The sequence below is a fragment of the Siphateles boraxobius genome, unplaced genomic scaffold (assembly GCF_051911475.1).
Source record: "Siphateles boraxobius isolate OS27281-9 unplaced genomic scaffold, OSU_SipBor_1 140, whole genome shotgun sequence".
NCBI classification, from domain to species: domain Eukaryota; kingdom Metazoa; phylum Chordata; class Actinopteri; order Cypriniformes; family Leuciscidae; genus Siphateles; species Siphateles boraxobius.
Genome location: NW_027508745.1, coordinates 601,347 through 673,435, shown reverse-complemented (window position 1 = coordinate 673,435; position 72,089 = coordinate 601,347). Strand labels below are relative to the sequence as shown.

Below are 72,089 nucleotides of genomic sequence, written 5' to 3'. Positions count from 1 at the left end.
GACAGCAAGGAGAAGTGATTGGACGGAGAAGTACTGCGTGCGGTATTCGCGCTTCAGAAAAGGTGCCCATGTGGTGCGTCCCATCAAAGAGGCAGCCTCATACGGTAAGCAGTGTCATGCAGTTCTATCATATTTTGAGATGGCTCACGAGACATCTGTGATCACTGGCAATGATCTTTATTAAATATTATTATTATTATGTCTGCAGGTTATGCAACATCATTGATGAAGGCCCTTCAGGAAAGCTACACCCATTCACCTGCAGCTCTTCGAGAGGTTAGCGCTAATTTGTCCTCCGATGCACCCGCCCCCATCGCCAAATCCTTTGAACAGGTTCCTAAGGAGGAGGCCGTCAGCCTCTTCCTAGCCCGGCAGTCACGCTACAAGAGAACCTAAATGCACATTATTAAAAAAAAAATTTCCACAGACAATTCCAATGATTTAGTTGTAAGTATTTATTTTAATTTTAATTTATTTTAGTAAGGATTTTTTGGTTATCTTCTTTCCTTCTGTCCCTGTCATCTCATTTGGTGGTGGTTTCCTGTATTCTGCATGTTTTGTTTTTTCTTTGTGTGCTGTTGCTTTGGTTTTACTTTGCACTAAATCAGTAAATTTTTTCGTCTTTGTAAGTGGCAATAATTGTCGCTGTACCCCATTCACGGGGTCCTGCATGCTGCATGTCTGCTCCTCTGTCTGTTATTTGCATGAAATTTGTTGTAATTCAAAATAATTTACCAATCATTTTACCTGTGCCTTGTCTGTGTGCACCGTCTGTGTGCGGTGTTGTCTGGGCTCACTGTGTGTCAGCATGATGTGCTTTTGCATGTAACAATGCATATGCATTCATGAAAGAGTGTGTGTGTGTGTGACTGTGTGTGCGTGCGTGTGTGTAAGTGAGTGTGAGTGAGTACGAGAACCATCAGTTGACCCTCAGGTAAGACCACACTTTTGAAGGCATCTGAGAAATACTTTTTTATCCTTGGATGATGCTAAGCAACTCATACATATTTTTATTTTCTCCCATCTTGATTACTATAATGATATTTACACTGGCCTTTCGAAGAGTTCTTTAGCGGAGCTACAATTGATACATAATGCTTCTGCCAGAGTACTAATGAAATTAAAATGTTGCATTCCATGTATGAAAAGTGCTATACAAATAAATGTAGTAACCCTTACAAGCAATGCCAATAAACTGTTTTTACTTATTAAAATGCATGTGTTCTGTGTACTTTATAACATTTTAAGGGCAATTGGGCGATCACAACAGAATATTTATTTATTAATATTTATTTACAGAATTATTTTTATTCATTCTCATTCAAACGAGGCCATTGAAAGCCCTGATAGGTCTGGTCACCACTTTGGAAGTTTTGCCTTATGGTTGAAACCACACAAGAGGGTAGAGGCTTCCTTATACTCCTCCCTAAAACTCCATGAGCCCAGCGTATAGCCTGCCTGTACGCAGTGTGCCGGCATTGCCTAGGGATAAGTAGAAAGATTTGTAAGTTTTAAACTCTAAGTAGGTTGGAAACGTCATTTGAAGCCTGTCTCTTATGTATGTTTGTGCATGCAACACATCTCTTGTCACCTATAGCTGTTGTTCAAAGGACTCCCTGTAAAAAGATTAGTAAAGTAAACATAAATCATGAACATACTCGTGCGTGCTGGCTTGAAGGGGACCATGATCCTGCCTGAAGTGCGAGTATGCTATCTGTAGCACAAACAGATTCAGGCAGCATGCCTCAAATCCATGATGCTGCGTTAGGCACGTTACATCTACTGGCCGCGGGGTGAGATCCTCGACCAGCGACCAAAATGCGTTCACCTCCCTACAACACAAGCTCTCCACCACAGTTTCCATGGGACAACACCGCCCACACACACACCTGCCAAACACAGCGACACAGACGCTTACTACTCACTCCCTCTCCCGGTAAGCCTGACGGTGTCAATGACAATCAATCGCGAGGAAAACTAGTTGGCACTATCAACAATAATCACACTGAAGACATGACCAGCCTACTCGGCGTCGGCTAAGGTGAAACAACATTTTCACCGGAGAAAGAGGTAAAAGTTTAAAATTAAACACTCACAGGTGGGACTGTCAAGCTTGCATTATATTTATAGATCTTCTGACTAAGTTTAGGGTAACGTTACTTTTCTAAGCCAACGACATAATCACTGTGTGATGTTTTGTATCTTTTATCATGAAATAAAGAAGCAAGCACAGACACGAGTGTGTATCTTTTCTTCTCTTTACTACTCTTTTCTCTTCCTTGCCTCTCCTGCCATCTAGTGGCTACACAATAACTCAGCAGACACAACATTTCCCCTTTCTTTGAAGCGTTTTGGTTGGGGTTCTGTCTTAGAACATTACAACATAATAACATACTTTATTCCAACCACTAAGTAATACAGAATTAAAGAATTACTTAAAGAAACAACTTGTCTCTTTATATAAAACCAGTAGTGCTATAAAACGAATGATATATTAACTCCTGGTACTTTCTTTAAGGAGTGCCTAAATAACGTTTAACTAATTCTAGTAAACAACCAAAACAACAATTGACTGAATTTGAATCATGAACTATTTCAGCACCATTGCATCTATTTATTTCTCTAACACAAAGTCTTTCAACCAAGCTGGTTGTTTAAAAACTCTCACACTTCTTCTGGGAGTTGTTTGCTGTTCCTTTTCCTGAACATTAGGCTGTAAGCTCACTTTCCCAAAAGTCTTTCCCAAACTTATCGACACCTCATTTGGAACTCCCGTGAGACGAGACGCATTCCATTTCTTCCCATCTTCCAACAGGAAGGTATTTGGACCAACTCTCTTTCTCACCAAACATGGAGCAGTATACCTTGTAGAGCCTTTGTGAACATGCTCTGGTTTCTTAATACGCACCCAGTCCTTTTCCTTGAATTTGGGTACCTTTGCTCCTCTCTTTTTGTCAGTGTAGTCTTTGTATTTCTGCTGTTTACGTGTCACAGTGTTTTCAATCTCAGAATGTGTCTTCACTTCCCTGGTTCGAAAGGTGTAGCCCCTGTGGTAGCATGTGGCGTCGCCCGGAAATTATGCAAGAACTGTGTCACAGCTGCCTTCCAGGGCTTCTTTTCCTGAATTGCAGATTGGATGCATTGTTTCAACACTTTATTAAATCGTTCTACTGCCCCGTTGGCCTGAGGATAATATACGCTGGAGTACATATGCTGAATGTTGCGTTCCTTCAGAAAATCAGCAAAAGCAGTAGATGTTAGTTGTGGGCCATTATCAGACACTAAGCAATGTGGATTACCTTCTCTACTGAAGATGGTGTCCAGGAAAGTTGTTATGACATCCGTTGTCACTTGTGATGCAAAAGCTACTTCTGGCCACTTACTGTAGTAGTCTACCAGTGTTATGGCGTAGCGACAATCCCATGTAGCAGACTCAAATGGTCCCACAATATCGATGGCTACCTTTTCCCATGGACCGTTAGGTAGTTCCACAGGTATGAGTGGTGCAGGTGCCGGCTTGGCCGTTTTGTCGTTCAGCTGACATGTCAAACATGAGGCAATCAGAGTTTCTACACTTCTGCCCATTTTCGGCCACCAGTAGAGCTCGCGAAGTCTTTGTTTTGTCCGTACAATGCCTTGGTGTCCTTCGTGAGCTAAATTCACAAGTCTTGTACGCAGAGACAATGGGACTACTAAGCAATGGTCCCCCCACATAATGAGAGGACCCTCCACAGAAAGCTCATGTCTGATGTGAAAGTAAGGTTCTAGTTCTTGTTCCACTGACTTCTTGTTTTTAGGCCAGCCGTTCTTGATCTGTTCACGAAGTTGAGCTAACTGGAGGCAGCTCTCCGATGCAGACGAAAACTCAGAGACTGACAAAGCAAGTAAGTGAGAAACAGTGGCGATCATCTCTGGTTCATCTGTAGATTCACTCGTCTCCGGTAAGGGAAGTCGAGAGAGACAGTCTGCTGTTGTGTTGTATCTCCCAGGGCGGAATGCAACATCATAAGAATAGCATAACAGACGGGCTGACCACCTAGCAATTCGCATGCCAGCTCTACCTGTGCCTTTTGATGTAAGAAGCGTTGTAAGGGCTTGGTGGTCAGTGCGCAGAACGAAATGTCTACCCCAGAGATACGTCCTCCATTTTTCAACACTCCACACACAAGCCAGTGCTTCTCTCTCCACAGTCGAGTACTTCCTTTCTGCTGACGAAGGAGTTCGGGAGGCAAATGCCACTATGCGCTCCGTACCATCAGCATGTAGCTGAGAAAGGACTCCTCCCACACCGTAATTAGAAGCATCAGTACTCACGTAAGTGGGCAATCGGGGGTCAAATAGAGCTAGAATGGGGCTCTTTGATAGAAGCGTCTTCAGGGTGGCAAAACTTTGATCAGCCTTATCAGTCCAGAAGAAGTTCATGTCAGTGGAGGTTCTCAAAACTTCACGCAGGGGTTCAACCACTGTTGCGTAATCAGGTAGGAATTTACTATACCAAGACATTAGGCCCAGGAATGAGCGCAGTGAGGCTATGTCATGGGGAGCAGGTGCATGCATGACAGCAGCTACATTATCAGCGTCTGGATGTAATCCCTCTTTAGAAATCGTGTGCCCCAAAAATTTCAAGGTTTGCAGCTTAAATTTACATTTCTGCATATTTAGTTTCAGACCAGCCTTGTTCAGACAGTGGAGTACGGCTTTTAAACGAGTGTCATGGATTTCCTCTGTGTCGGCGTAAACAATTAGGTCATCCAAGTATGCTTGAAGACCTGGCAATCCATGTAGTATCACTGTCATCATCTTCTGGAAAGCAGGCGCGGCTGAAGCCAGTCCATACGGGATGCGTTTATAACGGAACAGTCCATCCTGGGTAATAAATGCTGTTAAATCCCGACTTTCAGGGTGCAATGGAACCTGGTGATATGCTGAGGCCAGATCTATGGTAGAGAACACTGTCGCCCCACGCAGTTCTGCTAACAGTTCCTCTATATGGGGCAAGGGGTGGCTATCAACAACTATAGCCTTATTAGGCTCCCTTAAATCAATGCACATGCGAATTCCACCTCCCTTTTTTTGTGTCACCACAATTGGGGAGACCCACGGAGATGCATCCACCCGTTCAATTATGTCATGCTCCAACAGGTGTTTCAGTTCATCAGACACTGCTTGCCTGACTGACAATGGCAGTCTTCTCAATTTTTGCTGAACAGGAATGAAACCTTCTTTCACTTTCACTTTGTGCATGAATCCGCTTGCGCATCCTACAGTATGCACTGGCAGTATTTCCAAATTCTCATGTTTAATCACAGCATCGCCTTCAATACGGCAGTGAAGTGCCTTTAGCAGATCCATTCCCAGCAAAGGTGAGCCTGACTTTACTATATAGAACGTGCCCGCTGCTGTACTACCATCATGGAAGACGTCTGTAGAGAAACAGCCCAGCACTGGAATAATCTCCTTGGAATAAGAAACTAATTTTACTGTAGCTGGATTGAGGGTGCATGAAGCAAAATGTTTACGGTAAATGCTCTTGGGCAGTATGGATACTGATGAGCCTGTGTCCACAATTAACTCCACTGGTTGACAATGTCCATCCTTTGTTTTAATTTGCACTGAACAGAGGATTTTGTCTGTCACCGTCTTAGGATCATTCATGTATAATACAGTGAGCTCTGGTATAACAATCTCACGCACCTGTTTCTGTGATGATCGGCAAACTTTGGCAAAGTGCCCAATTTTTCCACATGAATTGCAGACTGCTTTGATCGCTGGACATGAAGGTCTGTTAGCCATATGGTTGTTGGATCCGCAACGGTAACACGTACGCAGCTGTCTCGCGTTCACAGCTGACCGATCTGATGATGGGGAAGATATTGTCTTTCTGTCTCTTTGTTTTACATTCCGTTGGCTCTGTATGGCCCGTACTTGAGAAGTATCAGAAAGTATCTCGGAGTTCCTAAATGCGGTCTCCATTTGTACTGCTATTGAGACAGCCTTATTCAGCGTGAGGTCGGGTTCAAGCAAAAGTCTGTCCCTAACGCGTGAATTAGCTGCTCGCTCCACGAGCTGGTCGCGTAACATTTGTTCTTCCATTTCTCCGAAATCACATGCGACCGAAAGCTCCCGTAAAGCAGCCAGGAACTGATTCATAGATTCATCAGTCCGCTGTGTCCTTTGCCTAAATTTGTGTCTCTCTGCGACAACATTAACTGCAGGAATGAAATACCTTTTCAGTGCAGCGACAGCCGTCGTGTAAGTATTGCCCGTGTCTGGTAAGGTATAAAACAGTCTTTGTCCTTCTGTGCCCAAGGCATGTAGCAGAACAGCTCGCTTTCTTTCTTCCGGCCATGCGTCACCAGTAGCATCGATCACGAGTAGGTAGTTTTCAAACATTTTGAGCCATACGGTAAAAGTAAGTGAAGGCTCGCCAGGGCATGGCAGGAATGGAGCTGGTAAAGGAACTGTAATCGACATCCTCGTCGCCAATTGTGATGTTTTGTATCTTTTATCATGAAATAAAGAAGCAAGCACAGACACGAGTGTGTATCTTTTCTTCTCTTTACTACTCTTTTCTCTTCCTTGCCTCTCCTGCCATCTAGTAGCCACTAGCTATAACACAATAACTCAGCAGACACAACACACTGTCACTGGATAAAAAGAAAACGATGACTTTCACTCGATGCTATTCACTGACAGTAAAAAAAAATGTTATTGTATGCACTGCTGCACTGCTGTTCATTGACTACTAGCTCCAGCGGTCATTGCTGCGTTTCTAAATGGTAGCAACTCACCAGGACACTACACCAACTCTCCATTCATTCTCCTCTGACTATGCATTTATTTGTCTTTCACGGCCATCGGCTCTCGGTATTTCCTCATTCGCCCTCTCATGTCTAAACGGTTCGAAATTGTATGGCTGTGGGCCATCATAAATGTTAACTGTGGGTCTTGCCACCTCTTCCTCATCCCAGTTAGACGCCATAGTAGTCAGTGCCAGTCTGCTAGAATTAGTTCAAGTAAATTAGCTGAGAACGGCTGAGGCTACATTCCACCGCGTCTACCTCGTGTGACGTCATCGCCGAGTTGCGTAAAAAATAACCGTTACTAACCAAAAACTACAATAACTAGACTTTAACACCATTTTGGAGACATTTCTAACTTTATATACATATCTTGACTGATTTATCTACCCATTAATCGACAGTGGTGTTTAACCTGCACCATGGCCTTTAATGCAAAATAATATTGCTGATATCTACATTTAGATTCTGGTTAAATCCTATGGTACCAATCCCATGCATGACATATCTCAATTTTATTAAAGTAAAATAACAACTGGTAAATATAAGGTAGCATGCACAATAAATGACTAGAAGCTGGAAAACATTATTTATGCCATAAGGCTGGTTTATCATGAAAACAAATAGATTTTGTTTTACCATTAGCTGTTTATGTTAGCTGTGCTGTCAGACATACAGGCTATAGTTACATCTGCTGGGTGACATAGAAGCTGTAAGTAGGGGCACATCTCTCTCTCTCTTTAAAGATCTGTGCTATATATGTATGTGTTATATATATATATATATATATATATATATATATATATAAATAATTTTGGGGGCGCCAAAATTGTTGCTGCATACCCCTCTAACACTGGGTAGTTGCGCCCCTGGGGATATACCACACTTTCCCATTGTTCTGTGTCAGCTGGTCAAGAGGAACTGGCTCAGCATGTCGCTGTGTTATCATTTCATTTAGAAACGTGGTATATTCCTCCTTAAAAACACAGTTCCTGTCAAACTTTCTTTTCAGGCTACATAAACGCTGCTCTGCTATATAACGAGTATCTGGCAGGGTTACATTTTCCTTTCTGAATGGCAAATCAATGCAGTAATGACCTCCAATTAGTTTTGCTGTGCTACTGACAATTTCCATGAACTTAATATCTTCTCTGGACATTTCAATCTGATCTTGATGATTTCTCATTAAAGTCATGCTGATATTGTTTAACAAGCATTTCTTGCAGGTGTTCAACAGAGATGCGATTTGCTGTCACAGCAGAATAGCCACTCTTACCTCTATAGCATCCACCATGAAGAGGACCATTAATGACCCAGCCAACCCTGGTTCTGACAGCGTATGGACCCTCATCTAGGCTATTTATTACTTCCCACAGCTCCAAAACCTTAGGGGCGTTAGTTCCAATAAGCAGATCTACATTTGCATGAATGTCATAGAGTATTACATCCTTCAAATACGGCCATTGATCAATATCCGCTTGTCGTGGAATATTAAGTGTAGACACAGGTATAGTTCTTTGAGTCAAAACATCAGGAAGCTCTATGAAATCTTCAGGACCACAGTGCCAGACACTTCAAGACCTGACAAAACATGAGCATTCACAACCTTTCTCTGGCCCATTGTTCTCAACAAAATGCTTGTTTTCTTACCTCGCAAATTTAACATTTTCGCAATGGTTTCTGTACAGAATGTGCCGAAACTACCAGGGTCCAGAAAAGCATATGTCTGCATGATCTTATTAGTCAGTTTGCTTCTGACCTTTACTGCAACAATAGAGAAGGTAGAATCATCTTCCACACCGGCCCCAATATGACCACATGTCTGAAAGCTTACGGTTGAATCACTTGAAAGGCTCACAGGATATTTGGCTTGTCCTACAGATGTGCCTTTATCCTGTCTTTCTATATGAAGGACCCCGGGATGTTTCTGATGACATACATGGCAATCCAATCGACTCCCACAGTCCTTGCTTATGTGGCCTACCTTCAGGCAACCAAAACAAATACCCTTTTCCTTAATGAAGTTGATCTTGTTCCGGTGTGCCTTGGCTTTAAACTGTGAGCACTGACATAGTGTGTGGTTTCTCTGCAGGCAGAAAAGACAGCAATGTGTGGAGGGGGTGCTACGTTCTGCAGGCTGTGCCATAGCCTCTTCCCTCACAGGAGTGACATTCGTAAAGTAGCTGCTTCCCTTCCTTCTTTGTCGCAGCTGACTGCTACAGGAGGCCTTGACATTAGGATATTGAGGATCTTGAATGTTTCCAAAAACTGGATCTAAAACAATTTTTACTTGTCTCTCAATAAAATTTACAAGATCAATGAATGTAGCCCTCTGTCCACTTCTTTCTTGCAGATCACATGCAATATTCCGCCATTTTTCTCTTAGTTTGTAAGGAAGTTTTAAAATGATACTCCGCATTTTAGATGGTAAGTCCAGTTCCCTCATATACATTACTTGTTCTGTTAGGTTTGAACATCCTCGGAGAAACAGAGAGAATGATTGTAATCCTTTTATATCTTCACATTTAACAGGTGTCCAGTTAAATATTTTCTCCATGTAGGCAGATGCAATTTAATGTTCATCTCCACAGTGCTGAGCAAGAAGACTCTTGGCTCTGTGATAGCCTTGATCTGGAGGTATATGTTGAAAACTATGCACAAGATCCCTTGGCTGCCCCCTAGTGTACTGCTCAAGGAAGTGCAAACAGTTGCTAGGATTATTCGTTTTCTTCTCCACTACATTTTCAAAGGCTCTAATGAAGGATTTATATGGAAGAGGGTCTCCATCAAAAATGTGCAAATTTCTTGGAGGAAGAACAGAAGATATATTTTGCTGAACCAACAGTGCAGTGATTTCGTTTTGTTTTGTTTTTGCATAATGGCCACCATGTCATTTTGGTTGTTACCGCTTTGAGTTTGCGAATTTAAAATGTATCCCATTTGATGTCCATTTGCATGGAGCTTCTGGCCCACACGGCCTTCCATACATTTGCTCAACAAATCCTTGTCTTGGCCTAACAACTGAGGCAGGATCAGGTACAGCAAGAACATCATTTTCATGTGGGGCAAAAGCTTTAGCAAGAGGATCTAAGCCAATGGATCTTTGAGCTTTGCTCCTCTCCAAATAAGAGTTCATTCCATCAGATCGTCTTGAACCGCACTGTGATGAGTTCATTTCTAAAACCTGAAGCCTTGCAGTTGTAGCTGCCAAATCTGTTTCAAGCGCCAATTGCTCCTTTTCCCTACGAAGCCTTTCCTCCTGCACTTCTATGTGATGTTTCCTTTTTAAAGCTTCGGAGCGTTTAAGAAGTGCTGCTCTCTCAGCCTCCGCATTAATGCGCGCCGCAGATGTTGCAGGAACCTTTGATGTGCCGGTGGCGCGTGATTTTACAGAACTTGCTCTTTCACTTAAGACGTTAGAAATACTGTCTTCAGGTTGTATTCCATCATCAACGCATCCTGCGTCGATAGGTTCCTTTGGCTGTGAGTATGGATAACCACCTTTAGACAGCCACTCCTTCACATCTTAAATAAATGCATGACATGATTTCATCTTCTCCTCAATAGTTTTAGTGGTGAGTGTCTGAAAGCCTATTTGTTCAGCGCTGAGGTTTCCTAAGTGCGTTCTAACGCTCCATCACGTGAACTGCGCCTGGACAGGAAATGCAGCGCGCGGCTCATTTGTTCGCGCTCAGTGATGATGAGAGGAAATTCAGAGACCCCTTTTCTTACTTTTGTGTGCGTTTTATGAAAAACCACATACACTCAATTATACGAACTTGTATATTGGCATTCTGATCTTGGAAATAAAGATGATAAAGGATTCTCTGGCCGGAATCTTTCTGTAGTGTTCCCATCCTAAAAAGAACCACTAGTCCATACTTTACATTGGTCCTTCGAGCCGGATATAGGGTTTCCTCGACACTATGGAGTCATCAACTGATGGTCAGCAGCAGGAGTCATCAGACCAACCCAAGAGAGAACCTCGTCCACCTGCACATTTGGCCCAGTACGAAGTCACTTTTCTGCCCTCTCAACAGCCTGTGGTCCAAGCCTCCTGTACCCCTGTAGGACAACCAGACCAGGCTTAGTCAACCAGGGCTAGGAGTTTGACAAGTTACCGGTCAGTTACACATTCACGACGGTCCTCTCAGTTATCTTACGGACTCCATCTGTTCCGAAGTACGTCTGATATACAAGAAGCTGCTTTAGAGGAGGAGATCAAAGGATTGGAGCTAGCTGATCTACAACAGGAAATAGAAGAGGAAAGGAAAGCTGACTTAGAAGCTGCAGCATTAGTTGCACAAGCCAGAGAAGGACAGCGGCTACAGGAGGAAGCACATCTGGCTAAAGAGAGAATAGCTAGAGAAATGGGGAGACGCAGGCGCTTGAAGAAACTCGAGAAGGAGGTACACATTGCCAGTCTTGTAAAGACCTACCTGACAGGAACGAACGATGATTCCTTGTCTACGTCATCAGCTCCTGCTACGTTCTCCAAGTTACCTCTGTCATCACCATTGACTCAACAGCCACCTCTGGTGTCATCGGTTCCCATGCAGCACCCACCTGTGCAACAGCCAAATCTAACGCCAGTTCAGGTAGCACCTTTCTCCACTGTTTCTACTCAGATATTAGCACCATCTGCTAATCCCGTCATGAGCGCCCAGATCAGTGTTCCTGTCAGCGCAGCACCTATTGCAGCACCAGTCTCTGTACTTCCATCTGCACCTGTCTCATTCGTTCCCATCCTCTCCACGGTAACTACTCAGGAAGGTGGAGCGTTATCGATGACAAGGTCTTCTGTCACAACTAGTCTCCCGTCTCAGCACCTAGGGGCTTCAGCTACCAGTACAAGTTTCACAATGCCACCACGAGCAGTTACAGTGAAACCGCCACCTTCTGCAGTGCAGTACTCTCACCACAGTATACCAACTGCATCACCAGTTCAGACGGCACCACCCTGGACCTACCCGGGTATGGAGACCTTGAATGCTACATCTTATGGCATTCCAAAACCGACACTTCCCTTCTTCGAGAGTGGCAAAGAAAGTGATTTTGCACTTTTGAAGATGGTGCTTGACAACTTGATGAATAGTCACCCTCATCTCAGCGAGCACTATAAATATCAAGTTCTTCTGGGCCAGCTCAAGCTTCAGAGTGCTCTGCAGCTGGCCAAATCATACATGTATGACCCCGCACCGTATACAGCTGCATTGGGGGCTCTGCAAGATAAATATGGCCAGCCGAGACAACTGGTTCAAAGTGAACTGGGGCAATACTCAACTCCCCAGCCATTAAGTCAGGAGACGCAGAGGCATTCGACTCCTTTGCCCTCTCGGTCCAGTCGCTTGTCGGTATGCTACGCACTTTAGAGGGACCTGTGGGATACGAGCTCAAGTGTGGCTCCCATGCTGACCGTCTCTTAAGCAAAATGTCTCCTTCCTACATAGATGGATTTGTGGAATATTGTCTCGTTCGGGGCATCCTACAGCCGGGTTCAGAGCTCACCTACTCCCTGCCCGACCTCGCTGCGTGGTTCCAGATGAAGGCTCAAGCCAAGCGTCTCGCCAGTCGGGCTACTCTTCTATATAACTCTACAGGGCCTACCTTTCCAAAGAGAGATCAACGTAGTCCAAAGCCCAAAGATAAAACCGCGTCAGTCTTCCTCTGCTCTGGAGAGGCAGCAGACAAGGAGACTTTCCATTCAAAGTCCCAAGCTTTCAAACTCAGTCCTTATTGTCCGTTTTGCAATAATAAGGAGCACTATCTTAACTCATTCTCCGACTTCAAGAAACTGACTACAGCTGAGATTAAGAAGTGGATTCAGGAAGGCGACAGATGTTGGAAATGCGGCCGCGGCCACAAAACTACAGCCTGCATGCTTAAACGCCTATGTAAGCTTTGCAAAGAGAAACACCTTACAGTCCTGCATGATGTTATCCAAGAGTCATCCCAGAAAGTGCTGATGGTCAGTAATCCAAAGCCCATTGTCTACATTGAGCAGCCCAGAAGCCCTCAGAGAGTGTTGCTGAAGGTTGTCAAAGTGCTTCTGCATCATGGAGATTGCATTCTTGAGACATTTGCAGTGCTCAATGATGGTTCGGAGAGAACTATTATCCTTCCACAAGCTGTAAAGCAACTACAACTCTCTCAGCATCCAGAGACGCTTCATCTGAGGACAGTCCAGCAAGAGGTGAAGGAGCTGAAAGGTTCTTCAGTTAGCTTTCATGTATCCCCCATATTCAAGCCAAACAAGAAGTTTTGGATTCCACATGCTTTCACGGCAAGCAGTTTGAGTTTATCTGAACACACGTACCCAGTAGCAGCTCTCCAGAAGCGCTATGAGTATCTCAAAGGACTTCCTTTGACGTCTATCAACAGAGCCCAACCTCTGCTCCTCATCGGTTCTGATATGCCTCAGCTTTTCACTCCTACACAGCCAGTCAGAGCAGGCCCATCTGGCGGTCCTATAGCCATCTGCACAAGGCTAGGCTGGTCCTTGCAAGGTCCTTCTGACATTATGCAAGTCTCTTCTCACCAGTCTTCCTCTCTGCACATCGCCACCGAGTCTTCGCATTCTGAACTCCACAGAAATGTGGAACGTCTTTGGCAGATTGACACAGTCCCCTATGTAAGTGAGAAGACTGCAACGCGTTCCAAGCAAGACCAGCAGCCACTCTTCCTCTTACAGACAGCCTCTGAACGTGTATCAGTCGACGGTACCCAGCGCTACGCTACTCCACTGTTGCGTCGTCAGCCATTCATCCAACTCTGTGCTCAGCAAGATGCCGTGATACCAAACCTACGCAGCACTGAGCGCCGGTTGGCTAAGGACACCATTCGAGCAGCCTCATACTGCAGGGAGATGGATAAACTTGTTAAGTCCGGCTATGTAGCTGAAATCTTAACAGAAGAAGCAGCAAAGTCCACAGAGTCGTGGTATGTACCTCATCATATGGTGCACCACAATGGAAACGACAGAGTAGTCTTTAACTGTTCCTTTTCCTTTAAAGGCCTGTCCCTGAATGACCAACTCCTGCCGGGACCAACGCTCGGTCCGACCATGATTGGAGTCCTGATGCGGTTCCGATGTCATGCTGTGGCCATCAGCGGAGATATTAAGTTGATGTTCCATCAGATCCGCTTGTTGCCCAGTGATAAACCACTTCTACGATTCCTGTGTCGTGACAAGCAGAGGACATCTGAACCACGCATATTCCAGTGGGAGGTGTTACCCTTCGGAACAATGTGCAGCCCCTGTTGTGCAGTCTTTGCCCTGCAGCAGCACGTCAGAGATCACGAACCACCAGATTCTCCTCTCATGCACGTGATCGAGCACTCGTTTTATGTCGACAATTGCCTCCACAGTGTGAGTAAAACTGAGTATGCCAAGGTTCTAGTTGATGATCTGCGAGCGCTTCTGAACAAGGGAGGTTTCGAGATCCGGCAATGGGCTAGTAACATGCTTGAAGTTGTAGCACATCTACCTCCTGAGGCGCAATCAGCTAGCAGTGAGCTATGGCTATCCAAGGCCAGTGACAACCTCCAAGAGCCCACGCTTGGACTCTGCTGGGATTGTTTGAATGATACCCTGAGTTACAAACATCGCCAGGCTGAATCTTCAGACGCTACTCTGCGTAACGTCTACAGTGTCCTTGCCAAGCTTTACGATACATTGGGATACATTGTGCCATTCACAACCAGATGTAAAGTGCTTGTTCAGGACATGTGGAAGGCCAATATTGGCTGGGACGACAAGATCCAGCCCGCTCACACTCTGGAGAAATGGTCAAGTTGGGTGCAGGAAATTCCCATTTTGCAACATCTCAAGCTGCCTCGTCCATATGCACCAGCCATCGCCGATACTGCCAACGCAACCCGTCACATTCACATTTTCTGTGATGCTTCGGAGCGTGCCTATGGATCAGTAGCCTACATGCAGACGACAGATGACAGTCAGCAAGTCTATGTCTCCTTCGTGTTTGCTAGATCGCGAGTCGCACCCCGTAAGCAGCTGTCTATTCCGCGGCTCGAGCTTAGTGCCGCACTTACAGGCGCACAGCTGGCTAGAGTGATCGAGACAGAGCTTGCAGTACCATCTGAGCACATCACTCTTTGGTCAGACTCCACAACTGTGCTGCACTGGATCAAATCAGAATCCTGTCGTTACAAAGTGTTTGTGGGAACACGCATTGCAGAAATCGAGAATCTGACCAACCCTGTTCAATGGTGGTATGTTGACACTCTAAGTAATCCAGCTGATGATATAACCCGTGGACTCACTCTCCAAGAGATGGTACAGGATCATCGCTGGAACAAAGGTCCACATTTTCTCCATTTGTCTGAGAGGGAGTGGCCCAATATGCCCTCATTTGAGCTAGAACCAGACATCACAGAGTTTAGGGAGTCTGCCTTCATGGGAACTGTGTCCAGCATCTTGCTCACACAACTTCCGGACCCCAGTAAGTTCTCTAACTGGAAAGAGCTTCTTAAGGAAACTGCTAGCTCCTTTCACGGGGCGGCTGATGCTACTACTACAGTACACTTTTCTGCTGCCGATTTTCTGCAAGCAGAGAAGCTAATGTTACAAAAGGCTCAAGAGGACTGTTTTACTGAAGAATTGAGAGCTCTCAAAGCTGGACGTACTCTTCCTTCAGACAGTCGTTTCGCATCTCTGTCACCAGAATATGAAGGAGCCATGGAGCTACTCAAAGTCGGTGGCAGGTTAAGGCATGCTGAAGGACTAGACCTGGATACTATCCACTCAGTTATCCTGGACTCAAGCCATCCGGTGATGAAGCTTATCATCAAGGATTTTGATGAGTCACTACTGCACCCTGGGCCAGAACGGGTTCTTGCCGAGATCAGACGCAGGTTTTGGATTATCCGTGGTAGAGAGGCCATTCGTAAGTATCAGCATTCATGTTTGGAGTGCCGACGATGGAGAGCAAAACCTGACGTAACGAAGATGGCAGATTACCCACCAGCTCGGTTACGACTCCATAAACCACCGTTATATTCAACCGGAGTTGATTGCTTTGGACCTTTCCAAGTGAGGATCGGGCGCCGCACCGAAAAAAGGTGGGGCATTGTTTATAAATGCATGACAACTCGCTCGGTGCATCTGGATCTATTAGAAAGCCTCGATACAGATGCTTTCCTGGTGTCACTGAGAAGATTCATCTCTCGACGTGGCAGACCGTTCGAACTCCTCATGGACAATGGTACCAACTTTGTCGGTGGAGAGAGAGAGTTGCGTGAAGCCGTTGCTGCCATGGCACCTCAGTGGAGAGAGCAACTCGCTGAACAGCAGATATCCTTCCGATTCAATCCTCCAAGTGCGCCGCACTTGGGTGGCACATGGGAGAGGGAAGTGAAGTCTATCAAGACTGCACTTCGCGTTGTCCTCAAAGATCAGACTGTTCCTGAACCTGTCCTGATGACAATTCTAGTGGAAGTCGAGGGCATAATGAATGCAAAACCCTTGGGCTACTTGGCATCAGATGCCTCTGATCCAGACCCGGTCACGCCTAAACTCCTCCTCATGGGCCGTCACGACTCGTCACTTCCTCAAGCAGTTTACGACCCCAGTGACCTCGGGAGAAGACGTTGGAGGCACAGCCAAGTCATTTCCGATCGCTTCTGGTCATCCTTCATCAGCCAATACCTACCAGGGCTACAAGAGCGCAGTAAATGGAGGAAAGATGGTAAGCCACTCTCCATAGGCGACGTTGTTTTAATCGTGGATCCCCAACTTCCTCGAGCGTAATGGCCCGTAGGACGGATTACCCAGACTCATCCAGGAGCAGATGGACGCGTACGGACTATCAGTGTTCAAGTGAAGGACCGTACCTACATTCGTCCAGTCGCGCTGATCCTCCTGCTCCCAGCTCTGGAGGACAAGGATGAAGAAGAGACTACCAAATAGACTTTCTCCTACTCTTTCAACTGCCATGCGGACAGTTGGGGGCGGCTTTGTCTGAAAGCCTATTTGTTCAGCGCTGAGGTTTCCTAAGTGCGTTCTAACGCTCCATCATGTGAACTGCGCCTGGACAGGAAATGCAGCGCGCGGCTCATTTGTTCGCGCTCAGTGATGATGAGAGGAAATTCAGAGACCCCTTTTCTTACTTTTGTGTGCGTTTTATGAAAAACCACATACACTCAATTATACGAACTTGTATATTGGCATCCTGATCTTGGAAATAAAGATGATAAAGGATTCTCTGGCCGGAATCTTTCTGTAGTGTTCCCATCCTAAAAAGAACCACTAGTCCATACTTTACAGTGAGTATTTTATCTTCTGGTAGAGGCAATTCCATAAATGTTTCATGTATATCGAGTGCTTCTTCATAACACTTAATGAACAAAGCGAGCTGAGTGTTCACCACGTCGGCATTTTCATTTAATTCCGTTAAGGGCACGGATTTTATCCATAAGCTTTTTAGCCTGTTTAGTTTTTGCAGTGCATTTTTCTTGACAAGGTTGTTATGTAAAAGCACATTCCTTTAGAAGTCAATTTTAATTGACTGCTTTAATTCCGGCCTCTCCACATCTGTCATTTTGTTGCAAACTTATAGCCTAATTGTTGATAATATCAGTGAAAGTTCACAATCGGGAAACAAAGTTAGCAAAGATGGTGATCTTTATTGAAACAACTTTGTTTATACAACAAATCCTCTTTTATCCACACAAGCGCACACAGCACTGGCTTTACCCTTTTATGAATGTAGGCCACGCAGTGCGTTGATAATTCAACAAGCGCACAGCCAATTAAAGCAGTCCAAGTATTAAGTTCACGTAACTCTTCATGAAACCGTTTTCCTATACGGCATTTCTAGCAGTACATACCAACTGGAGATTTGTAGCTCGGGCCAGGCCTCTGTCTCAAGTCAGCAGATAATCCACAATTGGTATAAACAATCCATGCTGATTTTTCATCGGGTATCCCAATAATATCCGAAGCAAATTCCAAGGAAAGTTCTTCTTCCCTTTGACCAATGGGCGGGTTTTTTACTTGATGTAGTGGCCGTTTGTCAACAAACAAAAGATATTAAATTGAAATCAAACTTTCAAACGACAACTTCTAGCACCCTTTGGCAGGTGATGTACGCAGGCAAGAAATAAAATCAATTCCAGGCTGTTTCAGGTTTGTGGCTGGTTTATTTGTTCCAACTGAGCATCTCTCACGCTGGTAAAAAACCATTTGCCCATCGCCCAGGTGCTACAGGTCACCTCCTACTTCCTACCTATACAGGTCCATCTCAAAAAATTAGCATATTGTGATAAAGTTCATTATTTTCCATAATGTAATGATACAAATTAAACTTTCATATATTTATATATATATCATATGGCATAGTGCAGCGCAAATCACGTTGTATCTGAAGGGCAACGCTCAACCCATATATATATATATATATATATATATATATATTTTTTTTTTGTAATGTTCCTTTGTTTGTTTAGTTAATTGTTTTTATTTATATGTTTAGTCTTTATTTTTGGTTAGTTTATTAATTGCAATGTTTGATTTAGACACCTGAGGGCAGTAGTGGGCACAGGTGAGGGTAAATACAGGTCCTTCTAAAAAAATTAGCATATTGTGATAAAGTTCATTATTTTCCATAGTGTAATGATACAAATTAAACTTTCATATATTTTAGATTCATTGCACACCAACTGAAATATTTCAGGTCTTTTATTGTTTTAATACTGATGATTTTGGCATACAGCTCATGAAAACCCAAAATTCCTATCTCAAAAAATCAGCATATTTCATCCGACCAATAAAATAAGTATTTTTAATAAAAAAAAAAGTCAACCTTCAAATAATTATGTTCAGTTATGCACTCAATACTTGGTCGGGAATCCTTTTGCAGAAATGACTGCTTCAATGCGGTGTGGCATGGAGGCAATCAGCCTGTGGCACTGCTGAGGTGTTATGGAGGCCCAGGATGCTTCGATAGCGGCCTTAAGCTCATCCAGAGTGTTGGGTCTTGCGTCTCTCAACTTTCTCTTCACAATATCCCACAGATTCTCTATGGGGTTCAGGTCAGGAGAGTTGGCAGGCCAATTGAGCACAGTAATACCATGGTCAGTAAACCATTTACCAGTGGTTTTGGCACTGTGAGCAGGTGCCAGGTCGTGCTGAAAATGAAATCTTCATCTCCATAAAGCTTTTCAGCAGATGGAAGCATTAAGTGCTCCAAAATCTCCTGATAGCTAGCTGCGTTGACCCTGCCCTTGATAAAACACAGTGGACCAACACCAGCAGCTGACAAGGCACCCCAGACCATCACTGACTGTGGGTACTTGACACTGGACTTCAAGCATTTTGGCATTTCCTTCTCCCCAGTCTTCCTCCAGACTCTGGCACCTTGATTTCCGAATGACATGCAACATTTGCTTTCATCCGAAAAAAGTACTTTGGACCACTGAGCAACAGTCCAGTGCTGCTTCTCTGTAGCCCAGGTCAGGCGCTTCTGCCGCTGTTTTTGGTTCAAAAGTGACTTGACCGGGGGAATGCGGCACCTGTAGCCCATTTCCTGCACACGCCTGTGCACGGTGGCTCTGGATGTTTCTACTCCAGACTCAGTCCACTGCTTCCGCATGTCCCCCAAGGTCTAGAATCGGTCCTTCTCCACAATCTTCCCCAGGGTCCGGTCACCTCTTCTCGTTGTGCAGCGTTTTTTGGCACACTTTTTCCTTCCCACAGACTTCCCACTGAGGTGCCTTGATACAGCACTCTGGGAACAGCCTATTTGTTCAGAAATTTCTTTCTGTGTCTTACCCTCTTGCTTGAGGGTGTCAATGATGACCTTCTGGACAGTAGTCAGGTCTGCAGTCTTACCCATGATTGTGATTTTGAGTAATGAAACAGGCTGGGAGTTTTTAAAAGCCTCAGGAATCTTTTGCAGGTATTTGGAGTTAATTAGTTAATTCAGATGATTAGGTTAATAGCTTGTTTAGAGACCCTTTTCATGATATGCTAATATTTTGAGATAGGAATTTTGGGTTTTCATGAGCTGTATGCCAAAATCATCAGTATTAAAACAATAAAAGACCTGAAATATTTCAGTTGGTGTGCAATGAATCTAAAATATATGAAAGTTTAATTTGTATCATTACACTATGGAAAATAATGAACTTTATCACAATATGCTAATTTTTTTAGAAGGACCTGTATTTACCCTCACCTGTGCCCACTACTGCCCTCAGGTGTCTAAATCAAACATTGCAATTAATAAACTAACCAAAAATAAAGACTAAACATATAAATAAAAACAATTAACTAAACAAACAAAGGAACATTACAAAAAAAAAAAAAAATATATATATATATATATATATATATATATGGGTTGAGCGTTGCCCTTCAGATACAACGTGATTTGCGCTGCACTATGCCATATGATATATATATATATATATATATATATATATATATATATATATATATATATATATATATATATATATATATATATATATGTGTGTGTGTGTGTGTGTGTGTGTGTGTGTGTGTGTGTGTGTGTATATGTGTGTGTGTGTGTGTAGGCCTACACATATAACATCGAAATCAACACATGAGCTCAGTTCTTTTTTTTTAGAAAAAAACATTTATTCAAACATTAAAGCTGACAACAAAGGAACAAATTATATATATATTAAAACACAACTGACATGCAAACTTGAATGGAGATATGTCTCCATGACACAGCTTTTCTGACAATGTCAAAATTATATCGTACAGCTCAGGAAATTCCGACAGTACTAGCTGTTCATCCATTTTGATTTCCGTGTAGTATGGATGTCCCGTTTCTAGCGGCCGCGCTGATAATCGTCACAGAGCGCAGCGGCAACTATTAAACTATTTGGACTTTGTTAAACTATTTTGGACTTTGACCGCGGCGTGCAAACGAGCAAGTCAATGGTGCGTCCTGTGTGAAAGGCCCATAATGATCATTTAGATGACACGGGTTCAAATCCCGAACAAATGGACTACAGTAAATTTTATATTAGCCTATTAATGCATTTTATAGCCTATTATTAATGCAGAAAGATTTGTCTAGTTCTAAAACTTAAACCATATATTTTTTTTGCTTATATTTATCAAATAAAATTACCATGCTTACCATTTTACACTAAGGAACAAATACTATCCACAGAATGACTTCACATCTGTATAATAATTCCAATCGTAATTTCAAAAGCAGTTCTATATTAAAAAAATAATAAACAATGGCTACTTCACCAATAGACCATATCAAATATAAAATAAAGATATGCAATAAACGACAAACAATAAAATCAGAACCAGTTTCTGTTACGTTAATGGTTCCAGTGGTCTTAATGCATGCACGGCTTTTCAAAATGTCACAAAGCGTTTTGAGATTTTTTTGAATGAAATATTGAAGTTTATAATTAAGTGTTTTATTCTGGCATGTTGATTTAGTGTTCGACAAACGCGGCGGCGCGTTCATTTTGATTTTTGTTTCTCCTCATAACAGCTAACTTAATAGGCTTACACACCTAATTTGATCATACAGATAAGAATAGAGTAGCCTACATCGTTCAAAACTGTAAACTTTTATTCACATCAGGCTAACGACAAAAGTGTATCTGTCGTCTCTGTATCTGGGAACTGCGCGTCACAAAAATGAACCGAAAGCCACTTGCGTCAGCTCAGTCACGATAAGAAATCGGCTATGTCTAAAGCCTTTAAATGTGTAAATTTTTAAAGGGGAGGGGGAAATCTCGCTCTAATTAAATGTATGCTAAATACATTTGCGATATTGTTTCAAGTTCATAACTATTCTATAAATGTTATTTAGTTTAACAGCAGCACCACGAAGCACGGTGGTTCGAGATTTATCTAAATATTAATAAAAAATAACTTAATTCACAAATTGCATGCACCCTGGTTGTAAGGAGCCAAATATCCCTGTGGAATTTTATATTGAGTTGAACATTTTGTTCATGACGACAAATGAACATGCGTTTGAAGATTGTAGTTTTGCTTGGAAACAGCTGACCCAAACCGAAGTAGCGTTTTATATAATAATTATATATATATAATAATTAAATAATTATTCAATTATTTAAATAATTAAATATTTAATAATAAACTTTTATGACATAAATATCACAAAATTATTTAATTCCTTGATAGCCTAATGCTAATGTCTACATAGGCTATTTTGTTTCAGTTCTCGCGCTCCAGTTCACGGAGATAATGAAACCGCGCCGGATTGCTTTATTTTACAAAAGCACAACGTTTTCTTATTATTGTGAGTTTACACAAATATAAGTAGTTGCGAATAATGTATTATTATTTTCTGTATGACCAGAAATGATCAATGTATTTAAGTTGTTTTCACTGTTGATAGGAAAATGCAAGTGTTCGCGCCCGCGCCTCCCTGCCATGCAGTGCGCGTTCCCCACTCCGCACAAACCTTATCCCTGTATTATTATTTTCTAACCTGTAGCCTATTATGAATGACATTTGACGAATTGCTTTTTTCCTTTTTTGGATAAAAGCGTCTTCTAAATATGTAGCCTAATAAATGGTATAATAATGATGATACTAATTATTAGTATTATTTGTGTACACGGACCCCAAACACCGCGTCTTCTAAGTCAGGTGACTTTAAACCCTTTCAATTAGGCTTTTAGTCCAAAAGAGCACATTTTGAAAAATCTTGATAAATTCTAATATGTTCACGTCTCATTACAGAGAATGATAATTTCTATAAATTTTTTCTCTAAATGATGTGCTTTTTGAGCGCTCTCTCCACTGCTATCACAATATAGGGATAGGCATGTCATCAAAAAAAAAATAAAAATAAAAAAATTTAGGCCTAACCAGTTCCCGTTTTATATATTTATAACAGGAGCCTGATATGTGAGTTATCACACCAGCAAGAGTGCTGTTTTTTATTCAAACAAATCTAGTGGTTCAAAGGGAAAAGCTTTCAGGGCCTCGAGGACCAATGAAAGATCCCACATAGGAACCGACAGGGGGCACGGAGGGTTCATCCTTCTGGCTCCTCTAAGGAAGTGGATGACAAGATCGTCTTTCCCTAGTGACCGGCCATGCGTCGACTCTGCGAACGCTCCAACGGCCGCCCCGTAGACTTTAAGCATGGATAGGGACCTTCCCTTATCCAACAGCTCTTGTAGGAAACTGAGCAGAAACATGTCCGTGGGTCCAGGTTTTGGTCGACGTACCATTTAGAGAACACAGACCATTTAGACGCATATAGCTTTCTAGTAGAAGGCGCTTTAGACTGCATAATCGTGTTCATCACTCCCTCTGGCAGGGCAACGGGTACCCGTTGATTAACCATGCGTGCAGAGACCAGCGCTCTAGATGGGGATGCCAGATCGAGCCGCGACTGTTTGTGACAGCCGCGTCAGATCCGGGAACCAAATCTGATTTTCCCAGCGTGGGGCTATAAGGAGCACCGAGTGGCGCGTTTCCCTGATCCTCTTGATTACTTGTGGTAAGCCGGGATCCTCTTGATTACCTGTGGTAAACTGGGAACCAAATCTGATTTTCCCAGCGTGGGGCTATAAGGAGCACCGAGTGGCGCGTTTCCCTGATCCTCTTGATTACCTGTGGTAACAGAGAGATCGGAGGTGTAAGGAACCTAGCTATATGAAATATTAATAATCAACAATAACCTGCTATGATTAATTATGAATATTTGGGTCAGTTAATTGGATTAACTTGACATGGCTAAATTAATTTGTAATATTAATTTAGCCATGTCAAGTTAATCCAATTAACTGACCCAAAAATTCATAATTAATCATAACAAGTATCAATTAATCAGTTCGTCCAACAAACTCTTTTGATTATTAATTTATTCTAAGAAAAGGGTATCTTCCCTGGCCACAGAAGAATAATAATTTCTTAGCATGTACAGCGTTTTGAGCATGTAGCAAGAACAAAAACCGTAAAGGGACTTCGTATTGGAAGCAAATCTGAACCAAATACATAAAGTGCATAAGTTTTATTAACTAAATCATAAACATAAATAAACTAAACACACATATATACAGAAATACAGAAATAGGTTAGTGATAGGATTAAATTGGAAACCGGAAAAAGGGAAATTTCATTGAATTGAATACTTGCATTTGTAGTGGGAACAATTCTTGAAGTTGTTGAAAATTGAAGTCGTTGATGGTTCCGGCAGTGTCAAGTGGAAGTATGTTGAGAGTTCTCTTTGTCCGGGAACACATGGCTAGTTTGGTCAATGCCTGGGGCCCTGTTGAGGCCACGCTGAGCACCCAGGAGAAGTGAGGAAGTCGGAAGAGTGGGTGATTGGAGTCGTTGTTGGTTGGAGTCTTTGTTCCAAAACTCCTGAGATTGTCCTTGGTTCTTTGTGAGAGAGTCTTCTCTCTCCTGCCTGAGCCAATATCTGGTTGGATCGAGGCCTGTTGGGCCCTGGGGCCCTCGTAGAGGGGGAGGGGGTTCCCCAGTATCACCAGAACAGTGTTGCGGCTGGATGAAAGAACTAAGAGAGTCCCTATAACTTTTTTTTTTTGCTTAAATCAAAATCGGAGATATACATCTTGTCCGTCTTGAGCCAAGGATTACAGTGGTGCAAAAAGCGCCACCTATGGGCCAATAGGGGTCATACTCTGATTGGTCTATACTCTAGGTCTCTAGGCCTTACGGTTTGGGCTGCACGATGCGTTTTAGGGGAATTTTTTTTTTCAAATAGCAATTACGATAGGTTTTCAGCACTTCGTGCTTGAACACCTAATAATAATAAAAATCAGTACAATTACAAAAGGTTTTCAGCACTTCGTGCTTGAACACCTAATAATAAAAATCAGTACATTTACAATAGGTTTTCAGCACTTCGTGGGCCAATCGGGCTCATACTTTGATAACCTCTCCTCGATTTTTGTACTACCATCTGGCAAACTTTCAAGGCTCCAGCACTTACGGTTTGGGCTGCACGATGCGTTTTACGGCAGAAAAATAATAATAAAAATCAGTACAATTACAATAGGTTTTCAGCACTTCGTGCTTGAACACCTAATTATAAAAATCAGTACAATTACAATAGGTTTTCAGCACTTCGTGCTTGAACACCTAAAAATCAGTACAATTACAATAGGTTTTCAGCACTTCGTGCTTGAACACCTAAAAATCAGTACAATTACAATAGGTTTTCAGCACTTCGTGCTTGAACACCTAAAAATCAGTACAATTACAATAGGTTTTCAGCACTTTGTGCTTGAACACCTAATTATGCATAATTACATGCAACTAACACTAAAACAAACCCTAATCTGAACACCTAGGTACATGTTGTTAATTAATATTAATCAGTACTTTAATGTATAATTACACTATAACAAGGACACCTTCAAATAAAGTGTAAATTAACTTTAAAAAATATTGTTGCTTGAAAAAATCGTCATTTTTTCATTATTTTATGAAACTCATAAACAGTGTCATGTATTGTGTTTAATAGTGTTTTGTGGTGGAAAGGACGATGGCGGAAGTGACATTTGTAACAATTTTTGAATAAAATACTTTGACTACCAGCTTCCTCCTTTGGGCTGGGCCTGCCTTGTGCCATTTAGGAGGAGCTAAACTGAGCCCAAAACCCCCTCTTCCATGCTGTACCTGTCCCACGATATCCCCAATTTGAAGGTCAGCCTTTGCCTCTACTACAGATTTCTTTGCTGACCACTTTCTACCAGTTTTTACCACAGGGGCTGTCTCCCTTACACATTTGTCGCGTGACTCTGCTAAAGTCATTTCCAGTCTGACCTTGGCACACTTAAACTCCTCGGTTAAAGCAGAGACTGGCAGCTGCAATACTCCTTTACTATAAAGTCCCACTCTGCTGAGGCAGCGTGGAACTCCCAACCATTTCCTGATGTATGAACTTATTAACGCTTCCAGCTTATCCACTGTTGTCAAAGAAACCTCATACACAGTCAGTGGCCACAGCAACCTTGGCAGTAGACCAAACTGAAAGCACCAGAGTTTCAGTTTGTCTGGTAGAGCACAGCTGTTTATGCTCTTCAACCCTTCCACTGCTTGTCGTCTAACTTCTCCCACTTGAACTGTGTTCTTTAGATCCCCATCCTACCATCTCCCTAGACTCTTCACTGGCTTCTGAGAAACTGTTGGTATTGCCTCACCATTAATGAAGAATGTTTTATCTACTACCTTGCCTTTAATTATGGAGATGCTCCTTGATTTAGAGGGCTTAAATTGCATTCGTGCCCATTCAATATTATCTGTTAACTTCCCCAATAACCGATTAGTGCAGGCTACCGTTGTAGTCATGGTTGTCATGTCATCCATGTATGCTCTGATTGGTGGTAGTCGCTTCCCAGAAGCCAAGCGCTCTCCTCCTACTACCCATTTTGATGCCCTAATGATTACTTCCATTGCCATGGTAAAAGCCAGTGGAGAAATGGTGCATCCTGCCATTATTCCAACCTCTAAGCATTGCCATGTAGTGCTGAATTCTGGAGTTGAGAAACTAAATTGCAAATCTCCAAAATAGGCTTTCACTAAATTTGTTATCGACATCGGTACCCTGAAAAAATCAAATGATGCCCAAAGAAGCTCATGTGGCACTGAACCATATGCATTAGCCAAATCCAGGAATGTCACGTGGAGCTCCTTCCTCTCCTTTTTAGCTGATTGAATTTGTTTGCTAGATAACACTGATGTGTTCTTAGCATCCTGAGAATCCTGGAATGCCCGCTTTTTGAACTGAAGTGTCAATGAAGCCATTCTTTAATAGGTAGGTTGACAATCTCTGAGCAATAATGCTGAAGAAAATCTTTCCTTCGACGTTTAATAGTGAAATAGGGCGAAACTGACTGATGCTTGTAGCATCTTTTTCTTTGGGTATAAAGACTCCCCCTGCTCTGCGCCATGCTCTAGGTACAACCTGCTTTTCCCAAGCCACTTTTATCAATTTCCACAGAATTCGTAGAACTCCTGAAGCACTCTTGTACACTCTGTACGGAACTCCATTAGGCCCTGGAGATGATGAAGCCCTTGCCTTTCTCACAACCTGCTCTATCTCTTTCCACTTAGGTGCACAGACCTCCATTTGGTATTCTGGTGGATTGACAGGTGGGATGTCTGACGGAATAGACATAGGCTTATGCCTTTTTGCATCTGTATGTGTTTCCTCCAAATATCTCTCTAGCTCAACCCTAGATGCTTTTAAAGTGCCATTCTTCTCACTGGTGAATAACTTCTTTGCGAATTTGAATGGATCTTTATAGAAATTAGCCCTCGCACGCTCCTTCTTTTTGTAGCGTTTCCGTAGGCGCTCAGCTCTGCGTAATGTTGCAAGCTTATCTTTTATGGCCCTTTGTAAGAGATTGAGTCCCTCCTTCTGACTTTGTTCCGCTCTTTTCCATTGCTTCCTCAGCTGTCTCCTTTCTCTAACTAACCCTTCAATTTTCTGCTGCCGTCTAGACAATCCAGGAGTAGTTTGTACTTTTTCCTTCCTTTTTTCCACACCAAACCTCTCACTTCCATATGCGTAAATGATGCCCCCAAATTTATCCAGCTTCTTTTCAACTGTACCAGTTAATCTTTCTAATGCAAAGCATAGATCTGTGTTTACCATGTCCCATGCAGTTTTCTCACACGCTCTTGGCCATCTAACTCCAGGCCTATGCCCGTTGAGGTTCTTTTCTCTCTTATGCTGGTTAGTCTGACCGGGTTCACAAGAATCAATGTGTTCATCACTAACTGTGCAAACCCTCCTCTCCTCTATGACAGGGGTGCTGATATCCTGCGAACTGTGGTTTGCTTCCTGTCGCTGGATTTCATTCGACTGACTTGACTGACTTCGTAAGAAGTACTGATCAATGCGAGGCCCTTGTCCCTTCTCCCTCAAGCATTTCATTTTCCCTTGATGAATCTTCAAACCCCTGACCGTTGTCGCCTTGCTCCAGCCACAGACACAAGCTTGGAGTTCAATGGCTTTGCTAACTGCAGAACCTGAACTAGTCTTTTGTGAAGTACTCTCTATACTCATATCCGTTTCCATTCCAAAGTCGTTAACCATGTTGTCCACCATTGAGTCATCTTCCGCCCCTTCTCTCGCAGACTCTAGGGGTATTTTCCTCTTTAATTTTTCAGAAGCCTTGGGCGGGTGTCTCCAGCATCCTGTAAACACAGAGCTGGATACTGCCGACAAGGGTAGCTAACCCTTACCAGCCCCATTGGGGTCTCTTTCCTCCTGTCAGCTGTCTCTCCAGGCTGTCACAAGGTCTTTCCCTTGTTGCCAGCAGCACTATTCACCGCAGTCACTGGACGTATCCAGATCTTCATGATTTCCATTACACGAGAGTAGATGTTAAAACTTCATGCTGATTTGTACTCGGCTTTCGCCAAGATAATTATACGAGCTGGAAATTATCAGGAAATTATACATGCAATGGAAGAAGAAAAAACCCATCTCAATGTCTATCGCGGTTAACGTTGTTCCTTTATTTATTTATAGATCTACGCTTGAAGATGAATGTGATCCCGTTCGGAAGCCATGTACAAATGTCCTAGCCTACATAACGTGAAATAAAGAAAAACGTTTTTGTTCAAGTGTTTTTGATCATGATTTATTAGCCAAAACTACATGATTTATATTTTGGAATATTATATGGACACATTGAATATACGAAAATGACGCGAGGGGATAGTATTTTATAGTATGGTTCCTGGGCTTATATACTAATAAGTCTTTTTTGGATGGGTTATTATTCTGTTTGATGTAGAAGGAAACGAAAAAGAACAATTGTAAATGTGTGCGTTTATGTATGTATGTGCCTATTTGAATCACTTTTAATAATTTTGGAAGATTGTGCTGAGATGTACATGTACTTATTTATCTGTTATTTTTGATTGTATTATATATATGTGTGTGTGTGTGTGTGTGTGTGTATATATATATATATATATATATATATATATATATATATATAAACATGTTCAAAATAAGCTAAATAAACTAACTAACTAAAATTACTAGAACTGCAGGCTACTCAAACGATTACAATCCAAAAGTAGGCTATTTTAAAGTCGATTTTAGCCACTTCTTTTGCCAGGCCTATAATGTTTTAATGTAAGATGTCATATTGTAATTATATAGCGTAAGTAGTTATATTAATATTATTGTAATATATTAATAAACATTGTATTATATTATTACTATACGATTTGATTTCCAAAACACACACACACACACACACACATCAATGTGAGTTTACTCTGATGCGTCATTGACCGTTCGAGATTAGCTTGATTGCGCTTTATGACAACACCTGCTAGTCAAAGCCCTTATTTTCTTGGCACAGCTACTAGAAGATTTACAACTCCCAGTCAGGTTGCTCACGTGACATCTACGTCATCAAGCTCAGTTTGAGCCTGCGCAGAAAGCTTGGCTATCAGGAAGTGAGTACCCATGTTTGGCTTCAACTCTCTCCGTTGAAATCCATAGACATCATATAGATAGACGCCCTATCGACCGCTACTGCCTATTGGCGCGGACGAGCCGTGGGGCCGCCATCTTAAACCGGTCACCCGCTCCGCTGAGTGTAATCTGTTTGGCAGGTGCAATGAGCTGTCAGCGCATTTAATTAATCATATCTCACTGAATACCGAACTGATTTTCACGCGGGTTTTTTTGCTGCAAAGGTCATACACGTAGCTACGATACAGGACACATTGAATATTTTGTTCACAAAATACAACTAATAGTATGGTAAAGTTAAATGTTAAATCTTACTTGTGTAAAGTAATCCCCGAGTGATGGTCCGCCGATTTGAGCAGGAATATACTGCACAGTGCTCTGAAATCTACTGCTGCTATGCAACGCAAATAGGAGTATGACCTGCTTAATATGGCGGCCGCATTTCTTGCGCCACATCGGCCAATAGGGCATCTAGTCTCTATATGATATCTATGGTTGAAATCAACGGGGTCGCTCTGTCCATTTCTTTTACTGTCTATGCTGCTGGCGAGGTAGTACTTTTTCAGAGTTCAGGAACTTTCGGGGTGGGACTTGTGCGCTGAACATGCTGATTGGTTGAGCTCACGTCACATTTGATTGGTTGACTCCACACAGCATTTTATTTTAGCCGCCATTTTTAAAAACCTCGCTTCCTGGCTTCGTGCAGTAAAGAGTTGTCGGGAAATTAATATGGAGTTTACCAAAAAATACGACCGCTGGACCGACGACGAGGTCCAGGCTTTAAAAAGCGTATTTGCGGAAGAAGAAATCCAGCGGGAACTGGAACGGCAATCCGCAATGAAAAGGTATACCTGAAAATATCGAGTCGGTTATACGAGCTGGGCATTGTTCACACTGGAAAACAGTCCAGAAAGAAGTTAAAAAAATTAAAACAAGACTACAAAAAAGTCGAGGATCACAACAATAGAAGCCAGTATTAGAATCACCAGTAGCCCTCGTCCCATGTCTTCCGCCGAAACACACACACGACGAGGTATTAAACAACGTTGTCTATTGATAAAAATATACTTCAAAACTAGGGGTGTAATAATATATCGTGCAACAATATATTGCAATACAAAAATGCAACAATACGTATCGTGGACAGTTCACCCAAAATAAAATGACTGTGTGAGAAAAAATTTCAGGTTTTCAGAGTTTTTTAGTGTCAGTACTACATTAAAATTATGTTGATATTAATGTATAATATAATGCAATGGGGGAATATTTGTGGGTCCTAATAATGCCAAACATCTATGTTACCAATGTTAAACATATTCGTCTAAAATAATTCAGTATTTTCAGCTTCAGAATTATGTTTATTCTGGTGTCACCATTGTCCTTGAGTTACAAGCACCAAGTCCAAGCATGGAGCATGATGGCAAAGTTTTGAATTTAATATTTTGTAATGAAAACACTTAAAATACGTATTTTATGGTTTTCAGGGTGGGCTTGTGTATTTATTGTCATGTGTTTCTCCACTTAGGGAAGAGGAAAAGGGATTGTGACTTCCTTGATGCGCTGAGGGACATGGAAGATTCTAACCGGACCGCCCTGCAGCTTGGATAAGAACAGCGTGACAAATATATGCAGCTGTTACTTGAGAGCCAGGCTGAGGAAAGAGAGATGAGGAGGCAGGAGTTGGCGTTCCTGCAGTCGGAAGCTGAAGAAAGCAGACGGCAGCAGAGGGACTTTCAGGCCGGGTTTCTGTCTGTTCTTGGACAGTTTGCCCAGTCATTCAAAAAGTAGCCACTTGAACTCTGAGATTGAACTTTAAATTGAACATTTGCATTTTTTATTTTCTTTGCACAATTCTAATTTTTATATATTGTTTGCATTCCTGCAGAGGGCCAGGTTTCTGTCTGTTCTTGGACAGTTTGCCCAGTTGTTCAAAAATACATTTGTATTTGTTTTTCTTTACACAATATATTACTGTTCTCGTAATTTATTTCTTTTCACATGATTGTATTTTAAAATATATATATTTAGTAAGCAGTACTTGCCTTGTGTTAAATAAAGTTTGTAAAATGTCACTTTGAGATCAAGTGCCTTTTCATCTCAATGGTAATTTTAGCTCTTACATAAGGTTTTGAAGTGCTGGTTAGATGTAAAACATTTCCGGTGAAAGTGCACAGGTTAAAATAAGCAAAGTGTAGGTAATTTAAGTCACTCATGAAATTACATTTTATATTTGACAACCAAATATACAGGTGAAACTCAAATTTAGAAGTATTGTGCAAAGTTGTTTCAGTAATTCAACTTAAAGGTGAAACTTGTATATGGACTCATTACATGCAATTACATTTTCAAGCCTGTTATAATTATGACTATATGGCTTACAGCTTATGAAAACTTCACATTTATTCTAATTTTGAATTTGATTTTCATAGCTGAAATATCTCACTTTGCATTTAAGTTGAATTACTGAAATAAAGTTTTGCATGTTATTCTAATTTTCAAGTTTCACCTGTAAACAGAAGGTTATAACAGAATAAATTAAAACCAAAGCATGATTTAGAAGTAATCATTTTTATTTAGAAAAAAAAAGAGTTACACAGCAAAAACAATGTACAACAGGTGTATACAGCCTAAAAAAGTGCATTACAGCACCTGAAGGTTATTTTTCCCTTACCAAAAAAAAAAAAAAAAAAACACTTTATGGTGTGTAGCCAGTGATAGTGCATATTCCTACACTGTAGTCAAAAACTTCATTAAGCCTGTACGTGCATCAAGACCCTCGGCCTCTACAGTGGATGACAGTGCCCCGTCAGGCTGGTTGAATGTACCCGTAGTCCATTCTTCTCTGAACTCATCACCATTCATTTCACAGAGGTTATGCAGAACACAACATGCGATCACCAGGGATTTGACCTTGTGTGTATTGCAGTCATTTCGTTTTAGCAAACACCTCCATCTGCCCTTTAGTCTGCCAAAAGCATTCTCAACCACCACCCTGGCTCTGCTTGTTTTATGGTTGTACACAAGTTGTTGGGGTGTCAGTCGTCCGTTGTCGGTGAAAGGTTTCATCAGCCAGCTCTTCAAAGGATAGGCTGCATCACCAAGGACATAGTACCCCACATCATGTCCACAAATGTTCTTGGTTACATCAGGTAGTAACAAACCCCGATCCACTAGGTCCCACAATCCTGACAAACGTAGCACTCTGGCATCATGCAGGCTCCCTGGCGCTCCTAAAAAAACATTCCAAAAGAGGCCTCTTCCGTCCACAACAGCTTGTAGGATGATCGAATGCCAGCCCTTTCGGTTGAAGTACTCTGTGTGGTACTCCTCTGGTCCAAGAATGGGGATGTGTGATCCATCAATTGCACCTACACACTGTGGCAAACCCCATCTGCACTCAAAATACGTCGCCATTTCTTTCAACTTTTCACTGTTTGGTAACTGGATAACTTCTTGCATGAGTACCTTCTCAACAGATGAGCAGAAATCGTGAACACATTGACACACAGTAGCAACTCCGACTCCAAATAAATGAGAGATGCTTCTATACTCAGAGTTGGTCGCAAGTTTCCACAGTGCAATGGCGATTCTTTTTTGAATGGGTACACAATGTCGGTAGTTTGTGTCATGTCTCTCCAGTTGGGGTTGCAATCGACGACAGAGGTACAGAAAAGTATCCTTAGACATCCGGAAATTCTTTATCCACTGTGCTTCGGTGAAAGTTGGAACCACGCTGTCCCACCATTCTGTTGTTCTAGTGTGCATCCAAACCGATCGCGAAACACGACGCATTCGATAGTACTCCCATATCTAAAACACACAAAAATTGCAAAAAATAAGTTGATGTAATCGATAATAACATTATTCACAACTCTTGTTAATTTTGGTGGATTAATTTCTTACCAATCTTGTTCTTTCTGCCCGATGGCGCGCGTTCGTCCCATCCATCTCACGGTCAATGTCCACTATAGCTGATAACAAACGTTGTCTACTTTTATATCTAGCATTACGAGCTTTCTGAATACGCTTTAGTATTAATGCTCGTCTCTTTTCTGACGTTTTGTTAATTACCTCGTTAGTAAACCAATAGATCGCACACAAAAGCAGCACAGCTTGAATATCCTCCATACTCAAAACAAACGCGTCGCGCAGACTGGGAGGGAGAAGCAGTCGCACGCAGTTCAACGTCACCAGACTAATTTACATAATCTTCCCGGTACTTTAGACCGCGGTGTAAACGCAGTAGGCAACCGGTCTGGGGCAAAAAAAAAGTTCCTATGAAAAAAGTTCCTGGGACAAATAGTTCCTGGTAATTGCGGTGGAAACGCGGCTTAAGCGAGGCTGGGAGACCAACTAAAACCAGCTACTTCCAGCTTAAACCAGCTAAGACCAGCCAACCAGCCTAGGCTGGTTTTATCTGGATTCTTCAGCAGGGCGGGACATTAAAAGAATGTTAGTACAGCAGCTAAGGAAGTTGGAGGTGTTGAATCGGGTTGATAAATCGGAGATTCTAAGCTCTGGAGCTGGTCTTTTAGGTGAGGAAGAAGCAAGTGGGACTGATGAGGCGGAGGGTTCCAAAGCCAAATCGGTCTTGCCGCCTTTTGAACCTTTTTCTCTGTCTGTAGCGGGAGATGAGTCGCGTCTCAAAGTACGTTTGGCGAAAGTCCAACGGGAAGAGCGCGAGAGGGCAGAGGACCGTAGAGCTCAGTTAGATTTGCAACCCCACATCCTTTGTCTGGAAATAGATGCGGATACGCAAGTAAAGTTGCGTGAGTTAGACCTGAGAATAGCCAGAGAGACATCGGTTCTGCCTAGACTTCCTGGATCAGCTGCTCAACCTGCGCAGCCGGGTGCTGTCGAGGCGCATGCGAGTCCGACGTTTGATGTGAGTAAACACATTTCTCTTGTTCCACAGTTCAGAGAGGCTGAGGTTGACTCATACTTTAATGTATTCTAACGAGTTGCTTCTATGCTTAACTGGCCTAGAGATGTGTGGCCGTTATTGCTTCAATTTAAGTTGACGGGAAAAGCTCAGGAAGTATGTGCTGCACTATCTTTACAGGATAGCTTAGATTATGACGTTATTAAAACGGCAATTTTGAGGGCTTATGGGCTCGTACCGGAGGCGTACAGACAGTGATTTAGGAATCAAATCAGTTTCAGTTTCAAATAGTTTTAAATCAGACGTTCGTTGAGTTCGCTAGGGAGAAGAGTTTGTTATTTGACCGGTGGTGCACATCAAATAAAGTAGCAGATTTTAACGCTCTCCGTGAGTTGGTTTTGTTAGAGGAGTTCAAAAGTTGTATTCCTGATCGTATTGTTGTATATCTAAACGAGCAGAAGGTGATGTCAGTGTCACAGGCGTCTGTTTGTGCGGATGAGTTCGCGCTTACGCATAAGAATGTTTTTACTCTTGCTCGGACTGAAAACGTTTCGCATGTTCCTGCTGTCTTGAGAGATCAGTGGCGTTCAAAAATGTTCCAAAAGCTAAAGAAGGCAGAGAATGTTTTTACTGTCGCAAACCGGGACACCTCATTGCTTATTGTCTGGCTTTAAAGCGCAAAGAGCAAGGTATCAGTACTAAAAGTATTGCGTTTGTTGATCGCACAGATTATGAGAATTGTGATGTCTTAATTATTATGCTTCATTATTAGGCCTCATTATGCTTCTGTGTCAACTCCACTGCGTAGCTACGTCGTCACTCCTACGGCGTCGTGGTCGTTTTATGGTTCTTCGTCAGATTGAGTTGCATCGTGGTGCATCTGACCAATCACAGCCCTTGTGGTCTGCGTCGCCTCGACGCGTAGTTACAATTTTTTGGAGGTGCACGTCGAGCTACGGTGGAGGGGTTCACGGCGACGCAGAGTGGTCTGCGGGGGTACGCCGTCGATTCGACGCAGAAGCATAAAACAGGCTTTAGATGTTAGTTATCAACCTTTCCTGATGGAAGGATTTGTGTCTGTTAGCGAACATTCTCCTGATCCAATCAGAGTTACTATGTTGCGTGATACCGGAGCGATGCAATCGTTTATAGTAGCTGACGTGTTACCGTTTTCTGAATGTACTTTTTGTGGAAGTCATGTGTTAGTACGAGGCCTTGAGATGAGCACTATGAAAGTTCCTTTGCATCAGATTCATCTGAAGTCAGATTTGTTTTCAGGATTTGTGAAAGTTGGAGTTTGTGATAGTTTACCAGTGCATGGAGTGAACTTCATTCTCGGTAATGATATTGCAGGTGGTAAAATTGTGCCGCTTTTAGAGGTTTGTGATAAACCTATTTTTCCGATGGCACTGATGAAATGTCAGAGAAATTCCCTGAGGTTTTTCCTGTTTGTGCTGTGACGCGAGCGACAGGCTCGTAAGTTCGCTGATGTTGATTTCCACTTTCCAATTTATCCTCCACTTTCATAGCACCTATGTTTGTAAACAATGCTCTGATGCAGATAAGCCATATGGCGCAGTCATGTTTTTGAAATCAGATGATTTGAAATTAGAAGTCACTAGTGAGAAAATTATTGCAGCCCAAAAAGAGTATTTTTCTCTGCGTAAACGTTTTTCTTCTGTAATTTCCGTGGAAGAGGCGCAGAAGAAGAGAAACGCTTATTATATGCAGAATGGCTTACTGATGCGTTGGTGGTGTGCTGACGTAGTGAGTGATTCAGAATGGTCTTCTGTGACCCAAATTGTCATTCCGACGTGTTATAGACATCTAGTACTTTCACTCGCTCATGATCATAATTTGTCTGGTCACTTAGGCATTAAGAAAACATACCATCGAGTGTTGCGACTTTCTTTTGGCCCAGAATGAAGGCTGATGTAGCCAAATTTTGTAGAACCTGTACGACCTGTCAATTCTCGGGTAAGCCGAACCAGGTGATTCCGCGTGCACCACTGGTTCCTATACCAGTGATGGGAGAGCCTTTTGAGCACGTTATTGCAGACTGTGTTGGACCATTACCTAAGTCAAAATCTGGGTAATCAATACTTGCTCACAATAATGTGTACAGCGACACGTTTTCCGGATGCGATTCCACTGAAAAAGATTACGGCACCGGTGGTCAGCAGCGCGCTCGTAAAATTCTTTTCAATGTTTGGTCTACCGAAGATTGCGCAGTCTGATCAAGGTACAAACTTTTTGTCAAAGATTTTTACACAAGTGTTAGAGACTTTGAATATTTCTCACAGAATTTCGAGTGCCTATCATCCTGAATCTCAAGGTTCTTTGGAACGGTTCCATCAGACCATGAAAGCTATGTTGCGTCGATACTGTATGGACACAGGTAAAGACTGGGACGAGGGCGTACCGTTAGTTTTACTTGCTGCTAGAGAAGCGGTACAAGACAGTCTGGGATTTAGTCCTGCCGATCTTGTTTTCGGGCATACTGTCAGGGGTCCGTTAAAGATGCTTAAAGAGAATATTTTAGATCACGAATCGAGTGTTAAAACCACAGTGTTGGACTATGTGAGCAAATTTCGTGAGCGATTGCACAAAGTTTGTACTATGGCACGAGAGTCATTATTGCACGCTCAAGTGACGATGAAGATTAAATACGGTCGTAAAACTGTTCAACGTCATTTTAAGGAAGGGGATCAGGTGCTCGTTTTATTGCCTGTCCTTGGTTCTGCTTTATCTGCACGCTTTTCAGGTCCATATGAAGTGCTTAGGAAAATGAGTGACACTGATTATGTGATTCGTACTCCAAATCGCCGGAATAAATATAGCATATGTCATGTAAATATGCTGAAAGCGTATCTTGTTCGAGAATCATTGCCAGATGTTCTGAAAGAAGATGAGTCGACTATATCTTGTGCTGCTGCGCTTACGTGTGAGTCGTTTGATTTTACTTCTACATACGACAAGGAAGATGATGGAGTTTTGATACGACACACATATCAGCAGTGCGCCAGGTTGAAGAATTCTGAAGTACTGGCTGATTTAAATTCTCACCTGTTTCATCTGTCCGAGTCTCAGAGTAATGATGTGAAAGAAATCATTTCTTACTTTCCTTCGTTATTTAATGACGTTCCCTCTCTTACTCCCTTCATCTTCAGAACACAGTTTAAGATATTTTAGATTTAGTCCAAGAGCTTTCTGTCCCTCCATTGAAAATGTATGCACGGTATACTGTCCTTGTCCAGAAAGGAAATAAAGACATAATCAAAGTAGTCCATGTGACATCAGTGGGTTAGTTAGAATGTTTTGAAGCATCGGAAATACATTTTGGTCCAAAAATAACAAAAACTACTACTTTATTCAGCATTGTATTGTCTTCCGGTTCTGTTGGGGATCCGCGTTCAGTGACGCTGCTGACGTAAGACGCTGCTGACGTGTGTCTGGCGCACGCTGGAAACAAAACAATCTTCACAAACATGTCTAAGGATTTCCACACAGAGGAAGACTTGCATTTTTTTGCCTAGCCATATTTATTTGAACCCGAATACACGGACGCACCAGATACACGTCAGCAGCGTCTTCCGTCATCAGCGTCACTGCGGACTCCTGAACACGGATCCCCAACAGAACCGGAAGACAATAAAATGCTGAATAAAGTCGTGGTTTTTGTTATTTTTGGACCAAAATGTATTTCCGATGCTTCAAAACATTCTAACTGACCCACTGATGTCACATGGACTACTTTGATGATGTCTTTATTTCCTTTCTGGACAAGGACAGTATACCGTTCATACATTTTCAATGGAGGGACAGAAAGCTCTCGGACTAAATCTAAAATATCTTAAACTCTGTTCTGAAGATGAACGGAGGTCTTACAGGCTTGGAGCGACATGAGGGTGAGTCATTAATGACATCATTTTCATTTTTGGGTGAAGTAACCCTTTAAACTTTATTTCTAGATTTATTTAAAAGATTTTGAATTCTAGATTTGCATGCCTCCTGGATAAACTTCTGATAACACCTTCTTTTTTTTACTGAGCGCAAGCTTTGAATTTTCATTAGAAGACTTAAGCTTCATCAGAAGAAAAGTTGCAAAATTTCTTTGAGCTCTGCATTAAAATGCAACTTTCATCACAGGGAACTTCCACCTGCAAGAAAGACCTAAGTGCCAAAGACTTCCTTTCCCCATCCATCATATTAGCCATGACACGAAAGAGAAAGAAACACCCAAGCACCTTCCCTGAAGGCAGCAGCACTGATAAAGACTCTGAACATGAACCAATCAAAGCCTATGAGGAAATGAGTGGCAACAGCGAGGTTAAGGGGACAGCGAAGCAAGACAAAGTAGACGCCCACCCCAAAAATCTGAAGAAGAGACTGAGGAAGTCAGCGAGATGGAGGGAAAACCAAAACAGGAGGTGGAGGGCCAAGAAGAGGCAAGGGTGACAGAGAAGGAGGAGGACGTAATTTTGCAGAAGGAACAGGATGAGATAAAAGTGGAGGTTTCTGAGAGAGAACAAACGTGTCGGATTCGCTCTTGGCGCTCTCCGAGTTTCCTTTATTCACACCACCACAGTGTGTCGAGGCTTGGAGCCTCATTAAAGCTGACCAAGTCCTCTGACTGCCTTCATCTGCTCCAATGCACCACAGCCCTTGAATATCACTCGCAGTATCACACGGAGGAAACTGAGAGAAGAAAGAGTGCGACCTCACTCGCTATATGTAGAGCGGAGCCAGACTGGAGAGGAATGGGCCTCTCACACACACCTGGACTTCTCAAGAGTCAAAGCATCTCTCGTTAGAGGTCAAGAGAAGCTGCGTCAGGCTGTGTTGCCCGGTTGGAGCAGTAGAGAGCCCTCTCTTCAGCAGGTCTGGACGTGTCAAGAGCAGGTCAACCGAACAGCCGATTGCTTTTGGGGAGCAGGGAGCAAGCAGCAAGCGGGCTCAATGGAGACACGCCACTGGAGACGAGACTGGAGGTGCCACACAGTTCTTGTTAATATGCCCTGGGAGGCATGACCAAGCAATAAGACACTATAAAACATGAAATGCATAAACAACCCCTTGTCAACTTCAGCCCCTCTCAACTTGCTTTTTTAGTCTTTAATGTACTTAATAGAAGTCTCTTATGCTTACCAAGGCTGCATTTATTTGATTAAAAATACAAACAAAAAAACAGTAATAATGTTAAATAATGTGACAATTTAAAATAACTGTTTATATATATATATATATATAGAGAGAGAGAGAGAGAGAGAGAGAGAGAGAGATTTTTTAAAATGTTATTATTCCTGTGATGCAAAGCTGAATTTTCAGCATAATTTACTCATGTCTTCAGTGTCACATGATCCTTCGGAAATCATTCTAATATGCTAATTTGATCAATTGTGAAAACAGTTTTGTAAAATATTGATGTATTTTATTTTATATTTCATGAAATAACTAGCTCTGCAGAACACCCGCCCCCCAGGATCGAAGTTGCCTTCCCTGACACACACAACTATTTAAGTAGTTTGAGAGCAAAGGAGAATGACTTAAAGGGATAGTTCAGCCAAAAATGGAAATTCTGTCAGTATTTACTCACTCTCATGTTGTTCCAACCCCGTAAGACCTTCGTTCATCTTCGGAACATGAATTAAGATATTTTTGATGAAATCTGAGTGCTGGATCATTCCTCCATACTAGTCCATAGGCTTCTTGAGGGATTGAACTTGCCGGCCTCGAAAAGTTATTGAAGACATTGTTAAAATAGTCCAAGTGACTACAGTGGCTCAATCTTAAGTTTATCAAACGACGAGAACACTTTTTTTTGAGGAAAAACAAAACAAAAATAACAACTTTATTTCAACTATTCATTTCCTTCTCTCTGGGCCTCGAGTCAGGTTACTAGTTTAACAGCGTATGATCTGTTGTTGTACGTCACACGCATCACCCACATGATATATCGGCCAATAGTGAGCCTACGTGTGACGTAGCTCTACGCAATTACACTAGTTTAACTGACTAGAGGCCCAAAGAGAAGGAAATGAATAGTTGAAATAAAGTCGCTATGTTTGTTTTTGGCAACAGAAAGTATTCTTGTCGCTTGATAAACTTCATATTGAGCCACTGTAGTCACTTGGACTATTTTAACAATATCTTTAATAATTTTTCGAGGCCGGCAAGTTTCAATCCCTCAAGAAGCCTATGGACTTGTATGGAGGAGTGATCCAGCTCTCAGATTTCATCAAAAATATCTTAATTCGTGTTCCGAAGATGAATAAAGGTCTTACGGGGTTGGAACAACATGAGGGTGAGTAAATACTGACATAATTTTCATTTTTGGGTGAACTATCCCTTCAATTACATCATTTGCAGTGCTTCATGAGAGTGGAAGGGGACTAAATGATTTTTGGCTTATTGTGTTTAGAATTGCACTCTTGCACTTTTGACCTATCATAATCAAGTATTCCAGAGAGCAGTGTTATAAGACATCTATAGTACATATCCATAATAAAGATATTAAACTGCCTTCAAACTAGTTCCTCAAAACAGATTAAGGTGTGAAATTGTTCTTCCTCCTCACAAAAACCAATACCTGCCCTTTAACAGTTTTCCAATGCAATAAAAGCTGCATTGACAGAACTGCAGATTGATGTCAAAACAAGAAACATTAGCGATTATCTGTGAATAACCAACTCACTGTGCTCTTTCCTCTACTTCCTACACTGAAAAAAATTTGGAGTAGGATTTACTTGAAAAAAGCTAGGCAAATTTTCCACTCAGAAAATGCTAGTAAATTTACAAAGATTTGCCAAGTAAAAACCTAAACATATTTATCAGTAGCTTTAATTAGAAATCTTTAAGTTAAAATTTACTTGGAATATGGAATTAAGTAAATTTTACTTAACCTAGTTAAGTGAAAGTAACAAAGTAAATAAGACATTTTAACTTGGCTAGTAAAAGGTTGATTAATTTCGATTTAGTTGAAATTTCCTTTGCATTACATTTCACTCAAACAATTTTATTGAATTATACCAGTCATTTATAGTATGTGTTTCACTTAAAGTATCTAAGTAATTTATATTTCATCATGTAATATGTCAAACATGATGTGAATGCAAAGACCTCAATACTTGGTAGACAATACACAATGACGGTAACATTTGATGGATCGTTTTTGTGTTTGAATGTGTCATTTTGAGCAGAAAATTTACTCGAAATGTCACAAAATGGCAAGTTACTAATCCTGACAACAAAAGCAATGATAAAACAGTGTAAATACAGCTGGAAACCAGTGAAAAATGAACCTCATTAATTATGCAAGGTCCAGTGCATGATGGGAACCCCAGTATAAGAAAAGTTGAGTAATTTTTACTTAATTTTATTGAGTTGATATTTACGCTTTCATTTCTACTCGCTTGAATTCAGTACTGATATGGAATTTACTTAGTTATTTTTTAAATTCTTGCCTGAACTAACTTTTTCCTGTAAATTACATTGTTTTTTTTTCCAGTAGTATTTACCTTACCAAAAAATCATTTTTTACAGTGTATTTTTGGTATGTTTTGCTCCATGATGGCTTTGATACACCTGTGCAGTTAATCTTTTGTGACCAGGAAGTGTGTATCAACTTAATATCCCCTTAAGATCCTGAGTTAATGTATACTGTGAACAACATGTTTGTTTTTACTTCCCTGTGCATGTACATACGGTATATGGGTGAATGTGTGGACCAACTTTTGCAAAAAATGTACAAAGCCTCGCCTAGTTAACCTCTGTATACAAATTATAAATATATTATTTGTTTTTAATTGTTTCCTATTGTGCAAGTCGGTATACTGGTTTACCTTTGTGCTGTTATATAAAGAATGTCTTGTTTCTCTGTGGGGTACATGTTGTAAATGAATGAGTTTAAAAAGTTTTAACTTTCTATTTAGCACAGGAAAACGAATATCGCTACAGCCAACTTATAATTTTCAGACTGAGTGTTGTACACGGAGTTCAAAAAGGTAAAACATATACACTACCGTTCATAAGTCTGGGGTCAGTAGGATTTTTAAAAAAAAGAGATTAATACTTTTATTCAGCAAGGAAGCATAATATTAATCAAAATACATTTCATTTATAATGTTCTTAAAGCTTGTATTTCAAATAAATGCTGTTCTTTTTTAAACTTTCTATTCATCAAAGAATCCTAAAAAAATTTATCACAGTTTTCCCAAAAATAAGCAGCACAACTGTTTTCAACAGATACTAAGATGTTTCTTAAGCAGCAAATCAGCAGAAAATTCAGCTTTGCCATTGCAGAAATAAATAACATTTTAACATTACTACAATTTAAATAACTATTTTATATTTTAATATATTTCATAATCTTGTGGTTTTTGCTGTATTTTTCTTCAAACAATTGAAGCCTTATGCTTTCTGTACACCTAAAGACTTTGAAAAGATTTAGAAAAGACTTTATAAGATTATCAGCTCACATCTAAAGACTTGGGTTCACAGTTTTTAGTCTCAGACTAAAGACTTGCGATAATATCAAACATGTTTGATATGAAAGACTAGAGAAAGACTGGCATAAATCGGGTCGCCAACTGCAGATTATCACCTCACATTTAACGATCGAGACGACGGAAGCGCGCCGAGACTCCAGTACGATTCCTAAAGACTGCCGGTCTTTAGTCTGGGACTGTGAAAATCCTTTGGTGTACGCCCGGCATAAGTCAGCATAAGAGACTTATTACAAAAATATTGAATCTTACCGACCCTAAACTTTTGAACTGTATTGTATTTGTTTCTAAACACAGGTAGGTTCTGTGAACATTACACAAAAGATAGAGAAAATACCAATCACATCTTCTGAACAAAGAATTTCCATGACTCTGCAGTTGTTAATGATTACTGAATTTTAGTTAAAAATAAATATAATATATATATAAAACCAATTAAATATTTTAGAGCTAAATGAGTAAGTGTACTAGAAAAAGGGATCCAAGTCCTTTGGACCCAACTGCATATGTTCATATTTTCTTAATTTTTCAGCCTTCTGAATCATACGAATCTGATCTCTTATCAGAGATCAGATATCTTGTATCTGGTCATACAAATTTCCTTTTGAAGCAAAGATTTTCTCCCTCTTTTTTTTCCCCTAAAAAAATGCTCCTTGGCAATGTTTAAATATCTGTAAATAAAAAAATAAAAAAAGAACACAAAAATGAAGTATCTGTAAATATTCATTAAAAAATAAGAATCTTTTAGCATACTGTTCCAGACCTGTAAATAAAATGTTTTTTTTTGTTTCAGTGTTTTAAATAGAATTTTAAAAAATTCGTTGCAAGTACATTTTAAAGCTGTTTTTTTACATTTGGTTGCTGGTAGAAATGAAAAAAAATTATATATAGCGTCTCCTTTTTCAACAACATTATATTATTATTGGTTTGTCCACATAAAGGGGAGTGTCAAGGGAATTCTAAGAAATGTATATGATTTTTTATAATTAAAGACTGACAGAAAATATAACGGTAACACACAAAAAAAATTATAACTAAAACGTTTAGTAATTTAATCGACAATATATTTGGGAAAAACACCATTAACGGGTTTCCACTGTTTACAACATGCTGTCTTGTCATGCATTAACACACTGCATATGCGATATTAAATATGAATCTGAAACGCTGCATGTTTGCAATGTTTTTGAATGAAATGTGCATTCAAACATTCAATAATTATGGTAAATTAACAGAACACCCGAAGTTAGCTGAGATATGATTGTGACGTCATGGCAAAAACTTCAGAGTAACGTTAGTTGGTTTCTGGGCGTTTTTTGTTGTTGTTTAATCTTTTAAATAACATGAAAAGCATTGCAAGATATTCTTTAAGTCAATTTAATCGTACAAACGACTAACATACATTACTGTAGATTGACCAAATATGTGGGTCCGCACGAAAGATTTTAATACAATTTTCTGTCAGAAAACCATTACCGTCAGATGGCATAGGCTGAGAGGGTATTTGCTACCATAGAGATGCTGTTTACACCATGAAAGTGAAACGATTTGACTTGTAACACGGAAATGAAACATCGATTCAGCTCGACTGAGACAGTTTCTGTCCTGGCCCTTTACTTTTGGGGGTTTTGAGTAATAACTCGTTCTCAGCTCTCAGTCTCTCCACCTCAATCTCCAGCTCCCGCACGCGCTGAGCGCCAGTGCCGTCAACTGTGGACTCGGGATTTCTCCGGACGTGACGAAGCCAGTTGTTCTCCTCCTCTAATCGCGACATGCACTTCTCCAGCTCCAGGTACTCCCTAACCAGTTCTTGTTTGGACATATTTTGGAGTGTCTCGACGTGGTACCTCTCATAGGTCTCAGAGAAGTCTCTCTGCAAAAACTCCCCACCTGCGTGCCCGGGTCTACCCATTCCGTCGCTCCCTTCGCCGCCGCCGCCGGCCCCTTCCTCCTCGTCTTCCTCTTCGGCCTCGAAATTCTCATCCTCACTGGCCGTGTCATCGGAGCGGATCGCCCCGGTTTTTCGGCAGACCAGCTCCGTGTTGAGGTCAGGTTCTTCTCGGTCGTGTTCCTCCATCAGGAACTGGGTGGTGTTGTATGGGGCGACTGGGAGACCTTTGGCGAACATTTCGGCACGCACCCGCGACGCCCGCGCAGTCTCGCGTTCATCCAGCTCTTTCTTTTCCTCCCAGGTTAATTTGAAGTAAGGCTTCCAGCGGCGCTTTTTTTTGGAGGGTCGCCGTCTGTGTTTCTTCTTGCCCTGGCGGCCATCTGACAGCCCCTCTGTGTTTAGACTCGTGCAATCAGAGTCTCTCTTATTACTGGTCTTGTCCACAGGAAACCCGTCGTCACTTGCTGCGTTGCCAGCCTTGGGCTCCGGATCGCTCCTATCCCGGCCGCGGCACATAGGATGTACATCTCCAGACACCAGACCCGGACAGATCTCTAGTTGATTTCTTTGCACTTGTTTCGAGGGGGCGACACTTGTCAAACCATCTCTCTGCCGCCCTCTGCTGTCATCCTCCGGTACAGTTTCTTCTTTAATAAGCTCCATAACTGTACACTCCCACCTGAAGGATATACAAGTTTGTGATCAGTGCGATGAGGGAAAAGCCTCCTTTGTTAAACTGAGATATGGAATTGAAATCAACTTCATAAATACTACCATTGAAAACAACCCACCAAAACACTGTGGGCAAAAGGGAAATGTTTACTCAAAAAGTGAATGGTTTTTAACATACATAATAAACAGCATTAACAAACTCGCATAAGTAAAATTTGAGCTACCTTACCGTTCAACTCAAATCTCGTATTTGAGTTATTATGCTATCTATGATTGTTAATGTTAACTCTTTTCGTTCCCTCTGCCTCTACTATTAACTTGGTTTGTCGACGGGTACGAAAGCATTTCCCTCCAATGCAAAATCCAATTCGCTTCTGCTACGGGGAACTGTGGGGCATGTGAATTTATTACCTCCCCCACGTAAAGGCGCATGCGGCCGTCCTCCAGTTTTTTACCTGCTTTGTGGGACTTGAAGTCCCGCTAGGCATTGACACATACATTATCTCTGCCCCAAAAACGTCATTACCCACAATTCAACAACTGTTTTCGGTCCTGAGTAGGCTACGCCCACTCGCAATCTTCATTGGATAAAATGTTTTTGTGCACTCGCTGAACCATAGAGGCATTCTAATTGGTGGGATTTGTTGTCAATCAAAAAGAAAGCTGTCCCGGCCAATATAGTGGACTCTACCAAGCGTGTCCGAAGCGGGTAGAAACATCCGCCTCATTCTACGACACATTAAAGTTTCACCGATTTAAAAAGACATAATAATACAAAGTGCGCTGTTGCCAAGTTGTATGTATAAAGCACACAATGATAGTGTATTCCATCGCGTTTGTTTATTTTGCATCTCTACCTTGACAATTAAACCCACACCCTCCGCCCTTGTGAGGATTGATCATCCCTCACGAATAAAGTAGTTATTTTAACAGCAATCTACTCACAATTCAATGTGAAGAGTAACGATTGTGTCCACGGTGGTGACGAACTTGCAATTTATAAATACTAAAGTTATTTTTCCCATGTTCAAGTGAAATGTCACATCACAACACAAAATATAAAACGTCATGGCGTTGTTACGTATATTGATCTCTAACGATTAAGAGATTGTTTAGCAATCTGTTCGCTTGCCAGCTAGTTGGATAATGGAGTCTAGATTAACATGAATAAGTTAGCACTTGCAAACTGGTAAAAAAATAATAATAAGACTAAGTTAAAACTAAGGTTCGAAACAAAATCATTGTACATGCATTTCATATTTAGACACTTACATACTTGTAATCCCGTCTCTCAGAAATAATAACAAATGGATTTAGCTACAAGCTAGCTGGAAAAACTTACATGTAAAGAGCTGATTCGATGTACACCTTCACGCCATTATCCTAAGAAGTAGTTTTAGAAGACACCAATGCATTGACTCCTAACATATGGAAATGCATAGGTTTAAGAGATTAAACCCGTTGTTGGCTCGCTCGCTCACAAATTAGTTCATGCTAGGGAAGTTAGCAAGCTGTCTGGCTTCTGTTTAAAAAAAACTAAAGCAAATCAGAACAGTTCGATATCTTTTTTACGTTTTTTAAAAAACGTTTCAGTCAAAAGAGAGTAAAAGCACAACTCCAAACACACCAGTGCTAAGAAATAGTCGTCAGAACGCAACGCAAACCACAGAACGAATGGAAGAATCCCGATGCTCTAATTGCAAGGAGACAATGGGGCACGTACAATTTATTCAGTACGTGAATTTGACCTAGATGACTGCATCTATCATAAAACAATGTTAGTCCCTGAAGAACTTAATTCAGTTTGAATCTACTTACCTAGATATTACTAAATGCATCTAGTACCCATTCAAACTCAACTGAGTTGCAGCTACACAAATGATATCAACCCAGCAAATATAGGTTCTGTCGAAATTTCACGTTTAATTGAAACGAAAAAATGGACGATCATTATATTATACACAATGCAACTGTTTTTTTGCATTTATTTGTATCCTCTCTTTGTAAAACAAATAACAAATACAAATCTGGTTTATGGTCAGAAGATATTGTATTGCTGGTCCTTTTATTATCAGTATAACAGCTTCTGAATCTGTGCATGTTATGTTCCCCACGCAAAGGCCACTGTCTGCATTCTGCAAGTATGATCAGCAGGTCTGTACTCCTTTGTGGTGCATAAGGCATTTACATTTTCAACCATCAACAAAGACATTCTAATTAACATGACTTATTTTCAAAATACCAGAGAAAGGATATCATATATTATTGACAAAGTCTCTGCACACAGCTACATTTAACCAGCATTACATGCAACACATAATGAACATTTAATAACATAATCAGCTCCTGGACATATGAGGTTAGAACATTTCCTCTCTTCACCTGACGCTAACAAACAAGTGCTATACTTAAACATTGAACACCAGGTCACAATTATGATGATTCTTTAGCTTGACTGTTACTTTCATTTCTACTCAGTATAGTAAATTTATATGCACACATGCATCTTTCTCTTCCGTCTCAGCAAAAACATTAAGCCCTGAGTCACAAAAGGCCACACCGACAACAGCAGCAATGTGCGTCCAGAGAAGTCAAATGGCCACCATTTCTCCTGTCAGCAAAACGGAAATGAAAAATATTAAAGAATTTTCTTTCCCACATTTATTTGATCAAAATACATAGTGTATGATTGAGAAACAGTTACAAGCAGCAATTCCTTCTCGAGACTGATGCTCAACAAGTCTGTCAGAAGTTTTACCTCAGCTTCTGCAGCTGTGAATTGTAAATGGGATCTCCATTGTGAATTTTGAGCCTTAAAATAAATATACAAATGCAGATAAAATAAAAACAAAGATACATGTCAAATCATGGAGTTCATTTTTATTCACTCATCATTAAAAAAAAAAAAAAACTATGGGTAAAACTAAAAGATTAATGCAGAAAATACTTTTCAGAATAAATTATAAACTGTATCAAGAAATTTAAAGTAGAACAACATGATAAATACACCAGAAGTATTAATCATAACTTCTGTCGTATACAGCAGTTATGATTAATACTTCTGGTGATCAACATGTTTTATATTTAAAGGTGCAGTGTGTGATTTTTAGCGACATCTAGCGGTTCGGCTGCGCGTTGTACTGAGGGCTCAGCCCACTGCTCACCCCTCCCTTTCGAAGAAGCTATGGTGCCTGAAACTGGACAAACATATCGTCGTCTGAGACAGCAGAGAATAGCCAGAGTAAGCCAAGAGTGTGTAACATTGTCACTGTTTCTGTAACACAGTCCATTATAAACCACATCATGGATAAAGTTTACAAAGCCATAGTCAGGTGAGGATCAAGGGTCTTAATACATAATATAATAATAGTAATCAGCTGATTGTCTCACAAACGTAACCAGCACATTCTCCCCACATAGCAAACCCATAATACAGCGAGGGAGAAGAACCACATGAAACTATGCAACTATATATTGTTTCTAACAGTGTAGTAAAAGTTTAGCTGGCTAATATGAGCTGTTACTGTGGCTGAGCTGGTTAAAGCGTTAAGCCTTGTTTATACTGGACGCATCCGCATGAGCCCAAAGGTGCGCGCGGCAAAAATGACGTGATTGTAACAGCGCGCGCGCATGCGCATCCCCTAGACACCATTTACTACACACAATAGGCTTTTTTTCTCTGATTTTGAAACCTCTTTGTGATCGACTTAAAATGCTTCCAAGATCGACGGGTTGGTGATTCCTGTAACTGTTTTACGGTCAATGACAAGAGTACTAATCAGCTGTCTCACGAACGTAACCAGCACATTTATCCCCACATAGCAAAGCCATAAAACAGCGAGGGAAAGAATTAAGTTACATGAAACAATCCAACTACATATTTACACCACTGACAAGGGAAAAGTCACTACTCACGGTGTTTATGGCTAGCTTGTAGCTTTCTGCGGCTTCTCTTTCAAGGTAGTGACGAAACGCGTTCCGTAGCGCTGTTTGTTCGCTGTCGGCTACGGTAGAAACATGACGTCACAATATGGCGACCTTCATAGAAGGGGATTTCCGCGCCTATGTAGATATAAATGCCTCATTCTAAGGTAATAAAAACATTACGGTTTATTAAGTAAATTCTTTATACACCACTGAACACATAGTTATGGATGTCATATTGCATTTCTGTTAATAGATACTCAAATTTTTTACACATTGCACCTTTAAGCCATTTTAAAATTATTAAAACTTTGATTTTTATATTCAAATTCATATGAACTAAATTAAATCATGCAGAATCCTGTCTCTATTCTTTATACTGCTCAATTGTGATAAATAGCATGCACATTTTTGTTTTTTATTTTATTCAGCTTTCTTACATTTGAAGTTGCAAGACCTTCAACTACCTCTAGTCTCTCCATGACACTCTGCATAGCCTCTCTGAGTTGCTGTAAGGCGAGAATGATCTGCTGCTGCACCTGGCCGTCCTGTAGCCCGTTAGGCCCACCTTTAGAATCGTCTCCGCCCCCTTGCCCTGAACCAGCCCCTGAGGAGAGCCGCTCCGTCCATCTGGAATTGCGGTGAGACATATAACCTCGAAAAAAAACATAAGCATACATTATGTTTTTTTGTCTTCAACATGCTTTCAATATTGGGGACAACATCCAAACTTTCATCTGCACTAATAACGTGGCAAAGATAATTTGAGTGAATTCTGCTTCAGACCTGAAGACAAATTTCTTGTTATTTCTTGAGCACCAAATCAGCATATTAGAATGATTTCTGAAGGATCATGTGACACTGAAGACAGGAGTTAAGGCTTCTGAAAGTACAGCTTTGTAAACATAGGAATAAATTACATTTAAACAATTTCAATTGTAATAATATTTCACAGCATTACAGTTTTTACACTATTTTAATCAAATAAATGGAGCCTTGGTGCATTTTTTTTGTTTTTAAACAAATCTTACTGACCAAACTTTTGAACAGTGGTGTTAGTATGGGGATCTGGGGCCGTATTCACAAAGAATTTTATCTTACCACTAGGAGTGCTCCTAAATCGCACTAAAATATTTTAGCTAGGAGTTTTCTCTTAAAAGTTATTCACAACGCCTTTCAGACCTACTCTTAGTAAAGAAAAATGACAACTCCTAAACTAAGAGTGAGTCTTCGTTGCTATGGATGACGTCATTACTCATGCACGAGCTTGACTGAAGTGACCACCTTGATTGGCTGATGATTGTAACGCGGGAATGATTCCAAACACCTCCCCTATGATGATGAGTGACAGGTGACAGGTCTGAGAATGCGTGCGCTACACAAGTAGTGCGAAGGACGGAAGATGATGAATAACTGAATAAATAGCCTAAATGAATAAAGAGTAAGGAAAAACAAATAGCCTAGTAGCCTAATGAAACATATGGATTGATGCAATATCTTTGCAACATTATTGAATTAATCTGTCACTATGCCTCTGCCTACGTTTGCAAAGAGAAGAACATTTTAATTTGATTCACAATGAAATGTTACAATTAGTTTACATGCAGTGAGTAGTTTTGGTTGTTGTTGGTGGCGTTGTTGCATCCCTAGTTATGCCTACAATGCAAAATTGTTCCCTCGTGATTGGAAGCTCCTGTAGCCGCCGCATACGCATTTCAAAAAATCGCAACGTGAAATGCCACAAAAAGCGGTTTGTGAATAGGTCTTAGTGAGTTAGGAGTCCTCTCGACTTCTTTTAAGCTGTCCCAGACTTAGGTGCTACTTTTAGGGCTAAAATGCTTCGTGAATTACTCTTAGTCAAAAAAATTAGGAGTCCTAAAGTTACGAGTGACACGCCCATTATTTTTAGGAGTTGCTCCTAAATTCGCCAGTTAGGAGCTACTTTTAGCCTTAAAATGTGTTGTGAATACGGCCCCTGGTGTTTGGATATTTTAAACACAATTTTATCAAATTTACCCAAAATATTGTTATATATGGGGTCACTTATAATAGTGACCTGAGGAACCCAGAGACGACTGGGTTTGTGGTTTATAATGTGGAGTTAAAAATCCAGATTTATCTCACCGAAAGGATCCCTCCTGTCCAGCAGCATTTCCTGTCTTTCTGTGGACCTTCTGCTCATGGGAGGACCATGCCTATCTTCTGCCCCCTCACCACCATGTCCAGCACCCATTTGAGTAACCTGAGAGAGAGGGCTGTAATGATGCTCCTGGATTCCAGAGGTCTCAGTCTGTGCATGTCCATTCTGGAAACTGAAATTACCACCTGGCATTGCAGCAAGCTGTAATGTCATAAAAGGTGTACAAAACGTAGGACATATATCATCACATACATTTAATTCAATTTACTCAAAGTTCAGACCATTATAGTGTCCAGCTGTTCCAATGAGTCACAGAAGACTTCACCCTCTGAGTCACTAGTCAGCCCCTGACCCTCAGGCAGAGGTGGCTCTACACACATATACAGCGATGAAAGAGAAGAAATACAGCACACACAATCTTAGCATAATTTATTACATATGCAACTGTAAATTTTTGAAAAGCAACTGTGGTAAGGCATGTCTGGATAGTGATCAAGACTGGTGCATTTCAGCCATAGTAGGCTCCAATATAATATCATATAAAGTAAAAAGTAAAATTGCAAGTATTTGTTTGTACAAGCCTAAAAAAAAGATTGTTTTGGTGGACTCCAAAATTTTCGGGATAGACATCCAACATTTATAGATAACCATTCCACTACCTGCGCTCTCAGGTTGAAGTTCATTGTCAGGGACCATCTCTGTGTCCTGCTGTCCAAGAGCAGGCTCTTGAGTTCCCCTCTCCACATCATGTTCAGCCAAACCATCAATTGTTTCTTTGGTATTTACATCTTTTGACATGAACACCAAAATCATAGGTTTATCACACAGAACTCATAGTATTTTACAATAATAATAATAATAATAATAATAATTCACACCTGATCTGAGAGATAAAACTGCCTCTGGAGGTCTAGGCATATCATGAATGACATGATAGAGATGTTCAAAATAGTGGAAAAAGGATGCAGTCTTCTCATTGATTTGCATTGTGTTTATTACCTGTTAGTGATATATATATTTTAAAAAAATTATATGGAAACAAAGCTTGGCCGCTCTGAATACCTATTTGCATGTCATCTACAGTGACATGAGAGAACATTTTCCAATACTTTCTTTTCCCTAAAGTTTATGAGGTTTAAATGAAGCTCTCACACCTCTTGTGCAACTTTCTTCATTTCATCCACATAAGCAGCCATGGCACTCTCTCGACTCATGTCTCCCAGCTGATTCCAAGCATCCCTGATACAAGACCAGGAAAACATTGCGTTAAAGTTTTTAAACAGTCCTTTAAATGGCTCTCATCACATGTACTTTGATTAGACACATTATGGAACTTGATGTTCAAAATTGGTTAAAACTTTACCATTTGTAACGGCCTATAGGGTCCCAGAATCCAGGGCGTGGCGCTGTACATTGGCCACTGACTGCCTGTTTGTACAGGCCATAAAACCGCAGCATCACTTCATAAGAGGGTCTGTAGGAACCTATAAAAGTGCAATTTAAATCCACCACAGGTGTCACGTGCTGCTACAAATAATGTGAATTAGTGTGATGTGGTGGAGGATATTTGTAACTTAAAGAAATGTTTGCAATTACAAGTAGTGCAAGTTTTACATCTTCTACAATATGATGATGTCATGTTGAATGACATTATCAATGTTATGTACATTCATGTAATTTTTGTCAATTGTGAGCAAAGCTACCATTTTTGGGCAGGGTTTGAATGACGTCGACCGCCGCCTGAAAGCGCCTTTGACAGTCCTCGGTCTCTGACATTGCAAGAGCTGGCATATCATACGGTCTCTATCTTTCCCACACTCCTGCTGCCGCATGTGCATGAACTGGACAACCTGTAAATTATATTTGTGACAAATGTGTCATTCTGCCATTCTAAACAATGATCAGATATCAAGTTTAGGAAGAAATTGTGCTCTCGGATTACTTGGACGACGGTTTAGAAATGATCAGATATCAAGTTTAGGAAGAAATTGTGCTCTCGGATTACTTGGACGACGGTTTAGAAAGCTTATGATAGCCCCTAATTGAACTAATATTATTATTTTTAGTCGTCCAGATTACTTAGATTTTCTGACCTCTCTGATTTTAGGTTATTAGCCAGGAGGTCAAGCAGTTAGCTAGGTTCAACTCACCTGCCCTGTACTCCTGCTGCCATAACACCCGAACACTATAATCGTAATAAAAACAATACTAACGTTGGAAACAGAGTTTATAAAAGCGGTTCACGCCTGTATGCTTCTGTTCTCTAATAGATCTTTCAACTTTTGGAATTTCGACAAGGAGTTCACTTCCTGGTTCTGTCACGTGATGGAGTATTCACGGTGATGATTGGTCTCTGTCCCAAAACGAGAACCAATGTCAGTAAGAGATAGACCAACGCTACTTTTGCGTCATCGAAGGGTAACGCCCCTTTCTGGGGGAAAACAAATGGATTCCTCTCGCTCTAGATCTGCAAAGGGGCTACATATGGCAAGCCGTTTTAGCATTTAAACCTTTGTTCTGACTATCTATAAATATATTTAAAGCTAGAAACAATTGTATTTTGATGAGTGATAATTATAATTCGCCTAGTCAGATTGACAATTAGAGATATCTGCAATTATAATTGCACTAGTAAGAAATCCGATTTGAGATAGCTGCTATCTGTAATATATTTTGACTAGTCAAAAATCAATTTAAGATATCTGTAATGATGTCATTGATATCTTTAAAAGACGCGTCGTTTATCCGCAAAGGTAATTAGAGATATCTCTAATTCGATTTCGACTAGTCACAATTGTATTTTAAGATATCTGAATTGTACTCGCTCCTAGTCGAATCCACTGTTGCTTGACGTGAAACTGCAGTATTTCACTAGCACCACCCAGAGTTCCTCCCCTCCTCCTTAGCTAACCGCTAACAACTTTAGTCTGCTTTTGTTTTCCGAGAGAAAAGATATGAAGTAGTTCAGGGATTATTAAACGATGGCGGCAGCTGTTCTAGACAAAATAGCAAGAAAGTGTCAACAAATTGAAAGAGCTCAAAGTCAGGGAAATTGTGGTGAGCGCGAACTTCGTGCGATAGATGACTTAAGAAATGCACAGAGAATTTGAGAGGTAGCATCCAAACTACCTATTGAGACGTATGAAGAATTGAACAGAAATCTGGATGAAATTCGAACAATGCTGTCAACGCATTTGCAGAGTGAGGGAACAACAGCTTTTTCCGTTTCTCGAAGGAGCTCAGGTGAGTTTCTGGTTTTTAAAAACTGGGCCAATGTTCTTTATCTGCAGTAACCGCATACACAAGCGAGGCATCTCGGAAACCTTGTTTTTGTCTTGTTTATGTGTTTGTTTATTGTCTGCTCTCTATTTTGGTCATGACGATAGCCATGGTAATACAACTGTAACTTTCCCCTCGGTCTGCATTAAAAGTAGTCTAACCAGTGTACATGCTATGTAACTATTCACTTACAAAATGAATACAGTTTTAATACAAATTCAAATCTATATACCTATTGTACATAATACATAATTAAAAGTATGACTGTACAACAAACTGTAAGCCTACATAATTTTATTAACATTTTAGAAGAAAATAAGGATTAAAGAGACAATTGTTTGAATATAATACTACTTGCCATTAGGAGCTACATGTCAGTAATACAAATATATGTTACTCTCAATTGCAGGTAGCCGAGGTAGACCAGCCATTCAAATAACACGTGACCAAATTGAATTTTTAATGAAGCAAGGTCACACAGTCAAGCGAATGGCAAGAATGTTAGGGTGCTCATCCTCATTTCTGTACAAGAGTTCAAAGCTGCTTGGTGTATCAATCAGGAGCAGAATGTCAGGAGTGGATGATGAAGAACTTGAAAATGTAGTGAGATGACTCCAATGCCAGTATCCAAATACTGGAAATGAGGTAAGCCCTGTTTGATTCCATTTTAAGGTCTGTCCTATCAGTTCATAAACTAATTATTATTATTATTATTATTTTTTCAATGCAACCATTTTAGATGATGCGAGCCTTACTGGTTGCAGAAGGATTGAGGGTTTCCCGGCATAGAGTTCGTGAGATGTTGGTCCATATCAATCCAGCGGCTGCTGCAAGGAGATGGAGTAGCACAGTGGCTAGAAGAGTTTATCATGTGCCCTGTCCCAACAGTCTTTGGCACATTGATGGCAACATGCGCCTCATAAGGTTAGTTTAATTGTAGTTTTTGTCCTGCTAATGCAGCATTTAAATGGTGTGACAGTGCGTTTCTGCGATACTAAATTATAGCCTAGTGTAGACTTGCATTATCCAATTTTGATTTATAGAATCTACATACAAATATGTTCACACTAGGGCTGCACGATGTGTCGTTTTAGCATCGATATCGCGATGTGCGCATCCACGATAGTCACATCGCAGGATGTTGCGATGTAGGCCTAAGTCGTACAGTAGTTGATCCGTGATTCATGATCTGTACGGGCCAGCAGCTCCGGATTAATTGCAAAGTTTAACCATCATATAGTGAAAGTTTATCATTTGCATGTGTTTTTAAGTCCTGTCAGTTTAAACATCAAGCGTAAGAAGACTGGAACTTGCGCGTTGTTTTCTGTGAGCCGGGCAGATCAGTGGTCTTTCTCTTATTTCTGAGCTTGAACGAACACGAGAATTCAAAATAAAGTCAGAATGCCCTTCCTCCATTGAACAATTTTTGGCGACCGCCAAAGCGTATTTTTGTCCCGCCAAAGCCTTATTTGACCGGTGAGTGATAGATGACTGACTGCTGCGCAAAACTGAGAGAACGAGCAGAGAGAGAGAGCCCCGGTCGCGCGCGCACTCTCACCGTTTTCAAACTGTCTTGCTCTCTCACCCTCCCTCGCGCATATTAATGAATTGAGTTGACTGAATATCTTTGAGAATACACAATGGTAAAAGGTCGGAAGACCGAAGTTTCAGGTGAAGCATTCGGATATATTTTTTTCCTGAACTACCGAATTGTGCTAAAAAAAATATTCTCTGAAAAGCGTTCCACACATTCAGATAAACCACACTTTCAATAAACAAAACAAAAAAAATCTATCCAGTGATGAAATGTTTTCTGTGTTGAGACCAATCTTGTGCGATGTCCTAACTGCCGGGATAATCACACAACGTGTGCCGTGGTCCGTTAATGACACCTCCAATTCGCGAACTAATGATTCATTTGAACCGATTCACTTTAATGAATGGTTAAAACAACTTATCTGTCCAACACTGAACTCACGAGATATAACAAATCGGAAACACTTTACAATAAGGTTTCATTTATTAAACTCTAGTTAACTACATTAGTTAATAGAATCTATGCAGATTTACTCCTTTACAAAATCACCCCAGTCATTCAGATGATTCATTCTTTCCAAAGAAAGCTATTTAAGTCATTGGGTGAAATTGTTTTCATATCGCAATATATATCGCAGAAAAATAAAATATCGCAATGTAATTTTTTCCCAATATCGTACAGCCCTAGTTCACACACATGCAATTACCACAACCTAAGCAGCCATTGTAAATCATAATACTACAATAACATTATAACAGTTCACCATATCGTCCTGGCCTAAAACGACTAAATGTTAAATCATTAAGACATTTTAGATCCAATGACGTTTTGTAAAGCTGGTTTGAAAGAGTATGTACTGTGAAACTGTACAAATGTTTCACTTGATGCATTTATTATATGAATTATTAATACATAACATACAATTATTCTAAGTATAACACAGTGTAGTTTGTATTTTACTCCTATAATCCCTAATATTCCAGTTGTCCTTATGTTGCCCTACACTTCCCCATTTCTTGATTATTAGACCCTGCTTTTTTCATCATTTATTCATGTAAAAAAATAAAGAAAAAGATTTGTTCACAATTACATTTTAAGTGTCTTTTGTGACGTCCAGCATAACAGAAACTTGGGAACTGTAAAAAAAATGGGACCTGTAGGACCTCTTTGTTCTTCACACTTTACGACCTATAATATTTAACTTACATTTTGTATTTTTATTTTTACTTTTAGATGGGGCTTTGTGATTCATGGTGCAATCGATGGACATTCCCGACTAATCACATACCTAAATTGCAACACCAACAACTGTGCCAGTACTGTGCTGTCTCAGTTTATTCAAGCAACATGCCTTTACGGTCTGCCCTCTAGGGTAAGGTCAGATCACGGTGGTGAGAACTTACAAGTGGCCTTGTTTATGAACCTTGTAAAAGGACTTCAGCGCCGGAGTCACATTACTAGGGAATCTGTCCACAACCAAAGGATAGAACGTTTGTGGAGGGATGTAATTTTACATGTGCTACAATCATTTTACAGCATGTTCTACAGTCTTGAAGATTCTGAACTGCTTGATCCCAGCAATGACCTTCACAAAGTTTCGCTCAGCATAGTTTTTCTTCCACAGATCCAAGCTAGACTACAGCACTTCAAAGAGGCATGGAATCACCATGCTTTGCGGACAGAAAACAATAAAACACCAATACAGATATGGACAGAAGGAATGCTGTCAATGATAGGAACTGACAGCCATCAACAATGTGTTTGGAGACGATCTTTACAGGCCAGAACATTTTAATGAACTCCTGGTTCAACATGGCATTGAGTCTTTGCCCACAGCTGAAAATGAAGACATCCCAGCTGTAACTGTTGAAAAGCCTCAAATTAACCTTACTCCTCAGCAAATGGAAACGGTTTCCTATGCTATTGACCATATTGCAGATTTGAAGCTTAAGTTTCAGGTATGTTGTGCAGAAATTGCTAATGTTTTGGCAAACTAGTGTTGCAGATTAGAGTGTTATAAAGAATGTCATTCTTTTGTAATATTTTAATATGTAAAAGGTTTAACTACAAGAATGCTCTGTTAAAGAATTAATAGATGCTTAGATGCTGACATTGAAAAAATGATTTTCTATGAAAAGCTGGTGTACAAGTGTGAGAACCTGAAGAAACAGTTAAAAATTAGCAATGTAACACTGTTTTTCCACAATAAACACGAACATGCATAATGCAGAACAATGCATTTTATTTTGCAATGGATGCACATCTCAAACTTTTTTGACTTCAAGGTGCTTGTTAAATGAAAGTTTAAATTTATAAAAGCTGTACTCAGTTGTAACTACCTAAAATTACTTTGTGTAAAAAAGTAGGCTAATATTAAAGCTTAAAGGGATAGTTCACCCCAAAATGAAAATTCTGTCAGTATTTACTCACCCTCATGTTGTTCAACCCCGTAAGACCTTCGTTCATCTTCGGAACACTTTTGTGTCACTTGGACTATATTTAAACGATGTCTTTAATAACTTTTCAGGGCCGGCAAGTTTCAATCCCTTAGAAGCCTATGGAGGAGTGATCCAGCTCTCAGATTTAATCACAAATATGGGCTCTGCATGATTCCCTCTGTCATGTAGGTCTTGAACATTTCATATTCTGTGTGTATTGGCAGTCGTAGTATAATGAGGCAAGTATTGGCCTCTGGAAAGATTTTCCTGTCTTGATGGAGGAACTCTATTTCTGGGCGGTGGGGGAAACCCAGAGGTGGCACTGTGGAGGCTCCAGTGACAAACTCCATTATCATCTCAAGAGTGACTCCATCAGTCTCTCCCTCTGCAAAACATATGTACAGAAAATCACAAAGTGACAAAGTGTGTAAGTGTCAATGTATTCACGTGCCCTGCTGTACTTAGGAATCTCATGTACAGATGTATGTGTAGACTAGTAGAGTCACATAACAGCATCATCGCAACATTAGTGAACCCTGCTTTGAGTGCAGTTAGGTTCACTTCGGTTTTGTGGAATCACTGGCGCTTTAGTCTATATGCTAATATTTGAACATCGTTTTTGTGTATTGTGGAATTCTGACTGTGTAGTCATTTTCTTACAATTTTTTATCTTCTTTGTTTTTTTTTGTTTTGTATGTACTTTATCTTGTATAGTGCTATGGACCATTTTATATGTATGTCCTGAATAAAGAAATGATGATGATGATGATGACAAACCTAAAAAAGACTAACCTATTATAAAATGTGTGGTACATGCAGTTATTTCACAGCGATATTTTGATCTAAACAGAACATCCAGTCTGTCTAATTATGACTACATCTAGCTGCATGGTTTCTATATTTTGTCTGATTACAAAAAAAATAAAAAATACAATCCTAAGTATTTGTTCTGCATAATGGTTAGATTCACCACAAATAAGATACTTTTTCATTTCAAACACTTGTTTTCTTCAAATCGAAGTCACTGTTTTTATTAAGTACTCTTTGTTTATAGAGGACCAATAGCATAAAACAAATACAAATGACACATTACAAGAGATTAAAAGCTACATAAAGTAGCGTTAGCATTCTAGCTATTAATTTAATTGCATGTGTCCTGCTCATAATGAAACAGTCTGAATATAAATATTTACTGTAATTGTAGTGATTCAGGACAAGGTCACAAACACAATTTGGAAAATGGATTTAAGTATTCACACATTATACTGTAGAAATTGTAAACATTTTGAATTTTTTTTTTTACATGGCATACCTTTAACATTACATAAAAACATGTCATACCTTCAACATCGATCAACCAGTCCCTCCAGTAGCATATGGTCTGGTTTTCCTTTGCCCTTCTTCTGTTGCTGCCTTGTGGGGAAAAGTTCACATAAAAAAGACTGCAGAGGTCCTTTGCTTGAAGGGGTCTCTGCTCATTGACGAACATGTCATAAAAAAGTGCAGGATATTTCTGCATCTCTTCCAGCAAACCGAGAGTTTGCAACCCTTCTGAAAACCTGCATAACAAACATAGCAGTCAATGGAAGTTTCAAGCTGATGATAGTTATGTTGTCAAAAAGGAAAGGCTTAACATTTTACTTCACCCCCAAAAAAATTCAATTCTGTCATTAATTATGACGGTCTACCCGTAAGACCTTCATATACTGTATGTTTTCAACACAAAAGGTGTTCTATCATGACAACTCTCAGGAGATGTTAGCATGGTAGTATCTTTATTTGTGTTCTGGAAGTTAACTTAAGTCCTGGGGTGTGGAAACCCATGCGGGTGAATAATTAACAGCAGAATTTCAATATTTTGGGCAGACTAACCCTTTAAATCACTTACTGGTCCAAGGCAGCTCGCAGTCTCCCATTCACAAAGAACTCTGCAGCTGACTGGATAAGAGAGTTCCTTTCTGTCAGGTGTGATGTATATCTCAAGGCACCAATGATACTTAAGCTGTCTGCTGCTTCTGCAATGGCACAATTTGCCTCCTGAACAGTTGTTGCTTCCTGTATCTAAAACAGTTGCGAAAAAAGCTATTTTACAATTGTGAGGAAAAACCATTTGTATCGGCACAGAATGAAACTGTTAAGCAAAGAGAACCGTTCGGCCTGATGATAGAAAAGCAGCTCTAGATGCCCTGTGTTCTGTATGACACTGATGCCTGCTCAAGCAGAGCTGAGCAACATGTACCCATCAACTGTTTATATATGTACTTTGAAAGCTATAGCTCACAATTAGGGTAAGGGGCATTACATTTCTGACACACACTTGTGGGTGTTTGGTCAATCACAATGCACATAGAGGAGCTAAAATAATGCACTGCATATGAAAAATAATGTGGTTTTTTAACGTTGAAGCATGTCAACACATTTTCCAAATACACAAAATAATGATCTTTAATAATAGCATCATATAACACCTTTAAACAATTATTTAAATTCTCAAACATCTCCGTACCTTGATTAGTTGCTCCCTCAATGTATGATCTCCAACCTCATCCACTGAGGCAGAGGATGTTGGCATACCACAGATCTGCTGAAAAAGCCTTTCGGAGAAGAAATGTGGGCCAACTCCTCCATGGACGACACACATAGCAATCATCTTCCCCACTGATGCATACAACCTATTCTCCAAAGCTGAAGTAAAACAGAAGAAATATTGATGTCAGAAATTCCTACAGAACCATTATAAATACTTTTAAAAGTTAATATTTTACACCTCAGTCACCCCTGGCTTAATTTTTGTTATTAGAATTCAGGAGATCTGTTCATAATTGGACAATTTTAAATGCAAGTGAAAACAGGACTGTCATCCTTACATTCTACAGTCTTACATTTCTAATGTAACAGGAAAACTGAGACAATTTTTTAAACAGATTCATCTTTTTGACTCTTTGTAGGTCTCATCTTTGTCCAAATTCTTTTTTCTTAGAATTGCATAATATGAACTAACAACTGCAAGTTATATAATCAAAATGGTGTACTATAAAGTCATGACTGTGAGATATAAACTTTGTCAACTCTATAAGCTATATAATCACAATTGCAAGTTTATATCCCATAATTCTGAGAAAAAAATATTGCACAATTGTTAGGAAAAAGTCAGAATTGTTAGATAAAAAGTCAGTTACCTTTTTTATTTTGTGGCAGCTTCCACAAAAACATCTTTGCATATGAAACAGTTATATATACACATGTGTAACTTGAATACTTTACACATTTTTATTATAACAGCTGTATAGATTAACAAAGTGTGAGGTGTAGATTATAGGATTATATTTAGATCTACCCTCATCACCTGAAAGGTTGCAGGAAAGAGCACTGAGCATTGATCCAAGTGAATGCAGTGATCTCATCATTGCAACATGATTTCTGCGTTCTCACAAAATCCTTTTATCATAACTAATAGCGCAAACAAGGTGTAAATAGCATGAGACATATAGTACAGTGTAGCACTGTCATTATAACAGTTTACGAGTCTGGATTCAATAAAACCTTTTACTGGACTACCAAGTTAGATATTATTTCTGAAACAAGCAGAATGTTTTAATAGTACAATGTGAAACTTAGGAAATTTGATTTGTCAGTTTATGAACCCTTAAAAAAATACAAACACAAAAGACTATTCGACTGTTAAGGTGGAATCCAAAAAGCATATTCTGACCAGTAGTGGTGGGAGAAAAAAAATTGCAATTTTTTCCATGGATACCGAATAGCTGAATAGCATTACAACATAACCTGACACAAAAGCTTTCTGTTTTAACAGGAGTACTGACCTTGTGTGTCTAGAGCCAAACTCCGGTCTTTCTCATGGCCCTGAAAGACATTTGATTGATGGATGGCCCGCATCAACAACCGCAAGTATTCTCTAGTAGGGCCGCCTTCATCTATTGCCCCTTCCCCATTTTCCTCAGCATCAACAAACACTACATCTAATTTTGCTTGTGGGTTGAATCGTCGCCGCTTGACAGCTTGCAGGCTGCACTGTAGTATGTTTTTTCTGAACACATTTATTTGGTTTGCTGTTGGGCAAATGTTTCCATCAATTGTGCTTTGCAGTTTTTTTAGAATGGTCTGTAGGTCAACCCTGCAAGAGACAAAGATTGGATTGTTTTTAGTCAAATGCTGAACATTATGGTATATTTTAGAATATTGCTAGTTGCATAAAGCCCCGCTCACACATGCAGGGACTTCCAGTCACAAAGCAACCTCATCCCATTATTTTTAAATGAAGAGTTGGTGGCTTTGTGTGTGTGTGTTTATGTTAATTTGCAAATGCATAAAAAGTATTTTTTTAACTGTAAGTAAATAAGCATATATAGGAACGTACTCATCTAGGGCCACAGACCTCCCTTGATCTATTAGGGATAGATCTACAATGTCTGATTGCTGGGGAGATGGAGAACTAAGTGGTGTCTCTTCATCAATATCAATGACAATTGGCTCTTTAGGTTGGTCTTCAAAATTAAAATTAATGAATGGAGTCTGGGCTGTGAACAAAGCCACAGAAGGCTGTACAGAGGGCAGAGACTGGACTGGGGATAGAGCGACTGGAGACTGGACTGGGGATAGAGCGACTGGAGACTGGACTGGGGATAGAGCGACTGGAGACTGGACTGGGGATAGAGCCACTGGAGACTGGACTGGGGATAGAGCCACTGAAGACTGAACAAAGGGCGAATCCACTGGAGGCTGGGCAACATTTACAGGGTCACAGTCTTTTTCCTGAAATGAAAAGAACACAGAACTATAATCACAAAACTGTGATTTAATAAGTAGTGTTGAGTTAAAATTGTTGATTTCTCAAATTTAATCAATTCTCATTTAGACAATCTGATTCTTAAATCCCAAGAATCAACCTTTTACTCTATGCTGAGTATGCTCTATTCTGAGTTAAGCTTGAAGCACACTTTATGACTAGCTGAATCATTCTAAGAAGGAACTCAACACATTTGAAGACTATATACTTACACTGGAAAAGATTCCAAACACTTACACACAGACATTAATGTAGACTGTAATCACAGACTGAACACAACTATACTGACTCTATACATTTGGGCATGATGAGTTATAATCTGTCATGTACTGGATTTTATTTGGTAAATGTGTTTCCATCTTAGTTTATGTGCATGTTTTCATGCAAAATCCACATAAAAATAGGTGGATGGACACATAGCGAGGTTTCAAACATGCGAGACCGATGGAGAGGGGGTTTGTAGTCACTAATAATCCAAATTTAAAATGATAAAAATGTTTATTTAATGTTATCCATGTTATATTTCATCTTAACTAACAATGTAAACTTTTAAAAATATCCATTATGTCATCAAGTTTTAAATGCATCATTATGCATGAATTCTAGAAGAGTCTTTAGACTTTAGAGTCTTTACAGGCTTTCCTGTAGCTCAAACAGTAGAGCGTTGGCGCTAGCAACGCTTATGGGTTCGATTCCCAGGGAAAGCAAGAACTGACAAAATGTAAAATGTGTACCTTGAATGCAATGTAAGTCGCTTTGGATAAAAGCGTCTGCCAAATGCATAAATGTAAATGTCTTTACATGCAAGACCCATAATTTGCAGATCAACATACTACTTATTTTCTCTCAGGCTAGTAGCAAATTAAATTAAATTAAATGTGGAGGATATTAACTGTGAAAAGATGATTGACAGGCCAGTTTAAGGTGTCCGTTAAAGACACAGTTTTATGACTGGATAGTATGTCCCAAAGCTTGGCTACTCTTGTCTCAAACACTCAAAAGTATGTACTTTTTCTTCAAAAAAAGAGCACATACTTTTAGGGCATGGAATAAGTAGGCAAACTGGGACGCAGGGATTCTTAACAAGCCTTAAGATCAAATTTAACAGGGACAATCAGGCCAAAAATGATGATAATTTATCAATAAAAGGTAATGCATATGGCCAAATCAAAATCAAAAACTTGCTCAAGTCATACTGTGGTAGTAACTTACCAGATTATCAAAAGGTGATGTCCAAAGGACATACAATGTACAGAATGGTTTGATTCCATGATCTGAAATTGACCCAGTAGAAGTGCTCTCTATAGCATTTGAAGAAGTAGCTTCTTGGATTCTGAACACCTCACTGGCCATTTCATCTTTTCCAATAAAATCAAACAAGACCTAAAAACAAAGAGCCCATGATGGCAAATATTAATAAAATAAAGAAATTTCCTCCAGAAATGAGGAAAAATAACTAAATAAAACATCTATGAAAAAAAACCTTAATCCTTCTTCAAAATGAACGTCTTACTTGAATTGGATCAGACATGATGAACTTCCTCTTATTCACATCTCCATTTAGATATTTGGCTTTCAGATATTCTCCATCTAGAGGTTCAACACGGGCTGCCATTCGCTGGCGCCTTCTGTCCTGCAATACCATATATGTAACACACATTTTTGTTTTAAACAAAATTGAACCTTGGCAAGCAAACTGCGAATAGTCAAAAATTACCTTTTCTATATCTGCCAACAAAGAAGCATTATATTCTTCATCTTGCTGGGAACGTACAGCTCGCCACTCCTGAAGGAAATAAAGTACAACTATGAGTCACAAATCAGTCATATTTACAACCATTGACAACATCAAAAATAACTTCACTCACACAGAGATTTACAGATTCTGTAGTCTCAGCACTGAAGGAGGTTTCATCAAGTGCTGTAGTGCTGGATGATTGTTGTGAGTTCTGGGGAATGGCTGCAGATGGTGCCATTACCTAAGAGAAGACAAAAAAATATAATGACAAAGAATTTGTTAGAGCCACTGCACAGTAAAGAAGTTACTTGAACTGTCACCTAACATTAAATGTGCACTGTGCATAAACATATAATTTATATTAAGGCTAAATGAAAGGCCAATTCAACTGAACATGTCTTAAAGAAATGGCTCGTTCATTTGTACATCTAGGGCCAGATTTACTAAACAGGACAAATTAGCATAAAAACACAATCCCATTAATGCACTGATGGATTATACAGTTCTGTGGGTGATTTACATAAAATTACATTAAATAACTTCACTCACACACAGATTTACAGATTCTGTAGTCTCAGCACTGAAGGAGGTTTCATCAAGTGCTGTAGTGCTGGATGATTGTTGTGAGTTCTGGGGAATGGCTGCGGATGGTGTCATTACCTAAGAGAAGACAAAAAAATCCAATGACAAAGAATTTTTGAAGAGTTACTGCACAGTAAAGAAGTTACTTGAACTGTCACCTAACATTAACCCCTGGTTTCACAGACAAGGCTTAAGGCTAGTCCCAGACCAAAATGCATGTTTGAACTGTCTCAACTGAAAATATCTTGCTGTGACAGATGTTAAAATATGTCAGCTCCATTGTTCTTTCACAATATGCACACATGTGACATTTTCTTGCACATCATTTTAACTAAGGCCTATTGGCTTAAGCTAAGGCCTGTCTGTGAAACCGGGCCTTAATGTGCACTGTGCAGAAACATATAATTTGTATTAAAGTTAAATTAAAGGCCAATTCAACTGAACATGTCTTAAAGAAATGTCTCGTTCATTTAAACATTTAGGGCCAGATTTACTAAACAGGACAAATTAGCATGAGAACACAATGCACTGATGGAAGTGTAAAGTTCTGAGAAGTACTAGTACATTGACGAACATTAGTGAATCACATCATAAAGTTTGGTTATGACAAAGGAGGGTTGTGCTGGAGCAAAAGTAAATCTGGCCCTTGGACTTTGTTTAACATGTAGTGAAGTCATACCTGTGAAACTTCAGCTCTTGGGACTATATAGAGCCTGCTCTTTCCAATTGCTTTTTTTAGGTCTTTCACACTATTTGCATGCACTTTTTCTATCTTCCGTCCATTTCCTGCTCTTGCCAAATAAAAACCTATTAAGTTTAAATTCACAGTTGGGTAGCATTGGCAGACAAAATTGTTCAATTAAGACAGAGTCCAATTTAATAGAATTTTTGATCGTTGGATTCCTCTCCCGGTTGTTTCATGCAGTGGTCTGCCTACAAAATTGAAAATACACATAAGCAACATAAAATAAACAACAGCTCATCAGCTAATCATATACTGTATGTAATAGATCAGGTTTAATATATATGGTTAACAATAAGTAACATTTCCTGTTTTTAAAAGGATTATTTATTTTCCTGTATTTAAAATACGTTTATCCCCACCAAGAAAATACAATAAGAAAGTATAATAAGAAAATCATTGCAGTGTAGAGAGCTCATTGATTATGAGTTTTCAAAGTGTACTACTTTGCATACCTCAAATTGACCTTAAGTAATAAACAGCTTCAATGATTATAATGCCAGCAATCTTTGCTCACTTTTTTAAGGTTGTATTAAGGTTTTTCATGCTACTAACTACAAAATAAAAAGTTTTTGCTTTAATAAACTCATTGAAATGTGCAGCTAAGTCCAAGTGACTATGATGACCATAGCAATGGATGAAACAAAACAATCTGATACTGTGTGTCAAATCAAATGATCTGTGCATTAAGTCTTAGAGTGTAAAAGCTAAATTATAGGAAAAAAAAAAAAGAGTTCTAAATACCTGTTTTTATGATCTGTCATGACAGTAATTTCTTTTTATGAATAAACAGGATAAGCTAATGTTTTGAGCAACCTCCATTACAAAATGGTTTTGAAATTTATTTTGGAATTACAATTCAAATAACACTGTGTTACATCTGAAATCCTTATGTATCAAGTATTTATTTACCCAATCCCATGTTCGCAGCCCGTTCAAGCTCTGTTGTAGATGGTAAAATCTCAATATCTGGGCCAGAGAGGAGGAAAAGGTGTATTTGCCAGACAGAATTTTCTTGCCTTCCCGGTGGTCCTGGCATACACAAAAATACACAGTTAAATAATATCTTAAACATTGGTAAATCACTCTTAATTATGCAAATGGCTACCATAGCAAAGCCCTACTTACTGTGAAGTCCTTGGACCTGACGCCGGAAAAGGCGTCTAGTTGAAGTAAGGAGGTTGTTATTAGTGTTAGCTGAGAGCTGCTGTCTGGCTCTTGAGATGCTGTTAAAAATTCTGTCAAAGATCACTGGCGGCATCTCTTGATCTGATGACATGGTAGGCTGAGAGAAACATTGCATTTGGAAGTTTAAAAAATGTTTTAATAGAAAATTAAAAAATACTTAATAAATTGCAAGACAGAAAACAATGTGATAATGAACCAAATTAAAATTAAACTTACATATTACATAGATTTGTGTGGATGAGCATGTACAGAATTGTCAAAAGCTGAAGCCGTGTTAAAATTATTCAAATAATTGTTTTACTAAATATATACTGGTTTAAAGTGGATTAAATGACTGCAGGTTTGTCTCCTTGGAGGGAGATGTCATAAATACAGATTAAACAATCACTGATTCCTCTTGTTCCTAAATCATATTATATTATTTACATACAAATGACATGTACTCGAACCTTTCAGTAATTGTATTACTCCTGTTTGGTTAAAAGGATCTTGTCCTTTATACACATTGTTCTAAAAAAAACATTTTTAATTCAAATCAAGAACTAATAGAATTTGTAACTGGCTTAAAACTTTTAGAAAAAAAATAACATACGGTAAACATACGTTTTCTCAAACGCATCTTGGCCAGGAATTCAATATTGCCTAAACTATCAAGATTTTGTTTTTCTGTTTTCATACTTGCTTCTGTCTTGAATCATGTCTGCACAGACCGATCAGCTTATGACATTAAAGTAAGCAACAGGAAAACAAAACCTGGATATTTTAGACGTAGAAATGGCCCGTAATGGTCACTCTACAGAACAGATAGCATAGCTGCTACTGTAACGCTCATTGCAAAGTGGAATTATTCACTGCCTACACCAGCACATACCTTTGCAGCAATATGCCACATTTTTATATTTAAAGATAAGAGAAAATTATACATTACCAGCATCGAACATGACGATGCATTGAGCCAGACAAGATAGCCATTTTATTAACATTGGTCAAAACGCTACAATAAATAACTTACTCGTTTACGTTCCTACACGAAATCCGAAGACATTTCCACTGACATGTAATGACTAACGTTAAATGGAGCAAATCCGACCATATGTAAACATGGATAAACATTTAAAATCTAAAAAATAGCCTACACCAGATAACTTCTGTCTGATATACCACTTTGATATTACAATTTATCAAACATTACGACAAAATGAAAAACATAAACGTATTTATTATGGGGCTAATTAGATGATACGACGGTATCTCTAACAACTTACCTTAGTAAACGGTTAATTGACAACGCAAAACACTCCCTTGATTTGCAAATAAAGCAGTTACTATTCCAGTGTTAATAACTTACACAGTTACTTTTACAGTAATTTCATTACCTGAAAACCGGGTCAGGCCGTTGCCGTTCTTCTGAGATTTTTTGGCGCGCTCCTCGAAGACAAAATGTTTAGAAAAGGCGGGGCTTAGCAAAGGGGTGGTTTGAGTACACAATTAAGATATCTATAAAATAATTTCAACTAGTCAGAATGTTCATTCAAGATATCTACACTGAAATTCTTCCTAGTCACAAAGCTAAATGCAGATATCTCCAAAGAAAGATCCTCCTAGTCAAAAAGCAGACTGATATCTATAATTAAATTGAATATATCTTTAAATGAGTTTTGACTAGGACGAGTTCCAATTCAAGATATCTCTAATTAAGTTTTGCCTAGTCAAAAATCCAGTTCAAGATATCTACAACTGTAATTTGACTAGTAATAAATTACTTAAAGATGTCTACATATGTATTATTGGATATCTTTAAAAACGATGAATTAATGATATCTCCAATTTGATTATGACTAGACAAAACCCAGTTAGAGATATCTCAAATTATAATTTGCACTAGTGACGACGATTCAATTAGAGATAATTGAATTGCCAATAGTGCAAATTATAATTTGAGATATCTCTAATTAGAAATCCAGCGGAAATAAATTTTTTACAGATATGTTTATTTACAATTTCTACTAGTCAAAACTCATTTGTAGATATCTGAAAATATTTTCCAACTGAAGTCAATGGAAGAATATGACTAGTCATAAAAGCATTATAGATATCTGTAATGTATATTATGACTAGTCAAATTAACATTGCAGATATCTTCAATGCATATTATGACTAGTCACAATCACATAGATATCTTAATTGCAATTACAACGAGTCAAAATTGCAGAAGAGATATCTGGAACTGGAATTATGACTAGTCAAAACTGATTTATGACTAATACGGGAAGGAGTATTTAATGTTAAAACGGCTTGCCATAGCTACATCTCTTATTGGCTGATCAACAAGCCTGTTAGGAGAAACTAGGAAGTGACGTTGAGATCTGCGCGAGATGGACGATGACGGGTGAACGTCAGCACAAACGGAATTTGACTCCTTGGGTGCTTCTCAATATCCCTCCTCATCTCCTCGCTCCTCTGTCCTCCATCCTATGACCCGGAAACCAATCAAGCACAGCCATCTTGAAGGACATTTCAATTCTCTAATTGCACCGCGAGGAGTCGAGGATCGAGAAGTGAGGAGGCTTTCGGAGGAGTTATGAGCGAGGATACACAGGTGTATCCTATGCGGAAGTGTTTTATTGACTAAACGTGACGCACGTATACATTCTCCTCCCCCTTCACATCGGTCACAATCTTTTTAATTTATAGTTTACCTTTGCAGTTTATATAAACCACACATATCACATATTTCAACAGGGTATCTTGCTTTATTATTATTCATTATGAATTTCTTAAATAAACAAACTTCAACAACATAAGGGCAGATCCTTTGAGCGCTGCTGATGACGCTGTGAAATGACGCTCGAGTGATCAAGTATTCCAATGTATAAAAAAAAGCTTTCATTCGATTCCTCCGTCCTCATTTTCTTTCCTTGCGTCCTTCCCTCACAACCTACAGGGGAGGAGCTGAGGCGCTAGGAAAGGAAGCGAGGAAAGGAAACGAGGATGCATAAATAAGAAATGAGAAGCACCCTGAGTCAGGTGGATCATGGCAACAGCTGGGCTGGGAATGGTCAGGAGATGGAGGAAGGTAGTGACGGAGTAGGTAGTGAGACAGGAGAGTTGGGGAACACTGGAGAATTGGAAGACAATGAGGGTAACAGTGGAAAGTTAATCAAAAGAAAAAGAATAATACAACAGAATGTGGTGAAAGGGCTTCTTTAAAGGATGATGGGGAACAATTTAAGGTATTTGTTAAGTTGGGGCAAGAAGGTACCACGTTCAGAGAGTGGAATCCGATACAACTTACAAAAGGTCTAAGTAAAGAAATTGGAGAGGTAAGGAGTTAAAAAATATTAAGAGATGGACAACTACTGTTTTTTTGTAAAAGCGAAGAACAACTCAAAAGAGCAGTTAAGATGAGTAAAATGCATGGTAAACTAGTGCAATGTTCAAAGGCTAATGATAAAAAGTTAGTTAGAGGAGTCATTACCGGCATTCCGGTAAATGTACAAACAGATGATATAATGGCAAACATTAAGCATGTTAAAGTATGTGAAGCCAAAAGACTCAAAACTAAGAGATTTGGAGACATTTGCGACAGCTTATCAGTTATGCTTACGTTTGAAGGGGAAACGTTACCAGATAAGGTTTTTGTTGGTGTTATGAGTTATGTGGTTAAGTTGTACATCCCTCCACCACTTCGATGTTATAAATGTCAACGGTTTGGGCATATCGCGGCTGTATGTAAAGGAAAGAAGAGGTGTAGTAAGTGTGGAGGAGAACATGATTATGATGAATGTGACAAAGTTCGCAATCAATGCTGCAACAACCCAGGCTCATTGGAAATACGTTACTCTGCCTACGTTTTTGCAAAACCTGAAATACGTACCTCCAGGTACGTTTCCCTGCACTTTTCGAGTGAAAAGTCCACAAGAGGCGCTAAGTGGTATCATTTTTTTTCTCCGTTCCAGATGGTTAAATAAAGGTTATAAAAATGACAATACCAGTAATGTTCAGACTTCTCAGTAGCCCTATACACTCATTTTAATATAAATTAGCAATTTTTTCCACGCTTTTGATGTGCCACACAGCCAAGTCTCATGGCAGTTCGTGATATGGTCACGTCATTTAATCTACTGGTTCGTGATACTGACACGTTTATTTCGTTATTTTCGTGATATCAGCATTTTTATTTATTTATTTTTTTACTAATGTAATGCACGATTCTTTCTGCCAGTCGGGCAGCTGTTTAATCGACATTTATTCACGATATCTTATCATGTTTAGGCTTATATATGTATTTATTTTAATGTTATTATTTCGGTCTTATTGCCAGGGAAGCTGGACTGCTTTGCTGTTTATTGATTTAAAAAAAAAAAAGTATAAACGACTACACGAATTTTATCAGTAGGAAAGCACGTTGAAGAAGTCTCCTTCCGAACACATCGCGATATTTGGCATCAGTTCATGTGTGCCAAATGTTGGTAAGTAGCAAAATA

At 39.9% G+C, this 72,089-nt stretch overlaps 3 protein-coding genes across 7 annotated transcripts; all 3 read right to left on the bottom strand.

The window, feature by feature from the left end:
- Positions 1-43,692: 43,692 nt before the first annotated feature.
- Positions 43,693-47,080, bottom strand: LOC143738234 (protein HEXIM1). 3 transcript variants are annotated; one of them, XM_077230260.1, is made up of 2 exons: positions 47,046-47,080; positions 43,693-45,234 (listed from the first exon to the last, which is right to left on the bottom strand). In XM_077230260.1, exons 1-2 carry the CDS (start codon positions 47,063-47,065, stop codon positions 44,244-44,246), a joined length of 1,011 nt encoding a protein of 336 aa, XP_077086375.1. In that variant the 5' UTR covers positions 47,066-47,080; the 3' UTR covers positions 43,693-44,243. The 3 variants fall into 3 exon arrangements, with proteins under 3 accessions (XP_077086375.1, XP_077086376.1, XP_077086377.1); XM_077230261.1 differs by lacking the exon at positions 47,046-47,080 and adding an exon at positions 45,457-45,608; XM_077230262.1 differs by lacking the exon at positions 47,046-47,080 and adding an exon at positions 45,347-45,458.
- Positions 47,081-47,258: 178 nt separating this feature from the next.
- LOC143738233 (acyl-CoA-binding domain-containing protein 4-like) lies at positions 47,259-53,623 on the bottom strand. 3 transcript variants are annotated; one of them, XM_077230258.1, is made up of 11 exons: positions 53,442-53,623; positions 52,995-53,141; positions 52,655-52,775; positions 52,446-52,530; positions 52,170-52,290; positions 51,951-52,079; positions 51,573-51,661; positions 51,276-51,492; positions 49,619-49,806; positions 47,986-48,039; positions 47,259-47,838 (listed from the first exon to the last, which is right to left on the bottom strand). In XM_077230258.1, exons 2-11 carry the CDS (start codon positions 53,080-53,082, stop codon positions 47,716-47,718), a joined length of 1,215 nt encoding a protein of 404 aa, XP_077086373.1. In that variant the 5' UTR covers positions 53,083-53,141; positions 53,442-53,623; the 3' UTR covers positions 47,259-47,715. The 3 variants fall into 3 exon arrangements, with proteins under 3 accessions (XP_077086373.1, XP_077086372.1, XP_077086374.1); XM_077230257.1 differs by having other exon boundaries at positions 49,592-49,806; positions 53,442-53,618; XM_077230259.1 differs by lacking the exon at positions 47,986-48,039 and having other exon boundaries at positions 47,578-47,838; positions 53,442-53,618.
- Positions 53,624-58,694: 5,071 nt separating this feature from the next.
- On the bottom strand, positions 58,695-65,328 carry LOC143738239 (G2/M phase-specific E3 ubiquitin-protein ligase-like). Its single transcript, XM_077230267.1, has 10 exons — positions 65,221-65,328; positions 65,070-65,138; positions 64,866-64,985; positions 64,565-64,735; positions 62,924-63,318; positions 62,370-62,680; positions 61,052-61,230; positions 60,434-60,606; positions 59,887-60,104; positions 58,695-58,930 (listed from the first exon to the last, which is right to left on the bottom strand). Exons 1-10 carry the CDS (start codon positions 65,326-65,328, stop codon positions 58,695-58,697), a joined length of 1,980 nt encoding a protein of 659 aa, XP_077086382.1.
- Positions 65,329-72,089: the final 6,761 nt, after the last annotated feature.

What these genes read in the sequence shown, in the direction of transcription:
- LOC143738234 (XM_077230260.1), bottom strand. Translation starts at nt 47,065, where the DNA reads ATGCATTTAGTAATATCTAG. An exon ending in ATGCATTTAGTAATATCTAG is followed by an intron (nt 45,235 to 47,045) that starts GTAAGTAGATTC and finishes TATATCCTTCAG; the next exon opens with GTGGGAGTGTACAGTTATGG.
- LOC143738233 (XM_077230257.1), bottom strand. Translation starts at nt 53,082, where the DNA reads ATGCCAGCTCTTGCAATGTCAGAGACCGAGGACTGTCAAAGGCGCTTT. An exon ending in TGAAGAAAGTTGCACAAGAG is followed by an intron (nt 52,291 to 52,445) that starts GTGTGAGAGCTT and finishes TATCACTAACAG; the next exon opens with GTAATAAACACAATGCAAAT. An exon ending in ACTTCAACCTGAGAGCGCAG is followed by an intron (nt 51,662 to 51,950) that starts GTAGTGGAATGG and finishes ATATGTGTGTAG; the next exon opens with AGCCACCTCTGCCTGAGGGT.
- LOC143738239 (XM_077230267.1), bottom strand. Translation starts at nt 65,328, where the DNA reads ATGGCACCATCTGCAGCCATTCCCCAGAACTCACAACAATCATCCAGC. An exon ending in TGTTGGCAGATATAGAAAAG is followed by an intron (nt 64,986 to 65,069) that starts GTAATTTTTGAC and finishes ATGGTATTGCAG; the next exon opens with GACAGAAGGCGCCAGCGAAT. An exon ending in TTTGGCTCTAGACACACAAG is followed by an intron (nt 61,231 to 62,369) that starts GTCAGTACTCCT and finishes GTTTTACTTCAG; the next exon opens with CTTTGGAGAATAGGTTGTAT.